General features: G+C 44.3%; 2 protein-coding genes across 2 annotated transcripts in view; one reads left to right on the forward strand and one right to left on the reverse strand.

Moving 5' to 3' along the window:
• Positions 1-1,341, forward strand: part of LOC309385157 (macrophage-expressed gene 1 protein-like) — a 3,659-nt gene extending 2,318 nt beyond the window's left edge. Inside the window, exon 1 of the mRNA XM_081939284.1 lies at positions 1-1,341. This exon is cut by the window's left edge and continues 2,318 nt beyond it. The gene's annotated coding sequence lies outside the window, so the exon portion shown is untranslated.
• A 4,568-nt stretch (positions 1,342-5,909) lies between these two features.
• DTX4 (deltex E3 ubiquitin ligase 4) lies at positions 5,910-55,836 on the reverse strand. The gene is made up of 9 exons (XM_081939011.1): positions 54,685-55,836; positions 27,337-28,081; positions 23,920-23,981; positions 22,393-22,554; positions 18,031-18,092; positions 17,096-17,248; positions 8,864-9,025; positions 8,314-8,403; positions 5,910-7,543 (listed from the first exon to the last, which is right to left on the reverse strand). Exons 1-9 carry the CDS (start codon positions 54,893-54,895, stop codon positions 7,310-7,312), a joined length of 1,881 nt encoding a protein of 626 aa, XP_081795137.1. The 5' UTR covers positions 54,896-55,836; the 3' UTR covers positions 5,910-7,309.
• Between the last annotated feature and the right edge of the window lie 10,236 nt (positions 55,837-66,072).

A 66,072-nucleotide genomic window follows, 5' to 3' on the forward strand; every position in this document is an offset into this window, starting at 1 on the left:
AAATTTCTACTGTATTTCTCTCTACTCAGGAGTTGGATGCAAAATCAGGGTCAAAAAGTCTCTGCTTTCCATTTGATTAGGAATATTGGCAGTTGCCCTACCCTGGGCCAGATCACTGATCTCTCTGGATGGCTGCCTTTGACATCAAGTGGCGACAGCAGCTCTGGAGTTTAAGAGCGATGGTCACATGCAGATTGGCTCAAGGGCACCCATCACCCAAATTTATTCCAAGGGTGTCCCACTGTTGCATGTAGTCAGCTTGCAAGTTACAGGTTTAAAAAATGGGTAGATTAGGGTGAATTTGAGCACACGGAAGAAGGTTGTTGTCATTAAATGTTGTTTAAAAAGCTGGAAAGAGAGTGTAACATCACTATGGGCAATTTTATTCACATTGAAAGTTTGATTAAAGCTATTTGGACAACCTTTGAGAAAATGTGCAAATCCCAAGTTGGCAACATAGTGAGATAAGACCTGTAAATAACCATGTATGTCATATTTTTTGTTCTGTGCCTTTTGTGTCTTATACTGCCACATCATGCCCAAATCAGTAATGTAAGAATAAATCAGAAAGGATCCTGCTGGCATGGTATGTGGATTGACCTTCTTTCTTGCGACAGCTCATGAAAAAGTACAGACGTTGCAATGGCATCTAAGGTAGATACACTTCTATCTTGCATTTCTTCAGGAAGTCATTGCAATCAGAAATGTGGAGGGCCAAGCACTGCCTGTTAGATGTAAGCATTTGCTATCTCCCAGCATCTGCTCTTTTGGGTCTATCTCCTGTGGGACAACCTTCTTCAACCTGGATGCCCTCTGGATATGCAGAGTTCAACTCCCAGAATGTTTCACCTTGCTTGGTTATTGCTGAGAATTCTGGGAGTTGAAGTCCATTAATTGGAGAGCCTCACAATTTAGGGAAACTGCTGTAGAACATGGCCTATGGAATATAAATGTGGAAAACATATCCAAATCTGTTGCAGTCTTCAGGTTTGACAAGACCTATTATCTCACTATAGCTGATTGCAAAAACTGTGGAAAATCTTCCATTTTAAATCAAGAGGATTATCCCTTCTCTCATCAAAAGAAAATGGGGAAGCTACTGTTTAACCTGTATTTAGAGTCCTTAATAGCAATAGCATTTAGACGTATATGCCACTTCATAGTGCTTTTCAGCACTCTTTAAGCAGAGTCAGCATATAGCCCCCAACAGTCTGGGTCCTTGTTGAGTCAACCTTGCAATTCTGCATTCTAACCATTGTGCCACCACGGGTCCTTAATAATTAGTTATGCTAATGAGTCATCTTGAAAACATAGCAATGTTTGGCATTAGTAAGATGCAACACTCAAGCCAAACTGTTTTAGTGACAATCTACACTTTTACTTTGCCTTTAGATTATTAGTCAAGTGGGGAAAGCAATTTATAGGAAGTAACTGTGTCTAGAATCCAGCGGCTACTTACAGATGGTTGATGAATGTCCAGGTTGAACTTAGCTGTGGATGACTTTGTAACGTACTTCTTTCGGTAATTATGCTGGGAAGGTTTGTCACTGTCTTCTACTAAGGTGCCTTTTACACCCTCCAGACTAGCATTTACTCCTGGGATTTCTTAACCGTCTCCCATCCCAATATTTCTCAAGCCAGATCTTGTTTTGTTTTTTAAGTTGAGAAGTTAACAAGATCTTAATTGGGTTGATATCATTACCACTGATGGTAAAATGGTAAGATCTTTACCATACACAATAATCTTCTTTCTTCTTGCATCCCACCACTGACTAAAATCCACTTGTTGTAACTCACATTTCTTTATAATTAGCAATTCTAGATTTTGAAAAAAAAATACTGCTAATTTCCTTTTCCTTTTCTCATGCATTTATTTTAGCTCTGGCAATATGTGAACATTGGAAAAGTTGAATGTTGTGCTCTATTGTAGTTTAGAAGTATCTGGATAGTGCAACTTAGCTAAAATATACTTTTTCCATCTCCTAATTGTAAACTTAAAATGGATAATATGAGGATTTAACAAGACTATATTCTAGACTTTAATAAGCAATGCTGTAGAATCAAGTTAGGCAATAATAAAGATAAGTCGCAATTTCTCTTTTCAAGAGGTAGATCTAGTTTGCCTAGAACGTCAGGCATGGTTATTATTTCTCTTCTTTTTAGTGAACAGGGACATTTTGAAATGTTGTTCGAAGGATGGATGGATGGAAGAAAAAGGGGAAAAACAAAGAACAGAATTCAAAGCAACTTCACATGTTAGATCTTACTCACTGATAACAAGTGCAGATGAAGAGCAGTAGAGAGGGCTTTTATCTTTCAACAAGACAGTTTTATTTCTCTTTTCCTCCCCCCCCCCCCAAGTAAAACACAAGTCTGGTACATTAACACCATTTATTCCCTTGAGAATAGGAACTCTGTGCTTAGTTCTTCTCTATATGAATGCATATCCTCGTGGGAAGGGTGTTAGAAAAAAAGGAATTTTCCACAATGTCTCAATGAGTCACTCCACCCCCCTCCCCACTCCTGGGAGGAAGGTCCAACTTTCGGACATGGGCTTTTGTGGTGCCCTTGTTGGGCTTCTACACAATAACCTATTTTTACCCACACTTGAGATACTTCCATTCTTGGTTCTTTTCCCCCTTAAATCACAGTGCTTGTCCTCCTGTTTTCCGAATTGGCCCCTTATTTGCCTGAAAATCACAGCAGGCCACTTAGAAAATCACATATATTTGGTTTATTTGATCCAGCAAAGAAAACTGCATGAATAATAATGCGTTAAAATATAGTCTAAATTGCAAAAATATATAAATTGTGCTCTTTTTAAAAACGCAAATTTAACCGAAATACACTTTAGTAAACAGCATTTTCTACAAAGGAGCCTTAGGGAGTAGTCAAAGAGCCACATCAACCTTCTGAAAGCTTGTTTCTACTTTATTTCATTGTCCTGTTTATTGCTTAATGTTCTGAGGATTAAGGAATCCATCTTAAAAGAGAAGGAAGATGCAAAAACGTAGCTCTTAAGTTATATATAAAAAACTAAAACATGCAAAGGTAGAAACTCAGTGAGAAAACATTTTGACAGCTAAAATCATATCTAATGCTTCTGCATAAGAATATCTTTGGATTCAGAAAACTAGTGCCATATCGTGAATGAATACACACACACACACACACACACACATCATGGAATGGGAGGATAAATAGGATGTGTGTGTGTTGTATTTGTGCATACCAGGGGTTGTAACACAAATACATATATATGTATATGTGTGTGTGTGTGTGTGTGTGTGTGTGTTGTATTTGTGCTGATAAATAAATAAAGGGAGACTAGTATAGATCTATTTCAAGCTATTTAGCTTTCATCAGCTTCCCAGTAAGGGTATCTATGGCTAGATGATGAGAGCTAAATAGCTTGAAATAGATCTATACTAGTCTCCCTTTATTTATTTATCAGCACAAATGCAACACAAATGTAACAAGGCAACATAAAAAATAGCTTTCTGCCTGGATGGCTCCTAGGGTGAGCTGAAAGACAGAAAAGGGAAGCAGTATGCTCCCTCCCATATTTGGGCATACCAGGGGTTGTGACACAATACATACACACACACACACACACACACACTCTATTTATCCTCCCATTTCATGATTCATGTTCATATAATATGTGTAGAATAATTTGGTAGAGAGGATCATGATAGAATTAAAAAATGGGAATTTAGTCTCTAGAGCAGTGGGTCTCAACCTTCCAAATGCTGCGACCCTTTAATACAGTTCCTCATGTTGTGGTGACCCCCAATCATAAAATTATTTTATGTTTTCCATATTTTTTTGAAAATATGTGTTTTCTGATGGTCAGGCGACCCCTGTGAAAGGGCCGTTCGACCCCCAAAGGGGTCCCAACCCACAGGTTGAGAACCACTGATCTAGAGGATCATGGAGACGAATGAACAGCTGTAAAGTTGTTCTTCAATTTGAAAGCCCAAAGGAGCCCCACCCTGTTTTTTTTCCTGAATTTTCACAGATACTCCACATTAATTTCCGATATTTTTGGCAACCAGAGAGAGAACAACTCCCAACTAACAGCAATAATTAAAACTAATGTAGTAAGAACAGCAACTGTGTGACTGTCTGGCATATTGTGTTCTTGTCAAGGAAACAAATAGAACAGAATATAATTCCAAGTTTTATAAAATGCCTTAAAAATTATTCAAAAAGCAAAAAGAACAAAAAAAAAATTCAAGCCAGTCTCTTTCTATCTGGTTCCTGAATTGGATTTTGTTTGCATCTGACCCACATTTGATATTGTAATCACTTTGCAAGCCCATATTTCTCCAGCATTACAGCTGTAGCTTGAGGAAAAAGAGGTGCTTTGATTTCTGCTAATTGTGCAGTCACGGAAACCCTCAGGAAAGCCTTATACAGTCCTTGACAATGAACCTCTCTATAAATATGTTCCAAGTTTATTTATAACTCAATTGGTTTTTGTTTTTTCTCATTCACATCATTTTCTGACACTGAAGTGGGACGTTTCGATTTATCCCCCAAATGATTATATTCTACTACACAGTTTAGAACTACTCCATTGTAGTGAACAACTTCTGTTCGTTTCTGTTGAACTGATTTTCCAACATTTATTGTGATTGAAAAAATACCTCCCTCAGTCCCCATCCCTTACCAGTTCTCCAGGTAAGTAAACTGTACATGTTCACTTTTGAAACAAAAAGAAATAAGCCACAGACAGAAGCACAGACTTAGAAAAGACAAACACAAAACATTATTCAAACTGGCAGTGGAATTTTCCTTTTATTGTTACACCCCAAGGGTGCCATCCTCAAGCAAGGCAACAAACTAAGAGACGGGCAAAACGCACCGTTCACAAACAACAAACAATATACAATATGGCTCCCATATCCCTCCCTCCCGCTCCCTATCCCACTACCAGCGCGCCCACACAATCTGCTTTGGGACCCAAAACTTGGAAACCAAAAACTATCATTCCTGACAGGAATCTTTCATCAGGTTGCTTATACGCTACAATGCAATTAAAAAAAAAATCTGGAGAGTTGAAAAAAGAAACCAATCCACCCAAACAATACAAAAGAAAAAAGCGAATTGACTCCCTTCCATTGGGAGATGCTGGTGGCAGGAAAATAATCTTGCCAACCCTCTCCCTTATCTTGGAGATTAAGTTGCATATGAAGGAATGCCATGGTTATAGAGGAAATTTGGTACAAGGGAGAGGTGGTATTAAGAAACCTTGAAAGGGAAAATTTGTTATTCTTGTTTATTAAGACGAGATATATGAAACTGCAGATCCAGCTGAGAAATGCTCTATTCATTTATTCACTGCAAAGGGGATTTCAGTTTTATGATTGACGCTTCAGAACTATTGATAGCCCTTTTGAATATTACTATGGTGAAGATTTACGAATTTAAATGTTAGGAGAAGAGAACTAGGAAAAGAGCAAGCAGGATATTGTTTTAACTTCTATATCAGACTGTCCAAAAAGAGAAGACTGTGATACATACTTTGACTTTTCGAAAAAAATCAAGCCTATGAGCGTGTTTCCATCTTCTTGGAAAGGGAATACCAATAAAAATGAGAACTTTGGGAGGTCCTGAATATTTACATGCTGCAGTCATTACCCACATGGATACGCTTATGGTCAACTCCACAAAGCTGCTCATTTCTTTTATGCTATCATCTAGACCCACTTCACTGGTTGAGATCTTTATAGTGCCTCAAGACTAATGGAAATGAAAGCGGTGAGGAGTGAAGGATATGCAAATCAAATAAACGTAGATGTACAATATAGATCTATTGATAATTGTATTCATATCCTGCCTGCCCCAATCACCAGACTCATGGTTTTAATCCTGGCCTAGCCCTTTCAAAATGGGGGGGGGGGTTTGTCTTATTTTAATACCATGGCAATCAATAGCAATGGCAATGGCAGTTCTTAGCCTCCAGGTCTAACTTTTAAGTACCATTGTGTTACACATTCTACCCTCAAAGTTGCTTTCTCATTCATTGCAAATACATACATACATACACCCACACACAATATATGTGACACATCCCCCAAACATGAGGTAAATAAATTCAAATTGGTATCCGGGGACTCCCCCATACAGAAAGTTCAAAGAACCCACCATGAACTGTGGGGACAAAGACAGGAAGTGCCTTTCCCTCACGGTCCCCCTGATCTCTGTTGAGTCTAACCCCCAACAGAAACAGATCAGACGTAGAACAACCTCCCCAATGATGCAATTCACAAACAAAACTGGGACACACAGCTCAGCATTGATCTGGGAAGTCAGTTGATGCGATCTGACCCAGAGGGCTAGTTGGCACGTTCAACCGAAGCCCAGCTTGATCCAGCACACCCAGCTACAAGAGCAAAAACCGGGCTTGGCTTTGGGAGACAGGCATGGCCCAGGAGATTTATTGCCCTTATTTCACATTCAGTTCAAATACTAGCTGCAATTAATTCATTCTGCTCTCATCTACACTGAAGTGGGCCTCAGAGATTTGGCATGCATTGACCCAGTTTGGAATGCATTCAAGAGAACAAATTTCCAATCTACTTTGCTAAGGAGCAATAAGCAGGCCTCCTGCTCAACTACCTTGGGTGGGAACTGTAGATGCAGCCTCTCAACAAAGGAAGCTGGAAGGGAGTGAAGTACCAGACCGGCAGACAGCGTATATCATGACTCACACTGAGCCCATGACACAAAAGCAGCAAGGACATGACAACATGGAACCAGGCACCTAGCTGGGTAAGAAAGAAGGAAAAAACAACAACGAGAGGGCTGGTTTCAATGTTCTATACCTCTGAAACAAAGCCACATTTTTGACTTGCACATGATTCTGCCATTCCAAGCTGCCTGTTGCCCACAGCCATCCTTGATGGTTCATGGACAGAAGATGCGACTGCATCCAAGAGAGGGCTGAAACCTGGTTTTTGAGATACAAAGCTAAAGTAGCTATGGGTACTGAGGTTAATATAACCTCAGGTCTCAACGGGAAACTCTTCCTCATGCTGAAGAGGAACACACAAACCTTCCCAGGTTTATTTGCTTTTTATACGTCAGGTGCTGTGGGCCACATATGAGAGCTGCCTGGGAGTTCTTCATTTAAGCAAGCCCACTGCTGCATAGCCACAGCTGAGCCTTTTAAGAGGCCTACGGTAGGAGGATGAAGGACAGAGCAGGCACAATGGAAGAGGGAGGAGCTTGATCCATGCACACGCTGCTATACTTGTCACTCCTCCCTTGGACAAAGTCCTTCCCCTTTCTTCTCACACTTTCAGTCCTTCTCCTGCATCACACTCTCTTCTGTAATTCCCTGAGCTGTCAGCTCAGTAAGTACATTGTCTAGATAGTTGGGATCAGGGTAGCCGTGACCCGTGAGATTGGACCCAAATTCCGTCTTGTGGTGAATCTCATTCCAGATGACCGTATCCGATTCCCCAGTGGTACTTGAAGTGCCGATGGCAAAGATCAGCCTTCGATCCCAGGCCACCAACAGCAGTTTCAGCACCTGCCAGAGGAAATGGATGAATATTAGAAGAGCTGGGTATCTAAATGAGAAAGGGGCTTACATCACCCAAGCAAAATCACTCACAATTTTTTTTTCTACTGATGTTCTTGCAAACATTTGGATTCTGGTGCAAATTTACCCAATGGATATGGATAAATTCCACAAGCACATCTGTACAACTGAAATAACATTACAAGCATTAATAGAGGCTCCAAAAGCCTCTCCTGCTTCAAACTTTCTTCCAGTGTTTTACACAGAAAGAAGCGTTTATTTCCCCCTCTTCCAAAAGGGCGATACGCCTGATTACGTCAAGCACATTGAAAGGAGGATTCAAAAGGGAAGATGTTGGGTTAAGATTGAGGAGACCATGACATCCTCTGACTGGCTTTGAATTATTTACTCAACTACAAGCAAACTCTCCCTAGGCAAATTGGATCCTCCTCTCCAATGCTAAGATATAATTACTCTCAATTGTGGGTGGGAGAGGGATACGTGTGTGCAAGGTGTTGAACTGCAACTTCCATCACCCTCAACTACTCTGTTGGTTAGAAACAACTAGAATATGATCCCTCTTTTCTTTCTAGGCCTCTATTTTCTTCATAGAATCCAAAGCAACATAAGCTACCGTTGTTTAAGTTGCTCAGAAGAAACTCTCTAATGTCAATCAATGACACACTTGTGCCCTAGACAGAATACATTGTTTTTGGTAACTAGACTTGTCACAAAGACACACTTTTTATTATTTATTATAGCATTAAGATGCCTCCTACCTTTCTGCCTCTTTCACTGTCTGGGAGGTAGCAGTGTCGAGGGAAACCCCGGGCAGTGAAACTCTTCCCAGGACTTGGATGTTCTGGTCCCTAAAAAGGAAATAATTATTTTTTCTAGGTAAACGACTGTGCACATCCAACGGAGACAACCATCATACAAATTAACTAAAGTCTCTTTTTTGATGTGTCTAAAGAAAATTCAGCTCCAGCAAAATGGCATTATGTCATTGAGACTGTAAGGGCGGAGAACTAAGTTGGCTTTGGCCTACATGGACTGGAGATTTCTAGGCAATGCTTTGGCCAGCCTGGGAAGCCAAAATGACCTTGAAAGAAGCTGGTGGCTAAAGGTTTCTATATTGTTTCCCAGAAAACTGAAAGATATGACCCTGAGGTCACCAGGAGTAGTTTGAAAGAGGCTTCACTTTTTACAGAAGGTTTACAGGAGCAGATTTTTTTTAAAAAAAACCAGTTAAAATCTAAATACCAGATTGCCCACTATGATCTTAGTTGCAACTGCAATCCTCTTAAGACCCCTGCCTAGGAATCGCACCTGTATTCCTGGTGGAATGTTGTAGATTATTCGGATAGTTTTATAGTCAAGGTGTCCTGGCAGTGAATGGGGGATGAGGTGATATTCCATTTTTCCAGGAGGCTGGGTGCCAGTCTTCACCCCATAAATGGTTTTGCAGGTCGGACACTGCAAGCTCCCATCCTAAAAGCAAAGAACATAAATAACGACATCAGCACAGAATTAAAAAAAAAAAAAACCCATCAAGATGATATTATGTAATTATACTACTAACACTATAAAATAACTTAAGTGGTAAAAGAGTAATAGAAAGATAAGATCTCACTGTCCAGAATGCTTCATAACTTCATACATCCTCAAATTTAATTTTTCAAAAAACTCTAGAAGTAGATTAAGGAAGATTGAAGGCAAGGCCTCTCCCATCTCAATTTGCTCTATTGGCCTCTCCCATCTCAATTTGCTCTATTAGCCCCTCCAGGCATTTTATTCAAATTACTGTACTTTTCAGAGTATAAGACGCACCAGGGTTTTGAAGAGGCAAATTAAAAAAAAAGTTTTTGCACTCTGCAAACCTCCCCAAAACAGCCCATTTTTTCACGAAAACGGGCCCGTTTCCCCCCCCAAAAAAGGGCATGAATAGCCCTTAGGAGGCTTGTAGAATGCTCCTGGGAGATGGGGGGGGGGTCAAAAACGAGCAAAAATGGCCCATTTTTCGCACAAACAGGCCCGTTTTATGTCAAAAAAGGGTATGGATAGCCTTTAGGCTTATAGAGTGCTCCTGGGGACTGGGGGGGGGCAAAATTGAGCAAAAAACGCCCCATTTCTTGCTCATTTCTGCCCTTCCCAGCTCTCTGGAGCTCTCTGAAAGCCTCCTAAAAACGATGCACAGCCATTTTGGTGAAGGGGGCGGGGTTTCAGGAGGCAAAAAATGCTGTATTCAGTGTCTAAGATGCACCCAGATGTTCAACCTCTTTTTTGAGGGAAAAAGGTGCGTTTTATACTCTGAAAAATATGGTACATGTGGTAGATTCTTCCAACCATAGTTTGCAGGTTAAGCATAGAGCCAAGTTATCTTTCAAAATGTAACTTGAGAATATAATTTAATAAGCAGCACGAGAACTGAATTTTAAAAAGGAGCGAAAAGATGTTCCTTCAATAGTTAAGTCCATCATCACAGGTCCAGCAATGTTTTGAACTCAGCTGACAAGAGAAAGCCTCTTTCTTAGCCCCGGGAAAAGTAGTGAAGCTGCTAAGCTCTTGAAAATACTATTAAATGGAGATTTGGAAATGGGTCTCTTTCTATCCATGGACCCCAAATGATGAATTTGGCAGTTTCAATTTAATTCTGAGTCAGGAAAACCAGATTCTTCAATCAAAGTATCAGCATTTGCCTTTGATTTGAGTAAAAATCTATTCACTACAATAGATCTCAGCAGCAAACAAGTAAAAGCCATAATTGGATGGGTTTTTTTTTAGTTTGTTCCTCTTAAAATAAGATAATCTTTGTTACTTTTTAATGTGAACACACTGGCACACATTAAAACAGGAAATTCTGATGCCCGCTCTCAAAATACACACACAGAGGCCGGGCTTGGCGTCGCCATATGGACGCGCACGGCACGGACATGCTTCCGCAAGCCTCCGTGATGCTCCAGCTGCTCAGCGGAGCGTCACACAGGCGCTGTACGTGCCATGCGCCTGTGCGGAAGTGCCAAAGGCTTTAAAGAACAGGTAACGAGCGCGGGTGGGCCCTCCACAGCACTGTACCAGAACGGTACCCGTTGGTCCGGGCAGGCTCCAGTATGCCCGTACCAGGGCATACCGCCTGCAACCCATCACTGATATAAATATAAATATAAAAATCAAAAATAACATGTATTTTTAATTTTGATCTTTTAATCAAGAATAAAATAAGCCCAACCCTATGGTTTGCAGGATACATTAAACTACAGCCAAAATAAATAAAGTTTAGTGTGATCTGTCATCTGAGCCCCATGTACATGTGCTCGAAAATGGTGGCCTGATTGAACGCACATCTGTTAAGGTGGTTTTTTTCCCCCTTAGTTAAGAGTTGATTTTTGTCTGTTTAAAATCATATTCCTGTTCAAGCACTAGAAATGTAATTATATTTTTTTAAAAATCAAGGAAGATTTGGCAATGTAGTTTAATGGGTAACACACACACACACACACACACACACACACACACAGAGGAAGCAAGCAAAAGCCAGATAACAGGGCATAAAAATGTCAGGCCTTGTAAATGGAACAATCTTTTAGTACTTTATTGTGGAGAAGGAATGTAGATCAAGGGTGAAAGCAAAACTAAGGCACCAGCCCTAAGATCTAGATTGGTGTGATTATTTATTGTTACTATAGAGTTGGAGGAGGGTCCTCTCTAACAAATGTAATTAATTATTCGTGTCTGATAATGCATATTTGCTATACAATTCATTGCAAATTTGTATTTGGTGTTTTAGTCTGGTTGGCTGGGGGCACAGTGATCAATGTTTTGGAGTATTTTAATTTTTTTTTAAACTGCTTTGGTTCATCTTTCCATGGATCACTTTTTTCCATGAGTGAATACAGTTAAAATGGAGGTTTTTTCATCAAATGGTTGCAAGTTAAGTTAAGCTAAGAGACATCCTGCCTAAACAATGCCATATAACCAGAGACTGAGAATCTTGTTCTCTCAAACAATGCATTAATAATTAGATTTTCAGACTGATGGGCCATCGTAGAATCATAACTCAATTAGAGTGTGAAGAAGTGTGGGGAAAGACGAGGCTTGACACACTGAGGAACGTCCAACTCTATTTTATTTGAATTAACTACAACGAGCAATACAGGAGAGAATCACCCGTTCCTTAGCCTGACAGCTATTTATACGAAGAGCTGTCAGGCCGAGGAACCAATCAGGAGAGCAGATCAGCCCGCCTTCAGCCATGCCGCGCCTGATTGGCTAAGGCGCAGCATGGCTGTTGCTGGCTGACAACAGGGGGAATCCCCGGTCGTAAGTCGGGGAGGAAAGGAATATAACACTCCTTCCCCCCTAGCGAGGACGCATGCGTAACAGTGGAGCATGCGTAGTCGCTAAGATAGGCTGGGCGGCGTCGGACACGCCCAGAACGCCTCAGAACTGGGCAGATCGTCGGAGGAGGAGGTGGTGTCCGTGGGAGCGCCTCCCTGAAGGGAGTGGAGCTCCGGGCGCCATCTTGAAGGCCTATCTCAGACGGAGGTGGAGGCGGAGACTCAGGAGCAGGTAGGCAGGGCCGGGGTGGCGCGGCCGCTGGCGGGCTTGAGACAGGGAATTTTGAATTGCTACTAGGGAAAGGCTGGCCTGATTGAGGGAAGGCCAATATCGGGTGCAATGGAGGAGCTGGTAGCCCAACGGGGGCTGGGACGCTGGAAGGCTGTGGAAGGCGGAAAGCGCTTGGAGCAGTCTCTGTTGGCACTTCTTGCGGCCAGGGCAACGGCCACGGCGGGGGAATCGGTTGCGGCGCCAACCCCAGGGCTTGTGGTGGGATGGCAGAGGCCGACCCTGCAGGGTTGTTGTGTGGATCCGAAGGTTGGCGACGCCTTAGCTGATCCACGTGGCGGCGCCAGTCTGCACCGTCGGCGGTCCGGACCCTGTAAGAGCAGGGGCCGGTTACAGAAGTGACGGTGGCAGGCACCCACTTAAGATCCCCGGAGAAAGCCCTTGCCCAAACTGGATCGCCCTCACGGAAGGAGCGGGGAGGGGGCCCCAGGTTGCTCGGCTGTGCCTCAGAATAGGTTGGGTGCAACCTATCTAAGGTGGTCCGCAGGCGCCGGCCCATCAGCAGCTCAGCGGGGGTTTTCCCTGACAGTGGACACGGGGTGGAATGCTGAACCAGGAGGTAAGTAGCCACCCTCGTGGGCCAGTCGCCCTTGTCCATTCGTCCAAGGGCGTCCTTGGCCGAGCGGACAGCGCGTTCCGCCCGGCCATTGCTGGCCGGATGATAGGGAGCGACTGGGGCGTGCCGGATGCCCTGGGTGGCCAGGAATTCCTGGAACACGGTGGACGCAAACTGAGGCCCATTGTCCGACACAACGACGTCTGGCAAGCCGTGGGTGGCAAACAGGCGCGTTAATGCTCGGACAGTGGCCTCAGCTGTGGTGGAGGTCATGAGGATGAGCTCCACCCAGCGCGAGTAAGCGTCCACCACAACCAGGAAAACCTGGCCTCAGAAGGGCCCGGCGAAATCCAGGTGGAGGCGTGACCATGGGCCGCGAGGAATCTCCCACTCCCGCGGCGGGGCCGCCGGAGGCGCTGGACGGGAGACCTGGCAGGTCGAGCACCTGGCAACCCAGGTAGCTATCTCGTCGTCCAGATGGGGCCACCAAACATAGCTGCGCGCCAGCGCCTTCATGCGCGCTATGCCAGGGTGGCCCTCATGGAGGTGAGACAGCACCTGTTCGCGCAGTGTGGGTGGAATGATCACCCTGTCCCCCCACAGGAGGCACCCACTGTGAAGGGACAGCTCTAGCTGCCTGGCCTTGTAGGGGCGATGGTCGTCGGACACCGGCCCCCCAGGCCACCCCCGCAGAACCCAGGTCATCACCTGGGAGTGGGTGGGGTCGGCCAGAGACGCTGCCGCCACATCGCCCGCAGAGAGCGGCAAGGCGAGGTCTGCAATGGCCAAAACAGACAGGCAAGGCACTGTCTGAGGGTCGGAGACGGGCAAGGGGCAGCGGCTGAGGGCATCAGCGTGCCCAAGCTGCTTGCCAGGGCGGTAGACCAGGGCATACGAGTATGCCGCTAGGAACTCCACCCAGCGTGTCATCCGGGGTGACAGAATGGGGGGAGTCGGACGGTCACCGGCCAGAAGCCCAAGGAGCGGCTTGTGGTCAGTGAAGAGCGTGAAATGCCGTCCGTAGAGGTACTCGTGGAACTTTTTAACCCCGGACACGGCAGCCAGAGCCTCCTTGTCGATCTGGCTGTAATTTCTCTCCGCTGGAGAGAGTGTCCGGGAATAAAAAGCTATGGGGGCTTCCGAGCCGTTGGGGAGGACGTGGCTCAGGACAGCCCCCAAACCCACGGGGGAGGCGTCACACGCTAGAGTCAGGGGCATCCTGTCACTATATTGGACTAGGACTGCCTCTGACGTCAGCATGTCTTTGACAGCCGCGAACGCATGCGCTTCGCGGCTGCCCCAGCGCCAGGCCGCCGATCGGTCGAGCAACCGATGCAGCGGCTCGGCTAGTGACGCCTTGTGCGGCAAAAATGGCGCGTAGAAATTTAAAAGCCCTAAGAACGACTGCAGCTCCGCCTTAGAGGCGGGGGTGGGGGCGTTCTTAATGGCTGCGACTTTCGCAGGGGTGGGGTGGATTCCGTGGGCGTCTATGGAGAAGCCGAGGAAGTCCACTTTAGGCACAGCAAATGAGCATTTGCTGCGCTTCAATTTGAGACCCGCGCCCCTAAAACGGTCGAGGACCTTCCCCAGTACTTCGAGGAGTCCTGAGCGGCTGGATGCAGCGATCAGGACATCGTCGAAATAGGGTACAACACCAGGGAGCCCATGGAGCAATCGCTCCATGAGGCTCTGGAAGATCCCCGGGGCCACGGAAACGCCGAATTGGAGGCGGCGGCAACGGAAAGCCCCTCGGTGGGTGACGATAGTCTGCACAGCCGCCGCTTCGTCATCCACTGGGAGCTGCTGGTAGGCCTGCGCCATATCCAGTTTCGCGAAAATACAGCCCTGCCCCAGGGAGTGGAGCAGGTGCTGTACGACAGGGACTGGATAGGGGTTTGCCTGAAGGGCCAAATTGATGGTGGATTTAAAATCGGCGCAGAGGCGTATGGAGCCGTCGGCCTTCACAGGGACCACTATTGGGGTCTCCCAACGCGAGTAGTCAACAGGCTCCAATACGCCCTGCGCCAGCAAGCGGTCAATCTCCTCATCAACTTTGGCCCTTAAGGCAAAAGGCACCCTGCGGGCCTTCAGCCTAATGGGCGCAACCTGGGGATCTAAGTTAAGAGAGATGGGGGTGCCCTTGTATAGTCCCAGCTGGCCGTCAAAAACGTCCGCGTAGGCGGAGATGACAGCAGCTACGTCAGGGGGCGTGTCTGAGATGGAATGCACCCCCTGCACTGAGAGACCAAGGGCGGGGAACCAATCCAGCCCCAGTAATGCGGGGAGGGGCTTCTCAACTACTAGGACTGGCAGGCAACCCGAAAACCCCCCGTATTCAACCCGGACCGTATAGCAGCCTAGGGTTGGGATAAGTGACCCTTGATAGTCTCTTAGGGCCACGGGGCTGGCAGTCAATTGGCGTTTAAGGACGCCGGGGCAAAGTTTGTTAAAGTCAGCCCAGGCAATTATGGAGCGGGACGAGCCGGAGTCCACCTCCATTTCGCAAGGCGCGCCCTCAATGAGGACTGCCGCCTTGATCCTGTCCGCACCTGCGGAGGCCTGGTAGATCGCCTCAGCAGGGGCGGCTGCTGGGCCTGGCTCCACGGCGTAGCAGCTGGCTCTCGTGCGCGGCTGGCGGCGGGGCTGCTGCGGTCCTGCTGTCATCTGCTGGCCCGTGGCTCCTTGGGGTGGTGGTGGAGGCAGCACAGCCCGGCAAACTTGGGCCAAGTGCCCCTTCTTTGAACACCGGCGGCAGATGGACGCCCGGAATGGGCAGGTTGACCGGTCGTGGCTGCCCCCGCAGCCAAGGCAGGCTGTCGAAGCCTGGCGCGGAGGTCGCGGATTGCGGCGTCTCTGTAGGTCTGCCAGGCGAGCCACGAGCTCTTCCTCCTCTTCAGCCGGGCTCGGCATGGGCACCAGCTGATCAATGAGGCAGGTGCGCGCTGGGGAAGATGGAAACGGGTGGCGGTCCATCTCAGCGGCGGATTGTTCGGACAACTCCACCGCCCGTGCCTCAGCGACCGCCTCGGCCAAGGTGACTTCTGGCCGAGCCAGGAGACGCCTCCTCAGCCGGCGGTCCTTGACTCCGCTGACAAATTGTTCCACCAGGTTGTCCTCCAAGTCCGGGAACTCGCAGGGTATCGCTGTGGTCCGCAAGGACTGGAGGAACTGGCTGACGTCTTCGTGCGGCTTCTGGACGCACTGACGGAATGCGTACCGCCGGGCAATTTTCGATGGGGTCGGGGTGTAATGTCCCTTCAGCTTGGCCATCAGCGTATCCCAGTCGAGATCGTGGACGGGTAAAGGGGCTGCCAACGCCCGAGCGGCGTTGAACATCGGGGTTCCACAGCTACTGAGGAAGAAACTGCACTTTTCCTCCATCGGAATACCCCTTTTCCCGTTGGCTCGCAGGAAGCACTCGAAGCGCTCCAAAAATCCCGTCCATCCTTTTCCGTCGGTTCCGAAAGGAGCGAACGGGGGAAGCGAAGACATAGCGGCTTGCAGTTGTGCGGCTCGGGGAGCGAACTCAAGCGGCTGTATGTAGAGGTCGGGCTCCGTCAGGGTCGTCGCCTCAGAAGGATCCCACCTTCGTCGCCAGTGAAGAAGTGTGGGGAAAGACGAGGCTTGACACACTGAGGAACGTCCAACTCTATTTTATTTGAATTAACTACAACGAGCAATACAGGAGAGAATCACCCGTTCCTTAGCCTGACAGCTATTTATACGAAGAGCTGTCAGGCCGAGGAACCAATCAGGAGAGCAGATCAGCCCGCCTTCAGCCATGCCGCGCCTGATTGGCTAAGGCGCAGCATGGCTGTTGCTGGCTGACAACAGGGGGAATCCCCGGTCGTAAGTCGGGGAGGAAAGGAATATAACAGAGTGGAAAATCAAAATACTATTTATTAGATGGTGATCATTAGAAATCATCCATGGGATTTCTAAGCACGGGGAAATACTGCCATGTGTGCTCTCAATTCAGAGAACCAATTCTTATTATACCTCTGTTGTTTTCCAGGATTAAAATACAGTAAAAATCAACAATACAATTAAATATGAGCAGCACAAAGACTTTTCTTACAGCATGTGCAACATGTCCTAGAGGAAGTCAAATAAGCTATGGTATGTATTTCCCCTAAAGCTTATGAATATAACAAATTGGATTTGTTGAAGCTCCAACTTGTCCCTTGTGACTTCCTCCACTTCAAATGCAGAACAAAACACCACGATTGGCATGAAGTCACAGTAACCCCCCGAGGCCTTTATTTTTAAATATGAGGACTGCTAGCTATTCATCCTTGAATAAGGTTCGTGATTTACCCAGTCTTTCCCCAAAGAACAGCAATACACCGCAACTCTGCCTTCCTATCCCAGGAACACACCTTATTTCCATTGTTGTACATGGCCACAAGGCAGTGAAGGTGATACATGTGACCACATTTGGACAGTTTGCCCACCAATTCTGGCTTAACGACCGGTTGTGGCCCTTTGTAGCCGGAGGGAGCAGAGAGGCGTTCCATGCAGATGGTACAATCCTAAAGAGAAGCAGGAAATTGTTAGGAGAGAAAGCATCAGAATCCTTGGTCCTCTGCAGCAGTGTTTCTCATCCTTGATAACTTGAAGATGTGTGGACTTCAACTCCCAGAGTTCTCCAGTCATAGTGTTGGCTGGGGAATTCTGGGAATTGAAGTCCTCTCATCTTCAAGCTGCCAAGGTTGAGAAACAGTGGTCTATAGGAAGATTAAGTTACAGTTTTGCTATCTTACTGATCTCCTTGGTAATAGATACATCTAAAAGAAGTTCGTTTGCTTCTGCCATTCCCAGCATTAAAATGAGAGGAAGCTACATGTGGAAGTGAGGATGTGTTGAATTGACCATCTAAGTCAGTATTATCTGCTTGATCTGCAGTGATTCTTCTCCTCCCAGTCTCAGCAAAATTCCTCAGGACACTTTGGCCTTCACTGTAAACCAAGGGCAAAATGGGAGGGGGGGGTTGTTGCATTTTGTTAACCAAACTTAATGGCAGCGTTGTGTGTGAACAGTTAATGGTGGGTTCATATCACACACTAAACAAAGATCAAATTCATTGCACTTAAGTTTAGTGCAATATAAATTTAGCCACTTTGGTATTCTGGGGAAACATCCACCAAAGAGATAAGCTACACAGCAATCTATAGTTAATCAGCATACTGTACCACTAATTGTTACAGTTCAATTTTTGCCCTGAAATCTGCAACCTAAGCACATCGTTCTGCATCAACAATATTTCGCTACACTTGCAGAAATAGATGCCCTATATAAAGAGAACCAGACGTACCTCATCTGGAGGATGGCGTACCTTCTGCAGGTATTTTTTCAAGACTTCCTCTGTGGTTTTACCTAGAAAAAAATGAGAGAAGCAAACTGAATATCTCTTTCCTGATAGCCATCAAGAAAACGGAAGATAAGGCAGGAAATGGAAAGCAGGGAGGAAGGGAGCAAAACTTCCTAGTGCTTTGTTACAAGTTTTGAGAGAATTACAAAAGAGAGAGATTGAAAGAGAGAGAGAGAAGGAGGGAGGGAGGGAGAAAATGCCATTCAGCAGCATTGTGGAACTTGGTCCCCCCCCCCAAGCCTTTGGTTTTACATACAGGTAGGCCTTGACTTATGATCACAATTGATCCAAAATTTCTGCTCTTAAACGTGATACTTCTTAAGTGAATTTTGACCCATTTTACGACCTTTCTTGCCACAGTTGTTCACTGGATCACTGCAGTTAAGTTAATAACATGGCCATTAAGCGGTTCTGGCTCCCCCATTGACTTTGCTTGTCAGAAAGTGGCAAAAGGGGATCACATGACCCTGGGACATTGCAGCAATCGCAAATATGAGCCAGTTCCCAAGCATCTGGATTTTGATCACATGACCATGGGGATGCGGCAACAGTCATAAGCATGAAAAATTACCATAAGTCACTTTTTCCAGTGCCACTGTAACTTCAAACGGTCACTAAATGAATGATTGTAAGCTGAAGACTACCTATACTGGATCAATTCAGATGTTACTAAGTCAGTTAGTTTGTGAAAAATAACCACAATCTGCCCAGACATTCAAACTATCAACTAGTATTTCTGAGTGATAAACCAGAATCAGAAGCTACGGCTTGAAGTATGTTGCACACCACTTCACTTTAACTATAATACCAGGCAATTTTCTTCTTATTTTTCCAGGTCAAAAGCATTTTGGTGTATTATGCCCAGTTGGAGCTCCTTTCGTGTCCCATGTAGTTGCTCACTGAAATGGTACACCCCTTTATCTACTAGCAGTCACCTACTTCCAAACTGCTGGATTGGCAGGAGCTGGAGCATGCGATGGGAGCTCATCCCACCCTGCAGCAACAATGGATCTTGAACGCAAGCCTGCTGATTGTCAGCCCAGCATCCTAACCTTGTGAGCCTCCACCCTCCTATACTATGCAATGCCCTCATTAATGAGTGTTATCTGAAGCTGCATCCCTCTGTAAGCCTAAAAACAGTGATAATTTTTTCCCCATGAATTTCTTAACGAAGCTTCCCAATATTCTAACCCCATGATGGCGAACCTATGGCACGTGTGCCAAAGGTGGCACACAGAGTCATATTTATTGGCATGTCAGCTCTGGCGTGCATGCCCACGCTGACCAACTAATTTTCAGCCTTCTGGAGGGCTGGGGGAGGCCATTTTCCCCCTCTCCAGCCTCTGGAAGCTTTCCTGAAGCCTGGGGAGGGTCAAGATGGCCTCTCCCGGCCCTCCAGAGGAGCTCTGGAAGCCAGAAACAGATAATTTCCAAACTTCCGGTTGGCCCATTGGGGCCATTTTTCACCCTCCCCAGCCTCTGGAGGCTTTCCTGGAGCCTGGGGAGAAAAACAGCCCCAGTGGGTCAACAGGAAGTTCGGAAACAATCCATTTCCGACTTCCAGAGGGCCTCCAGGTGGGCAGGGGGACGGACTGTTTTTGCCCTCCCCAGGCTTCAGGAAAGCCTCCGGAGCCTTGGGGGGGGGTCATGCGCGCATGCACAGATGGGCGGGGAGGATTGAATTGGTGTGGGCACACATACACACGCAATAATGCATGCAGACACAATTTTGGCACGCTATAAGAAAGAGGTTCGCCATCATCGTTGTAATGTATCTACAGCTCTGCTTTTTGCTATGAACAGCCATGGTGGCAAGGTTCAGAAAGAATGTGCTTGTTTTAATCTTAAATATGCTAACAATCATGTCTGCACCTCTAAAAAATTAAGAAATAACAACAACAAGAAGTTGCTCAGTGAGCAACTACATGGGACACGAAAGGAGCTCCAACTGGGAGTAGTTTTAAATCATCACACCCACTTGCTCAGACTCCACAGTGAGTCAAAAATTGCACCCCTCCCATGTACGGGAGAGTCAGTTTGTCTCTCCTTCTGATGTTGCAATATTCTTGAATGTGCCTCCAGATGAAAGGTGGAGATGCAAACCAAAGTCAGGCTCAGCAGTTTCAAGCCTGACTCCTTTACGTGATGGCCCTTGTCCTTCTAGCCTCCTTCTATGCTTCCAGGAGTATAATTCTATGAAGGGCTTTATAATACCCATAACCTTTGCGTTCAGCTGCACGGATGAGTGACTGAACTCTGCGCTGAGGAGATAGCAAAGCTTATGGAAGAATCTCTACTCAGTGCCCTGAGGAAAATGTGCCTTTGTCTTCAATACATAAACAAACAAAGACTACAACAGATTAATCTGACAAAAAAATATTAAACCTTATCCTGTCATAAGAACAGGAAATACCTTGCGGCAGAGCGCAGACAATGGAATCCTGTAGAACAGGGACATGCGATGCTTTCATGGTTATGTTTTTGCTCACTTTTTGATCTTTTTTTCCTGGATATGAGGGGCATCTCACAGGTGGAACTGTATCACTTCATTAGTCACGACCACAATTTCTCATTTTTTACATTCTCCTCCAGCATCTGTGAGGAATTCTAACCTAGCCAAGGTTCTTGCAGGAGTGAACAACTTAAAAGTCACAAGGGTTGCCTCAAACCTCTCTCTGTGGCCTTCAAAGCACTCTCCAACCACAGCAGCTGAAAACTGGCCTGCTATTTGAGGCAAAGATAATGTTCAGGGAGTGAAGCAGAAGCAAAAAATAGTCTTAGCAGTTAAAAACCAAAGAAAAACACCAGAATCTGGGAAAAGAACCAGAAAAATGTGGTTTCAACTATATGTGCCACATCTCTCCACTTGCTTTATCTCAGTCTAACCCTTCCCCATCCTAACCTCTTCTCCTACAAAGTATTACATGGACACCGGCTACTGAAAGTTGCCTCTCCCCCCATAGCTTTACAATATTAAAGGACAATACTATTGTACAACATTATCCCTCTAAAAGGTCAGACATTGTATCATTGGCTTCATTGTTTTGCTAACAAATGTCATATATGATCAAAGATGGAACTTGAGGCTGCCTAATATCCCCACCTCTAATCACCCTTATCCCTGATGTATGCAATTCTCTATATACTTGATGAGACAACTACACTCTCTATGTGCTCCCTTTGAGAAAGGTGGAAGGAAGGCGAAGAACAAAATGACCAGCAGCAAGGTGACAAGAATCAATTCCAGCAGTGATGGGTACAGTGTTGGAAGATCTGAAGGGCCAAGCTGGGGACAGATCATCCTGAAGAAGATCTAGCTATGTGGTTGCTCAGGGTGGATAAGGAAAGTGCTCAATCAACTGACAGCAGATTACAGTGCACAAATTAAGTGTTAGCTCTTTATCACGAAAGGCGCACGGTATATGTATCTGCCCTTGTGGCCGTTTAACAAGGCTGGTGGACGAACTCATGTGCTCACTCTAATGACAGTGATTCTGTGTTCTTTATAGACACACAAGGGACAACAGGCTTCTAACACCTCTTTTACTCCATTGTCACCCGGAAGTAAGGCTTACTATTTGCCAAGCAGATGTGATGCACCTTGGGGAAAGGTCAATTTAAAAAGGAAAAGCCGCATACCAGAGAGAGTATGCAATACATCATGCTCACTACAGCCGGCTGGGAAAGCATGAGACAGTGGCGGAGGTGTGCAAATCATCTGCTGTGTTAGGTAATGCAGAAGAGCGCTTTTGGAAGAACATTGGTTGGATAGCTGCCACTGTCCAACCATCACCGGATACAGAAACGCCTGTGGATGGGATTGCAAAATGGAAGAGGGGAGAACAAAACGCGCTGGAACAATGCCTGGGTGATAAGTTACAAGAAACGAGGAGAGAAGAGAAGGAAGAAAGGTTCGTAGACAGAATCCTGCAAAGACAGGAATATACTGTCACCCCCCAGAAGTAGCCAGCCAAAAATAATAAGAGAATCAGAACACCCGATCTCCCTCTGCCAAAAGCCATAAGCAGCCAGGGACACAGTCAGGAAGATGCAGGTGCTTACCCAGCAAGCTTAACCTGTTTTTTTTTTTTTGTTTCCAAGGTACAACTGGCGCCACAAACTACAGTACCTTTCAGTTTCTAACTTCAGTCAGCACAAAATCTGGTTTGTTGCGATGTCTGAATAAGTTACAGTGTGCATTCTTTCTCTTTATGGGATTGTATATTTTGGACACCTGCACCTTCCAGTTATGCCATTCTAATGAGGGGAGGCAATAGGAAGAAGCAGAGCAGCTCTCGTTCTTACCTTTCTTGGTCTGCTTTTTGGTCGTCTTACGGCAGGTATTGGAGATGCCGGGGATGGATTTAATGTCACTCTTGCTGACTGGAGGGGGGTGCAGAACCAGCTTTGGAGGTCGAGTCAGACAGACAGGGAGCCCTGCAGCGCTCATAAGTATCCCTGTGATTCCTGACAGGAGAAAGAGGGTCCAAGCATTTGTAAACAGCCCTTTTCTGTGCTTTATTTCTGTCTTCCACGTATGGGCTAGAATCTTGTTTCATCTGTGAGGCTATTTTACCCATTTATAGCAGGGTGGCTCTTTGCCCAGTTGCAATTTTTTTTATAATGCTTTAAAGGAAACCAAAAAATTAAACAACCTCATTACAATGTCATATCCTCTTCAAATGTTTGACTAAAATGCCATGTTGGCCTCAAGGTTTGGGAAGCCAACTTATTTGGAAGGCATTAACTTTGAGGTTTTTCAAATACAAACTTCTAAAGCATGCATAAACACTATCAATATGTATCAGCATTCATAGCAATGATATGTTTGAGCTTGAACACATAGTTAGTTAAAATGAGCATTTTCCCCTCTTTTAAAGTTGCACTCCCTCCCTATGGCAGGTGTATACTAGTTTTCCCAAAACGTCTACCTTTTGTATGTGTTGCACTGTCTATCTCTATCTATCCCCAAGCAACATGGGAATTGACCATCCCATCTTATAGAACAGCAATGGTGAACCTTTTTTGGCTCGCGTGCCATAAGTGGGGGGAGCGCAGGGGGGTCATGTGCGGGCGTGCCGCACCCATAATGCAATGTGCGACCCCCCCAGTGCACATGCGCACACTACAGGCGCTCCCCCCCCATTTTTTCATGCTTCCAGTTTGCTCGGAGGGTCATTTTAAGCATTCCGAAGGCTTCAGGGAAGCCTCCGGATGGTCCCTGAAGCCTTCAGAGCGCTCAAAATGACCCTTCGGGCAAACCGGAAGTCCGTTCCCGAACTTCCGGTTTGCCCATATGGCCGGTTTTTTATGCTCCGGAGGTTTCACGGAAGCTCATGAAGCCTCCGGAGGGCTTCCGGGGTGGGGGAGGCTCTTTTCGCCGTCCCCAGGCTCCTATAAAGCCTCTGGAGCCTGGGGAGGGCGAAAAATGGCTTTTAAAAAGGGTGAACTCAGCTGGCCAGCGCGCACATGCATGCTGGCCAGCTGACAGGGCAGCGCCTCGCGTGCCCAGAAAAATGGCTCCGCGTGCCACCTGTGGCATGCGTGCCATAGGTTCGCCATCACTGTTATAGAACATCACCATCACCTTTCTTTTTCTTTTCCTCACCACAACTTGTATCTTCATTCATGCACCTGCTCCATAACCCTCTTCCACTTCTTGAAAAAGTAGGAAAAATTGGCTCCCTTCCTCCCTCTTCCATCAGTTATCTTGGAAAAACCCTGCAGAAGTCAGAGTTTCAAGATATCTTCCCACTTAAGGATCCCTTAGTTAGGTCAATCAAGAGCTATTAATAGTTACTCTGGTTCCATAGGATTTTTTGGTCCCCTTACCTGCTAGGGCAGGATTGACTGGGCTTGAGCCATTGAGGTTTTTTACAGGAACTGTAGGGACACTGTGAGAGAATAAAAACACAGGTTATTAGAGATGGCTGGAAAATGATTCTGCATCTCTGTAAAAGCTGGAGCCCCTGAGAAGTAAGCATACATGAAAAGAGACCGTGAGGAGGTGTCAAAGCAAACCTTGGATTCTCTGAAGGATGGAGTTGGGACACTATGAGAACAGAGAGGAATCCATTGTATCTTCTATATGTAAATGCTACATAGAGGCTGGAGAGAAGTTTCCACCTATTCATTGATCCCTGGATGTTTTCTTTAATATCCTAAAACGTACCAGGCCTAGACTGGCAGGTTACAACTCTGCCTTTGGCTGATAGCAGCCTAAGGCACAAACATCCTTCCTTGTTGATCGAGAAGACCCAGCCTCAGAAAGGCAAGCAAATGGATCTTGAAAGAAGGGTGGGTAACAGTCAATAGCCTGTTAACAGGCAATGCACACACACCCAGAAATTTATACCAATTTGCCCATGAAGAGCTTTTTCATATATTTCATAGACTCATTCACTACTCTGATGCAACTCTCCAATGCCCAAATTCTGTCCATGCACTGATAATCAGATTGGCATTGACCGTATCTGTGAGCAGTGGAATTGGCTGTCATCAGACATGGATACCAAATCTGATGGTTTTAAAGGGGAACTAGATAAATGCATGAAAAGCTCCACTCTCAACTGCAATTCACTGCGATGGCAATCTGAACCAGACAGCATACTTCAAATCTCGGCTTCTAGAGGGTGAAAGGAAAGCTGTTGCTCTCCTAGTCACTCTTATGAGTTTCCAATCAAAACTGTTAGTCAGTGTTGGACTCAAAATGCTTGAGCACTAAGACTTTTACTTAATCTTGAATATACTTTGAGAATGCGGAGAGTAGCAGATAACCACGTCGACATGTGCAAATGGATGCAGATGGAACTATGGATAGAACAGCCTTCAAAAAATAGTGTTGGGGTTCTTTTGGAGATAGACATGAACAAGGTACCTTGTCTACTCAAGGTGGTCTACTCAAGGTGGAAAAAACCTCTTGAGGCATAAAATGGGACCACATTATGAAAATACAGGTGGTCCTTGACGTACAACAGTTCATTTAGTCACAGTTCAAAGTTATAACGGCATCGAAAAATGTGACATGACCATTTTTCACACAACCTTTTCAGTAGCCCCATGTTCATCTGATCAAAATTCAGATGCTTCATATTTATGACCGTTGCTGTGTCCCAGGGTCAGGTGACCTTCTGACAAGGAAAGTCAATGGGGAAGCCAGATTCACTTAACATCCGTGTTACTAACTTACCAACTGCAGCGATTCATTTAACAACTGTGGCAAGAAAGGTCATAAAATGGGGCAAAACTCACTTAATAAATGTCTCACTTAACAACGGAAATTTTAGGCTCAATTGAGGTCGTAAGTCAAGGACCACCTGTAATATCATAGATCCACAAAACCTTTAGAAAAGCTTTCTTCATCTTTGTGTCATGCAGATAAACTTCTACAATTTAATCAATCAATTTTTGGAAAAACCATTCTTAGAATGTGTCCGTATGTCATCTTCGGGGATCCTGTTTGCTCACCGCACCACATAAACATTCCTGCAAAATCAAGCTTTACTCTCATGGAACATCCTCAATTTAACTAGAAGCTCTGTGCACCAATAACGTGGACTAAGTCTGCCAGCATTACAAGGCCAGCAGAAGCCAACCCAATCCATAGAAGCCTGCATGACACTGGGCTGCTCCAAAGCGCCTCGAAAAAACTTGACATCAGCTTTGGAACAGAAGAAAGTATCACATTCCAGACATAAATCCCTGCTTTCAAAAGTGAACAGTCTTGAAGTGCAGCAATTATCACAGCCCTCTGGAAGAGGCATAGATGGGAGATGTATGAGACAGAAAGGGCTGAGATATAGACAAAGTGGGGCACCTTTTAAACTGGACAATAGTTGCTGTAGTTACAGATTAAGGATCTAGCTGGAGACAGAGAATCCTCTAATCTGAAGAGAGAAGCATGTCCCGCCCTCCCCATTCGCCTGCCTTCCCTTCATTCAGCTCTTTAGAAACCTTGGTTGTGTCTCCCAGTTATTCACAGGGCCTTTTGTTCTGGGGAAGCATCGCCTTCGCCCCTTCCTCCCTTCCTCCCTTCCATGGGAAAGTCTTTGAGAAGGGTCATGGGCAGAGGGGGGGTGGGAGCAACCAGCAACAGACGGCCGATGGCAAAATCATACAAAAGAGAAGGAACACGCTAATTAGATGTCCAAGAAAGAGTGTTTTGGTCAAGGGAGGCCCAGCAGGAGGGGGATGCTGAGGGTGGGGTACCTTCCAGATTGGGCAGCAGCCTGAAAAAAAATTGTATGGGCCTTTTGATAGGAACCCACCCCTAAAGAAGAAGAATGTTTCATTTCCTCATTAACATTCAAAAGGGGCTTTAAGGCTTCGCCATTTTATGGTTCAAAGGGTCTGTGGGATTTGATGAACAGAGGAAGGGGGAATGATGGGTCAGCGTCAGTCAATGTCAGTCCCAGCTTTTCCTTAGGAATTTTCTATCCTGCTGGAATTTGGGCCGAGATATATTTACAAACAGCTTACTTCTGTTTCACCGACAAGAGTTCGTTGCTTCTTCAGAGCTTCCCAGTTATCCCCTAACTTTTCCTGAGAAATTCTGTCTCACAACATAGAGTTTCCTCAGTAAGAAAATATCAGAAGCTACTTTTCTTTCCATGCCCAGATCACCTGACATATCACTCTTCAAAATTCTGCAATATCTCCATGGGCTCCTCCTCATAAACCTTGACAAAACTGAACCACACTTTATAATCTATGCAGTATGTTTCCTATCTTCAGATATTTAACTTGACTCAGAATCCGTCTGCATTACTCCCTCCAAATTTATTGCATTACATATTACCTGCATACTTCCATCGTCACTATAATCTATTAAATCAAGGGAGCATTGGATTGAGAAAGGCTCATCTGAATATTCCAGAAACAGAGGTGACTTTCCCATGGTCTAAATATGGATAATGGAAAAAACAATACTGGGCACACACACTGCATGCCTCCATGTGAGTAGGAAGAGGGACACCTAGATGTAGTATTAGGAGTGATAAACAAGTACATAAAGGCAGTTTGGTGCAATGGTTAAGACAGCAGCTAGGAGCAGGAGACTATGAGTTCTAATCCTGTCTTAAGCTAACTGAGTGATCTTGGGCTAGTCGTTCTTTCTCAGCCCTAGGAAGCAGACAATGGCAAGCCACTTGCAAAACTCTTGCCAAAGAAAACTGCAGGGACTAATCCAGGCTGTTGCCAGAAGGAAACACTAACTTGAAGGCCTAAGTAACAACAGAAATGAGTGCTTACCCTGAGGCAATGAGAACACGGGACTGGGCGATGGCTAGGCGCTGCAGATTGGTTCGGTTCAATGTATTAAGGCTGGCGCGTGTCACTATGCCGTTGGCATTAGGAGGACTGGCAGGGGAGTTGCTCATGGTGAGGGCAGGTGTGCTAACTGCCTGCCTTCGGCTCACTTGGGACGCAAGGGTCTTCAGAGAGCTACGCATGGTGGCTGTTCCATCTTGTGGCTTGTGAACTGATGCTGGTGTGGGAATTTTGGCGCTGCCAGAAAGGGAGACAGCTTTACGTGGCAGTGGAGGTTGAGGCTGCTGGCTAGCTGCAGCTCCAATTCCTCCATTGCTCCCAGCTGCCACTGTTGCCTTTATGCTCATGACAAGAAGGCATTGCGGACAAGTGCAAGCAGGAGCAGGAGGCACATTGGCTGCACCAGGGCTTGCTGGCCAGGACTGAGATTTGGGCAAGGTGCCTGTGACCAGCGGGTAGACCACGTCAAGGCGGCGACGGACACGGCGCTTGCGTTGGGTCTGGCGGTTGATCTGCCCCATCGTGCTGAAGTCAATGATGTAGCAGAAGCCAATGGAAGTGAGATCAATCCAGGGGTGCTGCTTTTCATAGGCGTGTTGGATGGTAATGCCCACCTCCATGTCGTAGGGGGTCCAGGTGCTGTTGTCGTTCTCCCACTCCCATACCACACCCTTGCCTGGGGCTGAGGAGGGGTCATAATAGCTGCGACGCACTGGACGGATGGTCCCTGCAAAGGGAGAAATGGGAAAGTAATCTCAAAAAAAAAAAGGCAACAAAGAAAATAACATTACATCAAGCATGCTAGAAAATCACGCGTAGGAAAGAAGCGTGTCAGAGTTTTAGACAACTAAGAGGGGGGGGGGAAATGCAGCACAGAAACAAACATCATGTGCTTTCACAGATATTTATCCCCTAAAGAGGCAACTAAACCAAATCCAATGTTTAAGCTCTGTTTAATCTGCTTCTCACATGACAGCCCAAATGCTATTATTTCCAAGTTTACAAGTTCATCATAGATGTGGAGTTGTGCCGAAGATCCATGCATAAACAGAGAAGGGAACAACAGAATTTCCTGGGAAATGAGTTTTAAGGACAAATATCAACAAAAACTGAACTAGTTTACTGACTCAATTTCCTTTCCATACGCACTTTGGCTAAGCCAGGGGTGTCCAAACTTGGGAACTTTAAGACTTGTGGACTTCAACTCCCAGAATTCCCCAGCCAGCCATGCTGGCTGGGGAATTCTGGGAGTTGAAGTCCACAAGTCTTAAAGTTCCCAAGTTTGGACACCCCTGGGCTAAGCAAAGGGACTTGCCTTTTTTCTCCTCCCTTTCTTTGACCGCCATGACCTGGCTGAACATAAGACCACATAACTATGATCGAAAGTTTGAAATTGTGTTGCTACCATAACACTGAAAATGCACACAGTCTGTATGCAAGTTAGTTAAAAATAAGTTACCACTTATTATTTGGACCTTCCCCACAGAACATGTGGCGATAATGCTAAGATCGAGGTGTGGAAGGAAAGGGAGATTTGGCTAAAGATCTCTCTCTCCCTAAAATCCTTCCCGGAGGAAGGAGGGAATGTTGCAGGATCCAATCCGAGTCAGTCACCAGGACCAGAGGTTTAGTCTTCTGAGCTTTCAGACTTGTGCTGGAGCCCATCCTCAGGGAATGTCTCTCTCACTAGAATGTAAAAGGATGTCTCTATTGGGGTCATGGAACCCAGATTAAGGCATGTTGTCTCCACACTTTTACTTCCCCATATATGTGCCATACACAGGTCTCCCTGGGTGGTTATAGCTCCCTCTCCTCTCTGCACCACATTTTAAAGAGGAACTAAACAGATGGTTTTCATCTTCCTGTCACATTATTTGCTATTTTGCTGGCCCTTGCCCCTGCGACCCCCTGCCTCTCAATTCTCGTGTCTTCTTTATCTGCTCTCAATGACTGTTCATGCTAAAGAGAACTCTGGACCCTTTGAAAATTAAAAGAGAGTGATCCATGTTCAATTCTCAGCCTTTCAGTCTCTTCAAATGAATAAGCTGACACCCCACCCCACCCTTTAGGAGCTGCTGAAATAACAGCAAAGCATTGGAGGAGGAGAAAAAAGAACATTGACAGAAAAATAAGGAAATTTATCTCCTGTTCCACCTATCAACCTTTTGCTAAATACAGTTTATTCCTCCTGGATAAAAATCCCCTGGTGTGTCAAGTAAATAACCATTATTGGATAAAAATCATTATACTATTAATGCAAAATACTCGGAATCCCAGCATCAACTCTGGGCGGTCATGTTTATATAACCAGGGGCCCATCAGATGATCAGAGCCAGGGATAATATAGAAATCACACCCAGTGGCAAATATTTATACAAGCCATAGGGGGTATCCTCTGCACTGAAGTTCCAGGGCTGGAATTAACCCTTGGTCTCCCAAAACTCTTTTGCCAGTAGCAAAGACTGGCAGAAAATTGGTTGCTTGCAGAAAATGTCTGCCCTTGATGTCTTCCAGACAACTGTAATGTTTTTTCTAGCTTTATTTCAAAATATCTAGCTTGCCATTCCTCTCCCCTGAAAGTTGGTTCAGAAGAGTAGAAAACTGCAATAGATTAATTACCATAAATAGTAGCAATGAAATCCCCGGCTATTATAGTAACAGATATATCTCAGGAGGTTGCAAATTCATGTTATATTTCAATAATTATACCCTGTAGTCCCCAGATAAGACAGAGGCAGCCTTCTGAAAATGCTGACCTATTTCATCCAGAAAACTAGCTAATGAGAATTCTAGTATTTTATCTATGCCTGTAGAGTCAGTTAATGGGTTTAAAGATAATCTGATTTGTTGCATTCCAAAACCATAATCCACAGCCTTTATATGTGAAAGGTGGACTATCCCAAGGAAGTGAAAGCAGCTGCTAAGAAAAACACAATCTTGCTCCACAGCCCTGTTTTTTTCCATGAATATTTTGGAACAAGATTCAGATTATGCAGTTCCCTACCACCTCTGCTCTAACACAAATGCAGGGGGTAGGCAGACATTTGCAGGAGAGAATTAGAAAGAAGGAAAAAAATACTCAACCCTAAATCTTAACCATTATTATGAAATATGTTTTTATATATTATAGATGTATATACAGGTAGTCCTCATTTAGCAACTGCCTCATTTAAAGGCCATTTGGAGTTCCAAAGGTGATGAAAAAGTAACCTTACAATCAAGCCTTGTATTTACAACCTCTACAGGTTTATAAAGAAAAGAAAAGCTGAAGATCATAAGCACAGTTGCAGTTTCACTTAGCGGCTATTTTGCTTAGTAACCAAGTTGCCAATCCCAACTGTGGTCACTAAACAAGAACTACCCATCTCTCTTGCTTTGCCTCAGGTCTGTCTGTGTGTGTGTGTGTCTGTATATCTATCTATCTCTCTATCTGTCTGTCTGTCTATCTATCTATCTATCTATCTATCTATCTATCTATCTATCTATCTATCTATCTATCTATCTATCATCTATCTATCATCTGTCTGTCTGTCTGTCTGTCTGTCTGTCTGTCTGTTTGTCTGTCTATATACCAACCTACCTATTCTCCTCCCACACTTTCAAATCTATCCATCTATCTTGCACAGCTACAGATGCAGGATCTTGTGTCATTGAACCATGGATACATAGTAAAAATTTGCCAACCAAAAGGCCACATTCACAGCTCTGAAAGTGGCAGGGTTTATTTTAATTACAGAACCCCCCCAACAAATTTATCAATGAAACTGGAATTGCACATAAACAATAGAACGTTATTAAACAGAATTAGAAGCTTTAAGCATTAGGTGACTATTAAGAACAATACTGCAGCAAAATTCAGTGAAGAAAATGAATTATGTTGATATTGATAAGAGTCTGTTTAAAAAAGCTGGGGTGGGGGGAGGAGGGGGCTGACCGGGCATGATCTAAACACAGAATTGGAAACCACTCTTCAAGTGGCATCGAAGAGAACCGGTAGATGCAAAACTTCAGAGAAATTTGCAGATTGGGTTCAGAGTGAAGACTTGAATCATGGGACCAATCCATGCATAAATATATCTGCCATCAGCTGCTGACCTGACTGTGATGGAAGCTGGTGTGGTTTGTGTTGAAGAAAGAAGGGGAGGAAGAGAAAACCATGTTGGTTAATGTTCTGCCTGCTTGGCAAGAACTCTTATTACCTCTCCAATTCCAGAATTATCAAGGATTTGTTTTAACCCAGTCACTGGGGAATTTAGCAAATCAAAAGAAAACAAAGTGGTATTTTGGGGGTTTGTCTATCTAGATTTTGGAAATCATCAATGAAGTGTCAGAGACAAAGAAGAAAATAAGGAATCTGCTTTTTCCTTTTCCTTCTTGGGTTGAAAAAAGGAAGAAGAAAATTCCTTAGCACAAAGCTACTATGGGCAGTCCTCAACTTATGATCACAATTGAACCCCAAATTTATGTTGCTAAGTGAGACACTTGTTAAGTGAGTTTGTTCCATTTTACGATTTTTGTTGCCACATTTGTTAAGTGAATCACTGCAGTTCTTAAATTTGTAACACGGTTGTTAAGTGAATCTGTTTTCCCCATTGACTTTGTCAGAAGGCAGCAAAAGGGGGCCACAGGACCCCAGGATGCTGCAACCGTCATAAATATGAGTCAGTTGTCAAGCATTTGAATCTAAATCACGTGACTGTGGGCATGTGGCAACGACCATAAGGGTGAAAAATGGTCATAAGTCATTTTTTTCAGTGCCACTGTAACTTTGAACAGTGACTAAATGAACTGTTGTAAGTTGAGGACTATCTGTAACCATTTGTGGGGGGGGGAATCTTAGTTCCATTGAGCAAGAGACTTTTCAGGTCACATACAACACAGTGTTTCAGGATATCTCAGAAGAATTTAATGAACACAATGAGTTTTTAACACACTACAACTGTTAGGGAATAAGGCACTTGTAAATCTGTCTCACGCGTAATTTGCTCCTGCATAACTGCCCTGTCTCCCCTCCCCCCCCATTTCATCCCAATTTAAATTCTAATCAGTTTAGCTATTCTGTGCATCCAGTGAAGTAAATCTCCAGCTCCCAAAACATGCTTTTTAATTTAAAAACATGTGTTAGTTGAAAAAGGTGCTACTAGGTTCTCCTAATTTGGCTGCACTATGGACTTTCCTCCTATATCCTTCAATGGCTATTCTATACAAATTGACATGATTTTATTTGGCAACATTGATACAATACAAACTTGAATACTGGCATTACGGACTATTCCAATCTGTCAAGGTTTAAGTCTATTTCTTTTAAATTCAACATCAAGAAAATAAGTACTGTATAAAAATTGGGGTTGCTTAGAAATATACTATAAGGTACTATATAATTTATCCTTCCCTTAAATAGGAAGGCTCGCATCAACGTAGAGCTTTCTTGGTGACTACTTGGAAATGACCATTGGCTTACCTGAAGGGTCCTTTTCTGTACACTGCGGGAGAGTCCAAGCAATGGGTTAATTCAGTCTGCTTGCCCTTAGGACTGAGGAACTATTTTTCCTTAAGCCACACCTCCTCCTGGTGTGCTCAATCCCCCAGAATTCTTAGAAGGAGTCAGTTCGTGCGGACGGAGCGAAGCGTCCAAGATGATGTACTGTTGACACGAGGAACCCGAATCCCGGCCTTGAGAGCCAGGGTGGGTTGGACTCTCCCGCGGTGTACAGAAAAGGACCCTTCAGGTAAGCCAATGGTCATTTTCCTGTACACCGCTTGGAGAGTCCAAGCAATGGGACATACCAAAGTTATTGTCCATCTGGGCGGGCAGAAGAAGGCTCCCGGGATTCGGTCTCTGACACAACCGCCTGGAGCACACGCCTGCCGAAGGACGCCTCAGCCGAGGCGAAAATGTCCAATTTATAGTGTCGCACAAATGGAGAAGGAGAGGACCACGTAGCGGCCCTGCAGATGTCCAGGATCGAGGCCTGGGTGGTCCAGGCCGCTGAGGTAGCAGCACTTCGTGTGGAGTGTGCAGTGATGCCGCGCGGAACGGCCTTGGATTGACTTTCATAGGCAGTCGCAATGCAAGCACGAAGCCACCTGCCAATTGTGGAGGAAGTGACCTTCTTCCCTAGGGAACCGGGCTGGAAGGAGAGGAAAAGAGCCTCTGACTTCCTGAATTCCGCAGTACGAGCGATGTAGACCTTCAGGGCCCTCCTGACATCAAGATTGTGCCAGGATCGCTCTCTGGGATGCGACGGATGAGGACAAAAATTTGGCAACACAATGTCTTGCGCTCTATGGAACCATGAGTTTACTTTGGGGGTAAAGGTCGGGTCCAGCCTCAAAATGACCTTGTCAGGGTGGATGACGCACAGATCCTGGCGAACAGAAAGAGCCGCCAGCTCCGAAATCCGGCGAGCTGACGTGATGGCAATCAAGAAGGCCGTCTTCAGCGTCAGGAATCGAAGAGAAGTAGTGCGTAAAGGCTCGAATGGAGGGCCAGAGAGGGCCCGCAGGACCACGGACAGCTGCCAAGTAGGGTAGCGATGAACGGTGGGAGGGCGAAGGTTAGAGGCGCCCTTGAGGAAAAGACGCACCTTCGGGATTTTGCTGAGAGGCAAAAGGTGGTCGCCCGACCAGACAGTAGACAAAGCCGCCACTTGGCGTCGAAGGGTGTTCGGGGCCAGGCCCTTGTTAAGTCCCGCTTGAAGGAAGTCAAGCACTCTGGGAACAGGCGCGGTCGTCGGCTCGATGAGCAGCTCCTCACACCACTTGGCGAAGGCGGCCCAGGACGCATCATAAATCCTAGTGGTTGAAGGGCGTCTCGCCGCCTGAATGGTGTTCACTACCTCCTCCGACAGGCCTTGGCCTTTTAGTTGGTCCCCCTCAAGTGCCAGACGGCCAACTGGAGCCACTGGGGCTCTGGGTGAATCACGGCCCCCTGGCTGAGGGAGATCTGGTCCGGAGGAATGCGCCACGGAGGAGACACCGACAGGTGGACAAGGTCGGCGAACCACGACCTGCGGGGCCAATGCGGGGCCACGAGAAGGACCTCTGCTCCCTCTGCGATGACTTTGGAGATGAATTGAGGAAGGAGAGGCAGGGGAGGGAAGGCATACAGTAGCTCGCGGGGCCACTTGCAACGCAGTGCGTCTGTCCCCTCCGCCCCCGGGGTGAAGAACTGGGAGTAGAAGCGGGCGAGCTGCTTGTTGTCCCTGGACGCAAACAGGTCTACAGCCGGAGTCCCGAATCTGTCGGACATCTGGTGGAACAGGCGAGGGTCCAGTTTCCACTCCGCAGGATCTATGGTCGTCCTGCTCAGCCAGTCTGCCTGTGTGTTGTCCACTCCGGAGATATGGTCGGAGCGAAGGGATTCCAGATGGCGCTCCGCCCAGCGGCCCAGGGACTCCGCCTCTCTCATCAGTGCTCTGGATCTGGTGCCGCCCTGGCGGTTGATGTGGGCCTTGGTGGCCACATTGTCCGTCATCAGAAGCACATGTTGACGATGGATGGACCGGCTGAAATGGCGCAGGGCCAGGCGAGCAGCTCTCAGTTCCAGCAGGTTGATGCTGTAGCTGGATTCCACTTGGGACCACTTGCCCTGAACAACCAGGGACCCCATGTGGGCTCCCCAGCCGGAGAGGCTGGCGTCTGTGGTGATGATCAACCTCTCGGGCTCCTTGAATAGGTGGCCCTTGAGGATGGCCGGAGACACCCACCAGCGGAGAGACCTCTTTACGTCCGGCGTAACTCGAATCGGCCTGGTAGAGTTGCTCCTGGATGCCCTCTGGTGCGGCAGCAGCAGCCACTGAAGAGCCCTGGAATGCAGGCGGGCCCACGGCACTATGGAAATGCAGGAGATCATTTTTCCCAGCAGCTGCGACAGAAGGACCACTGGAGCCTGCCTCAAGCTCAACACCTTGTGGGTCATGGACCTTAGACCGGCCAACCTGTCTCGGGAGAGGAAAACCCTGCACAAGTTGGTATCTATCACCGCCCCCAGGTGTACAAGTCTGTTTGTTGGAGTGAGATGGCTCTTTTCTATTTTTAGAGTGAAGCCGTGATTTCTGAGGGATCTCATAGTGGTTTGGAGATCCCGTAGGGCCTGTTGCCTGGACGACGACTGGATAAGTATGTCGTCCAGGTAGCACTGGAGTCTTATGGGCCTGCGTCTTAGCTGGGCCGCCACTACCGCCAGCACTTTGGTAAACGTCCGAGGAGCGGACGAGAGGCCGAATGGAAGAGCTTTGTACTGGAAGTGGCGACCCGCATAATAGAAGCGCAGGAACTTCCTGTGCTGAGGACGGATGGGGATGTGGAGGTATGCCTCTTTGAGATCTATAGATGTAAGTAGATCTCCCTGTCGAATCCCCGCTAGAATGGTCTGCAGAGACTGCATCTTGAACCTCCGGTAGGCGATATGCCTGTTGAGGCTTTTGAGGTCCAAGATGGCTCTCCACCCCCCCGAGTTCTTTGGCACCAGGAAGAGGATGGAGTAAAACCCCCTCCCCTCTTCGCCCTGGGGAACTGGTTCCACGGCCCTGATGTCTAGGAGGTGACTGACTTCCTGGTCCATACGCTCCCTCTTTTGGGGGCAGGATGGGACAGGGCACCGGATGAAGGTCCGGGGGGGGAGGGACAGGAACTCCAGAGATAGGCCTTCCCTGACTGTCTGCAGAACCCAAGCATCCTCGGTGTTCTGGGCCCAATGGGAGGCAAACAGCTGGAGGCGACCCCCGATGGGCGCCAAGCCCGGGCAGTCACTTTGACTTACGGAACGGCCTGCTGGAGGCCCCACCGCGATTATACTTGCGGAAGCCGAACTGCTGCCTGCCTCTGTCCTGAAAGGACGCCCTGTCCTGGGATCTGTCGCCCTGCTGGTCGAAGGACCTATTGGAGGGAGAGAAGGAAGAGGCAGAGGTAGAAGGCTCGGAGGCACGAAAGGACTGCCTCCTAGAATAGGGAGCGGCCTTACGTTCCTGCTTTTTGTTTAGAGAAGGTAGGATCTTCCTCTTGTCCTTGGACTCGATGAGGAGAGGATCCAGGGACTCGCCAAATAATTTGGACCCCTTAAAGGGGGCGGAAGCCAGTTTCACTTGTTTTTCTGGTCCGCTTGCCAATGTCGGAGCCAGATCAGCCGACGAGAAGTTATATTAGAGCCGAGCGCCCTGGAGGCAAATTTAGTGGCATTAAGGGATGCATCAGCGGCATACTGGGAGGCCGCGATTATTTTTGACACGTCCTGGTGGAGACGGACGTCTCCCGCCGGGAGCTTGGTTAGGAGCTCGCGCAGCCAGATCACAGAGGCCCTATTAAAAAAGGAGGCGGATGAAGAGGCCCTGATGGCCCAGGCAGCCGCCAGGTGGGTTTTGTGGCACGCCTTTTCCGCCTTCTTATCCTCCGCCTTAAGGCCTTCCAGGAGGTCGGCCGGTAGGGAGGAGTTGGAGGTGAGCGCAGCGATGGGCGGGTCGACAGTGGGCAGGGCCAGAAGGTCCTCCAGCACTGGCTCCATAGTATAAAGTTTCCTATCTACCCCACTGGGAGAGGACTGCGTGGCTGGCTGAGCCCACTGGCGCTGGATTAGGTCGAGGAACAGCCCCGGGACCGGAACCAGCTCTTGCTGGGGCGCTGGGACATCAAACATGACCGCATTGGGATTAGCCGGAGTGGCATCCGCCGCCGGCGCGGTCGGTTTGGGCTTGATCCCCACCCTGGTAGCAGCCTTGACCTTGTGAAGGACAGATTTGAAAAGGCTGGGCTTGAACAGACCCGCAAAGGCGGGCGCTTCGGGGGGGAGGTCCTCGTCGTCCGAGAGACCTAGCACCTCTGGGTCAGGGTCCTCAATGGCAGAGGCCTCGCTGACCACCGAGGATTCCAGGGAAGGATGGCGAGCACGCTTGCTTGGAGGGGGAGCTGCCTGATCGGGTTTGGGGCCCTTAGGGGCCACTGCAGTGGGACTCTTAAATTTCATGGCCTCCGTGATGCCCTTGGCAATGGCACGGGCCATTAGTTCCTGCATGCGGGGCGATAACTCCTCAGAGTCAGAATCAGGATCCAAACCCTCCTCTAGGGGGGGTGAAGCCTCACCCTGCATATCGTCTATGCTAGCATCCCCAGGGGGAGGGGCCTGCTCACAGGCCCAAGAGGGCGCCGGGGAAGCCGGCTCTGCAAATGACCTATTTGGGGATAGGTCCTGGGACTCCACCTCCTCGGCGAGGACCATCTGGAGCTCTTCCCGGGAGGGAGGGATTCCTGAGAGTGACTGCTCCCTATCTGCCTGGCGTCTGGCCTTCTCAAATTGCTTGTCAAGGGCCCGCTGGCGCCTTTCAGCATCCTTGGCCTCAGCCACAGAAGGGGTCCTGGAACGCTGTTTCCCAGCGCTACCCCCACCACTCTTGCCCGCACCCCCACTCCCCGATGAGGAGGAACCCTTGCTAGGGGCCTGCGAGAGGCTCGGCCTAGTATCTTGGGAATCGGGGGGACTGGGCAGATCCATAGTCAATGACCACACAAGATGGAGCAAGGCTATGATAAGGCAGAAGGATAGAGATAGACTGGTTGCTGCAATGGGAAACAAAACGAAAAGATTCGTTAAAATTGCCATATGCACAGTGATTGAATCAATACGTAAGAAATCATCCCATGCTTAATACCAGTCGGAGGCCCAGGGGTAGGATAGGAGCCTGCACCGAGGTGCAAGGCTCCGCAGGAGAAGCAGGGAGGAGAACGACTATCAAAAAGCTTTGGCCTGCGCTTACTTAAGGCCTCCTCCCTGAGCCGGTATGATGACCGTTGGAATGGCACAGGAACCAGCGCCGCTCGCAAAAATAGACAAAAAAGCGAAGGTGGCGATCCTAGCCCGAGAAACCCTTGCTAGGCCCTGCCACCTCCAGCGGTCTCCTGATAACGAGGCTGATGCAAAATGGCGGCCATGGCTGGGCGCGCTATTTTCGTGCCTAAAATGGCCGCCGCAACAGCGTGGGGCTAAGGGAGAGCGAGGAGCGAACGCGCCTCGAATGGCGACGATCGCCCACTCCTCCCTGCGGTCGAGGTCTTCTAGCAGGCCGGGAACGAAAAATACTTCGTCTAAAACAACAAACGGGGGGCCTGGGAACGTAGGGACCTCGCCGCTGCAGCCGCGCCGTTTTAAACGACAAGCGGCAGGCCTCCGAAGCCGTCCCATGAGGATCGGCTGAGGGGCACCCCCCCACCACCTTCCAGCTTACCTCCTGGCCTTCAAATGCAATTTCTACTGGAGAGAGTCGCAGAATTGAAGAGAGAAACGTCTCACAAGGTTGGGGAATATTAGGAAATAGAATTTAAACGCAAATAGAGAGTCCAAGCCAAAAAAAGGATTAATTTAGCTCAGAGCTCTAACTAATTACGTCCAAACGGGCTGACTGAGGAAGAATTCTGGGGGATTGAGCACACCAGGAGGAGGTGTGGCTTAAGGAAAAATAGTTCCTCAGTCCTAAGGGCAAGCAGACTGAATTAACCCATTGCTTGGACTCTCCAAGCGGTGTACAGGAAAATTTTGCATGCAACAATAGTAAGCAGAAGATGCATTAAAATATCATCAAAGATAGTTGCAGAAGTTCACTTACATTGTTTGACTCGTGTCTTCCTGAATTTTAATAATGGTGAGGTTTCTCTTGTTTCTTGGCTAAGCTGAAATGGAGCTCCTATTTTCTACTGGAGGCTATCTTTACCAAAGTATGTAGAAACTTCCACACCCTTCCATTCCCTTCTCTGTCAATTCTCTGCTGCATCTAACCCCATGGTATTATAATATCTGAAGACACAAATTCCTTCTGAAACTAAGCATGTCTCCTGGGCGGAATTCCAACAGGGAAGAGAGGTAAAATATAAAATAATATATGCATACACATATACATTAAAAACCTCCCCAAGCTGGACTACGAATTCCCCAAGAGTTCAGCTTGGGGAGAACAGAAACTAGAGGGGACGTGATTTATGAGAGAGAATCAGCAAGTGATGAATTGGGTAATCAGTCTTTCATCTCATCCATAAATTCATCTTCCAAATTGTGCTCCTCTGTGTAATTGAAACAAACACAGGTTAGGAACTCACATTTGCTGGAATAACAGTTCGTTCTTTCCACATTTACCCTGAGAAACAAAAGCTGGCTCCCTGCTCTCATCATGGGACTGGAAATATTTTGACAGCCCCCTGTTTGATTGGCAGCTGTTTTACTGTCTCATCTTCTCAATCCCGATCCAAGGAATAAAAGCTAATCAAACAGTGATATAGCTAACAGCTGCCTATATATTGCTTATTTTGACAACCCTTTAACCCAGGATAGTCTATTTGGGGTAACTCTTTGCCAAAATAACAAACATGAGAGGGTCTTGCTGCTAAGAACAAGAGCGAAAGAAAGATTAACAAAATTCCTTCTCCAGATAGTTTTACCTTCATGAGGTGCTAAGAAATGCCACAGAAAAGGCATTTTTCAATGTCTTCAATAAGCAATAAGCAAGGCAGGGGAAGATTTAAGATCACCATAAACCCTCAATTATATGCAATTATTGTAACTGATCCCTTTGTTGTAACAGTGCTTCTTTTGCCCCAGTTCACTCAGTTTCAATGTTCTAAGGTCTCTGAAGAAAAGCAAACAGGCAGAAGGGAGAATTTTAATGGTCTCATGTTTATACTGTATAATGACTTTATAAAAAATATAATCTGCCTTATTCCTAAGAGATCAGGTCTGGGGGGGGGGGGAAGGTCTTTAAACCTGTAGTTCAAAAGATGGCTTATTTACACGACAAAGCAAGGGACTATGGAGCTCCACCAATATAAGTGATGCATCCTGGTGACAATGTTAAGACATTAATTAAATGATAAGTCTTGCTTCACCAACTGCCCATCACGCTACATACTTTCTTTCTCACCCAGCTCTTTTTCCAGCACCAAGGAAAAAGAACACTGCAGGAACTGGGTATGTTTAGCTTAAGAGAAAGACGGACTAGGGGAGACATGATAGCAGTGTTCCAATATCTCAGGGGTTGTCACAAAGAAGAGGGAGTCAAACTATCCTCCAAGGCACCTGAGGACAGAACAAGAAGCAATGGGTGGAAACTAATCAAGGAGAGAAGCAACTTAGAACTGAGGAGAAACTTCCTGACAGTTAGAACAATTAATCAGTGGAACAGAAGTTGTGAATGCCCCAACACTGGAAGTCTTTAAGAAGATGTTGGATAGCCATTTGTCTGAAATGGTATAGGGTTTCCTGCCTAGGCAGGGGGTTGGACTAGAAGACCTCCAAGGTCTCTTCCAACTCTGCTATTGTATTGTATTGTATTGTATTGTATTGTATTGTATTGTATTGTATTGTATTGTATTGTATTGTATTGCATTGCATTGCATTGCATTGCATTGCATTGCATTGCATTGCATTGCATTGCATTGCATTGTAAAGTCAAGCTGGAAAGGACGGCCTGGATATGGGAAATTGGAAAATGGTGTGTGTGTGTGTGTGTGTGTGTGTGTGTGTGTGTGTGATGTTCCACTGTGCAATTACAAAAACTGTTTTGCATTTGACACCAGCCACTCCTTCAACATTAATTTAATAACCTCCTGCACGCTACTTCTCATCCCAGTGAACACAGAAATGGGTACCTCACATTCTCTTCCTGCAAGGTTCAACAGAAGCTAATCCTGGCTATTTGACCACCACCCCTCAACATCCCAAACTATTCTTCAATATTTTGAAGACTATTTATGTGGAAGTACAATGATGTGTACTCAGAATTTCTCAAGAAATAAGGCATTCCCTTATTCGGGCAAACAAAATTAAATGTAAAATTTCCAGACAATATGTACTTGCATGGGTAAAGGACAGTAAGAGACAAAATGTAATTTCAGTGGTGTGATGAGGTGAAGGCAGTTTATGACTCTTGGCTGTTCTTCATAATTTAAGTGGTAGTTAAAACTGTGGTACTGACCAAGGACACAGGCGATTGTGCAGAAGTCTCATTAACTTTGATACAAGACATATGTAACTGACAGCTGTAGATAACTGAGATTATTTGAAGAATGCAAACTATTGGCATCTTTTAGATGTATATTCAATTCCATTAACTTTGTTTATAACTGCAGTTCCAGAAAAATAAATATTCAGATCAGGGGCATTCTCTGTAAAAGAAATATTCTAAACAGAGAATGCCTATTTACTGAAACACATTTTCACTAGAAAATATGATAGGCGATTCTTGCTTATATAGTTAGAAAGAACAGGAAGTTGGCAAATTCCCCAGAAGAGAGTTATTCAGAGAAGAGCACTAGGAAATAATTGGCTTGTGTACATTATGACCTATATTTACCAATGCCTTAACTAGAACCAACAAGAGGGGGAAATAAAACAATTAAAAAGGTCAAAATCTCTGCTGTAAAACATTTAAAGATGACTACTTAGTATTGAAAAATGTTACGCCTAAATTATATTTTTCTCCTTCTTGTTAAAATAGCATTGATTTTCACTGCAAAAAGATTCACAACATACCCACAAATATTCCATGAAGACTGATCCACAGGCTTCATGCTCCAGGCTAGCAACTACCCTGATGAGCTGGATAGCAAGGACATTATTGCAACAACACACTGACTTCTTCTTTCTTGTTCCTGCAGAACCTGTTCCTGCAAAACCAACACCCGGTACTCCTTTGTACATCTATAGCTTCAAGTACACACACAACCAAAGATGATGACTGCCTTTGTCCATTCAAGTGTATACAAAAGCCACTTTAGCTAAAACCAGCATTAAAAGAGAATGTGTGGAGTAGGGCAGTGAAGGACCATGCTAACCAATAGATGTGCCTGCTTCATTAGACTTAGAAATGCAATGTCATATACTTGTAATCTCTGCAATGAAGGAAGAAATTGATGTCCTAAATATCCCTAGTGGACTAGCGATAGAGACAAAATGATCCAACCTGTAAAAAAATCATCATGTACTGGGCAATCTAGAAAACTTGGTTCCTAAATTGAAAGAAAGATGTCTCTTATCTAAGCAATTCTTGCTATAGGTGGGAAATTGTTACAGAGATGTGCCTTAAAGCTACAAATCCACCTATATTCTAATATTAGTAAGTACTGTAAGCAGTATGTAAGTGGAAAACACTGTGCCTAGTAAAGTGTATTCTAAATTGGATGCAATTTAACCAGCCACAAAAGCCATCTTAGTTTACCCTGATTCTTTTGCAGCTTTGTGCATTCGTGTACATTTTCTCTGAGCTAATATGTGTGCGTATCTCTAGGCAGGGTGATTTAGACAACTGTTCATGACTTCAGCTTATTAAATTACTCAGATCCAAACCTTTGATGAGACATGAATGCCTCTTGACTTCTCAAGCAGTGAGTATCTAGCTGTCTAAAGGTTGGTGAGAAGGGGGACTGACATCCCCAGTCTTAAATTACCTGTCTTCCACGGTGATATTAATATGAGGCTAAAAAGGGTACAGAACGAATTTCACAGCAAAACACATTTAAAACCTATTCTTAAAATGAGAAGAATTTGATTAAAATGTCAAAGCAATATCAACATTTGCGGTCCCCAAACCTAGCCTTAAGCAACACAAATACTGAATGGTTTTTAGAGGTGTAACTCCAAATAAAAGTAGATCTGCTGATCTGTGTTAATTGGAGTTCCATTTTGTTAAAAACAGAAAGATGGGTATCAGAAATTACATCTGTGCTACAGATTAAGGGAACCCCTCTAACTACATAGTACTAGGAACAATTGCCTGCTGCAGATAACCAAAGAGTATGAATTAGCAGTGATCAAACAAAAGGGTAAACCCTGATAATTACTTTTGTTTTTTTTTTAGATCTGAATTATATGAAATGCTTTATGTCATAGCCATGTGCAAAACACAGTTCAAAAGAACAAGGTTCTTGTGATTAGTCCTTGTTCCATGAAAAAAAATCTTGAAAAATATACTGCTAAGAAGGCTGAAATACAAAGTAATATATGGATCTATTGGATTAAATGTTGTACAATTCAACATTTCATCATAACAACACTTGAGAGGTGAATTGGGTTGAGGAGAATGACTGGCCCAAAATCACCCAACCACCGTCTGTGTCCAAAGATCAACAGAACTCCAGGGATACCGTTTCTGTCTAGCTCAGTGTTTCTCAAACTTGGCGACTTCAAGTCCTGTGGACTTCAACTCCCAGAATTCCCCAGCCAGCTATGCTGGCTGGGGGATTCTGGGAGTTGAAGTCCACAGGACTTAAAGTCGCCAAGTTTGAGAAACACTGGCCTAGCTCCTTAACTACTACTGAAAATTGGCTCTCAATGTAGACAATCAGTTTTCTACTAATTAACACTTGGATATTTCTAACTCTACCCGATTTCTAATCTCTGGGGGGGGGGGGAATCCCTTCTTTCAACTAAATAAAATCCCATCAAAAATGTTCCTGAGAAATTAGGTAGCAAGGCTGATTTTTAAGAAACAGGCATTACAATGGAAAAAACCTACTGCAAGCCAAGTCACTACACAGACCCCATAATTGATTATAATCCATCACGAGGATGAAACCAGCAGATTTGGGGGTGGAAGAAAAGGGCGTAGGAATCTCTGCATCTCCCCTGTCCTGCTTCATCCATCAGTTGTGGGAAAATCCTCCCTCCCTGCCTAATTCTGAGACAGGCCATCAGCCATTCGAGAAGGAAAAAGAAAAGGGACAATAGCTATTGAGACCCTGCCAGGGTCATGGCCTCTTTACCATCAGAACTCTTTAATGACCCCAAACAACAACATTCATAGCAACTGGGGAAAGAGGAGAGGGAAGTCGCCCAGAACAATAGTCCATTCAACAAGGCAACTTGGGTGTAAGGAGTCTTCAGCCCATCTTCCCCAAGGTGGCCTCACAGCATTCTAGCTTTAAAAGGCCCCGGGAGATCCTTTCTGTTAAGGTTTGCTAATATCCTTAGGAACTGAACTTCTGCATTCATCGCGATTAGGATTTATGCTATATTCACATACATAATTACTCCATTTCTAATGGGTGTTTAATGCTGTTTCATGCCTGTTATGACTGAAAGGGTTAAGGGGAAAAACTTCAATTAAGGGTACATTTCTCAGCGAATTTAAGGCAAATGTCATCAGACTGTTTGAGTTTATCAAGGCAAGAAACAATGCTTCATAGAAGGGAGTGGGGTGAAGGAGAAGGGAGTAGATTGTCTCTGCATGCTGGCTCTGCATGCTGTATTCATATGAGACACTAATATGTGGAAGTTTTGTTTTTTCACTCAGTATCTATCCTGTAAACACAAATTACAGGAAATCATGCAATCTAGACCTTGTCAGCATATGAAGTTGATAAGACAGCTCTAAGATATAGATTAAAAGCATTGATTTGGATAGTTGACTAAGAGACCACAACTATTTTGGAGTAATACATTAGCTTTGTCTATCTCTAAACAAGATCATGGCTCTCTTAAACCTAATTTTGTTCATTTTTTTGGCTGCTTTCTTTAATGTCTCTCATTTCTCTACCAACATCCTGTTTTTCAAAAGTACATCCATTTTTATGACATGTGTTTTTTTCTTAATATGCATGTTTACAGGGATGTATAAATGCACAATTTAGTGTGCATTCTTTTTTGTTACTGATGTTTTGGATTGATTTTTAAAGCAGCAAACAACATTTGAAAAATTTGGAAAAGCAGAGGTAATCAGCATGCAAGGGTGCTTCAGTCTGTGTATCACATGACATAGGTAAATTCTCATTTAACATGAATCAGTTTTCCCATTCTCCTTTGAATATTTCAGTATTTTCTCAAAAGAGCAAAAGTGGGGGAAATAAGACTGGGTCCATAAAGCTAAGTTACAGCTCTGAACAGAATTAGATCTAATAGGATTGGTTACAGCTTCTGTGTGGCAGTTTATTCTTTTATGAGGAGCTACCAGTAATGTAGAGATATTGTATATGAAGAAGAAGAAGGAAAAAGAAGAGCAGCATTATATCACAGCTGGATCGGAAAGTATGCACAGAAGATTGTTTCTAGTAGTCTCCACTTGATACCTACTGATATAAAAGCCAATTCTTATTGGAAAAAATAAAAATAAACAACTGAAAGGCCTTTATGGAATAAAGACCCACCTGTGCAAATGGATTCTTCTAATGGTTTTGTCCAAAGTCTTTTATTGCCTCCTTTATCATGGCTATTCAATGACCATATTTTTGTATCTGTGGGCGGAATTCAGTTTTTTGTTTTTAATTCTTGAAGGCAAGCAAAGATGTTAGAGGGAACTAGATATATTCTTTACTGCAGAGTATTAAATATTAATCAAATCTTGTAGCTTGAAATTTTAAATAAACCAGCTTTATATTCTATATCAGTCCCCCCAAAAACATCCATCATAATCTTATTTGACAGTCCAGAACCACTGGACTATAATGCATTAATGAGTTGTATATTGAAGCACATATATTTTAATTGAAAGTCCAATTCAGTTTTGAAACTAGATATCTTAGGCTGATCAATCTCAGACTAAATGCATAAGCTTAGTATGAGAATGAAACAAATGAACCTCCTTAGTGCTGACTTAAATTCTGAAGAGGAAGGGTGAGGAAATATACTTGTCATATACAGTATGTAAGAAACTGTTGGGATTCAGTATGCATGTATGACACATCCAGTCTATCCAGTAGGGTTGGAGCCATTAAAAGGCATGCATCCATAGAGAACATTTGGCTTGAGTTAACTGTGCATCTATCAACATGGCTTACAAGGCTCAGAAAGTTGCACAATCAAGTGGGTCTGTGCAGGAATGTTCACAAAAAACATAACATGTGATATAATAGTCCACTGGCCTCTTAGATCTGTCTCTGCAAGAAGAAGAAGAATTTCACCACTGCTGTGAGTACAAACGGTAGAGCACTTTGAGAAAGCTTTGGGGCAGTAGCTAAAACTCTAGACCAGTGTTTCTCAAACTTGGCGACTTTAAGTCCTGTGGACTTCAACTCCCAGAATTCCCCAGCCAGCTATGCTGGCTGGGGGATTCTGGGAGTTGAAGTCCACAGGACTTAAAGTCGCCAAGTTTGAGAAACACTGCTCTAGACCCAATAGCTGAACATTCTTTCCTCTTTCATTTTTCCAGGCAAATGAATGGCCCTCCTAACTCTGGGGACCTCTAAGCTGGATGGCAACATGTTGACGTTGGTATTCTTTTCAGCCTTTCATTTAGCAAGAGCAAAGCAAACATTAATCTTTGCCTGTCTCAGGGCTGACAAAGGGTTTAATAGACAGAGCTGCAGCCAGTCCCACTTTCTTTCTTGACCCAGTGGCTCTATTGCCAAGATGGGACGACATAAGACTTCAAAATAAGTATGATTTGGTCTCAGCAAATTCAGCCGCGAAGATGGAAGGACAGGCAGACCCATTGCTGATCACTGTGGCAACCATTGGATAAGAACAGAATATATATAGACAAAGCTTTTATTCGGGGAATGGGTTTAAGAAAGGGGTCAGCAGTGAGTAGACCTATAATACCTCCACACAGACAAGGATTCAATGTGCATGCTAATTATTCTTTCAGGGGGAGGGAAGCCCCTCTGTCCAGTGCAATCTTTATAGAGGTTTTTTTTCCCCAAGGGAGGAATAACCCTGCAACAGCCTTCCTATCATGAAGTGAGCCCAATTGGGCAATGGAATATTTGGAATGCTAGCTGGTGTATGCAACATACATCTATTCAAAAATGCAGCCATCCACAACCAAAGTCTGTACAAAGGATGAACCACATATGTTAGTAATTGATGCCTATCAAATTCTCTTTTCAACAGAGGAGCAAAAGAAGAGCAGGGTAGTGTCACAAAACTTATTTCTGCTAAGAAAACAGGAATTTATATGCCTTTTCTACCGAATCCCTCCCCAAGCCACTCCCCTGAAACTTATCTAATATGATCCAATTAAACAAATCAGCAGAAGCACTACCAAAAAACCCCAAAATGTCCAAATGCACAGAGTAACCACAAGACTTGGACGGCTTCAAGCACATGTATTTTTTATATGTTTTATATTTATATTTATATTTATATTTATATTATATTATTTATATTTATATTTATATTTATATTTATATTTATATTTATATTTATATTTATATTTATATTTATATTTATATTATATTCATATTCATATTCATATTCATATTCATATTCATATTCATATTATTTATATTTATATTTATATTATTTATATTTATATTTATATTATTTATATTTATATTTATATAAAATCAATATTTTTTAGAAGTAGGCAAGTTAGGTATTTTTTTTTTTAAAAAAAAGGCTTAATCTACAGTAACTTCATATTAAGGTCGCCACATATCAGAAAAACTAACAGGGAATGTCTACCTCAGTCACCCACATCATATGTATTGATAGTCAGAACAAAATAATACGTACCAGGAAAAAGAAATGGCTACCTGTAAACATCTTACTCTTTACGTATACACAGTAATACTAATGAAGTTCTTGTACAAGGCCTTCAGAATTTTTCATACAAATTTTCTTATTATTTTTTTCTAACTGCTTTTTTAAAAAAGTAGACCAGTATCATATCCACTAGTATGGGGAACGCAGACTGATGCAGGGGTGAAATTCCGCAGGTTCTGGAGAACCAGTAGCAGAAATTTTGAGTAGTTTGGAGAACCGGCAAATACCACCTCTGGCTGGCCCCAGAGTGGGGTGGGAATGGAGATTTTGCAGTATCCTTCACCTGCCACGCCCACCAAGCCACGCCCACAGAACCGAGAGTAAAAAGGTTTGAATTTCACCCCTGGACTGATGTATAATGTCCTTAAATTTACACTACAGGTAGTCCTCAACTTACAACAGTTTGTTTAGTGACTATTCAATGTTACAATGGCACTGAAAAGTGACATGATGGTTTTTCACACTTATGCCCATTGGAGCATCCCCATAGTCACATGATCAAAATTCAGCCATTTTGGCAACTGGTTCATAGTTATGTTTGCAGTGTCCTGGGGCCATGTGATCCCATTTTGTGACCTTCTGATAAGCAAAGTAAATGGGGAAGCCAGATTCACTTACTACCTTGTTACTAACTTAACAACTGCAGTGATTCACTCAACAACGGTGGCAAGAAAGGTTGTAAAATGGAGCAAAAGTCACTGAACAAATGTGTCTCTTAGCCACGTAAAATTTGGGTTCAATGATGGTCATAGGTTGCTGACTACCTATATAAGAACTTCAAAATTAATTTACATTAACATTTCTACAACCGATACCATCAAGGAGCACTAAAGACACCGAAGCAAATTAAGAAAGAAAACCTGCCAATATTTTAAAAGAAATAAATGGCTTGGTAGGAGCAAAATGTCCTAAATGCTTCCCTTAAAATGGCACAGAAGATAGCAATCCTCTTCTCTTTGTGAAGGAATTTTGTCTGAACACTCTAGATGGCCTTCGGTGGGCAGAAACGGACAAGTCTAAAACTATTCCATTTCTGCTGAGTTCTGAATCAGTAATAGTCACCCATTTCCTTAATCAACCAAAGAACAAACCCTTCATCAACCACATTATACCACTGCAATACCAGAGTCAGAATCTAAGTGGGGAATGTGCAAGCATTTATATTCCAGACAGCAATGGCGCCACAAAACATACCAAACACACCAACAGCTGCTAAGTCTACTGGGTGTGTATAATGCTTTAACTCAAGGGTGGCAACCAGAGCCTACGTAAGTTCTCTCCATGTTCATTTCTACAGCCTCTCGAACACCCACCCCCCCCCACCAGGATGGTACTACTGAAATTCAACAGTAAAATTATTTGTGGTAGCCTGATTTTTCACTTTTTTCAAAACATGATCAAGGACTGACACTGTTGTGCAAAATCCCACCCCCAAATTCACCCGTGTCCACTCAAGCGCCTTCATTGTGAAACTGCCTATGACTCAGAAGCTGAACAATTACTTTCCAAAGTTCAGCTCCTGACTGCCCAAAAGATCACACATTTATGCTTTAATTGCATACCAAACATGACTTTTGCATAAAAACAACTAAACAGTGTCATTACACAGGTGGGTGGTGCAAGCTGCTCCCAAAATTTGGAGTAGCAAGGGAATCATGGAAAAATAAGCGCCTTCTGGATAGTAGAAAGGGTGGAACTGAAGGAACAAAGACCCAGTTCATGGGAATGCAGTGCGCCTCCTCAAGTCCACTATGTTCAGGCAGAGACATCTGTCCCTGAGTGACAGCAGGATTTGTGGCACATAAATGGAGATTAAAACCTTCAGGACCATGCCTCGCCTTTCAATAGATTGGTTCTGCTAGATCAGAGCCTTAGTCGTGTTCAGAAAGACTGTGAAAAGCATTTCCTTTTAGAGTATGTTTTCTCCTCAAGTCTGATATCTGTTGTTTAAACCAACTAATCAATGTTTAGTGGAGTTTAGTGGGTGGAGTTATATTGCCCTTTGTGTTGGTTTTATCTAAGCTGTAGTAGAGAATTATAAGAAATTAAAAATATACCTGTGGTTAGGCCATCTGCTTAATTAAAATATCCAAATACTATGATTTTTTTGAGCAAAGCCACTAATAAATAGTTCATTTGGCTCTTCTACAGTCGCCTTCTTTAACCTCAATATTGATCATTCATATCTAATGTATTTAAATATTTTTCGGTTGTATTAAGTGTATAATAAAATAGTCTTACTGCAATAATTTTATAATAAAATAATATTATTTTATTAATATTTCCATGTTCTTTTTGCCGGTCTCTTTTGTTCTATTTTTTGGAAAACAAACACTTTTTATTCTGTTAGCACCCTAGTTTTTACTATTCAATATCTTTTTTGACACTACAAAAGACCTGAAAGATCAGTGAGTGTTTCTTTTCCAAAATCAGGAAGACTTTGTAAGTTTTCTTCTATAGAGATGCTTACACCCAATTCCATGAATCAACTCTAAACCCAGAATCTCTTTCTACACCTTTTGTACCAAATCATGATGTTGTGGTAGATAATTATTAGTTTAGAGAAAAAACAGCTTATATTTGACTCCAATGGACCAGGACTTAATTTTGCAAGGCATTAGCTCCTCAGCCCAAAATGCAACAGCAGTCAAAGGTAAAATAGGTCTCCACAACAATATTTCACATCTGGATGCAAACTGAACAGAAAAGCAGGATATTTAGTGCTCCTGCTTCAGGATTGCAGGTAGCTGACCTAGAACATCTTTGCCTACCCAGCATGGATGCTATCTGCAGGTTGCTTTTAGTTCTTTGATTTAATCCTTTGGTAATATTCTATAATCTTAGATAAAGCCATTGGTCCTACCTCTTCTGCACTACAGATGGATGCAAGGAATTTATTCAAGTCTGTGTTATTTTACTGTATTTCTTTAATGCACCATTAACTTTAACTCATCTAGAGATCCATTTGTCACATTAGTTGCTTAAAAGACTTCTGTAGCTCACCCTAATTGTTCCTCGGTCCTTGAACCTATTTAGTTTTGCATTCCCCAGTTCACTGCCTCCAACTAAATTTGCCAAGACATGAGCTCCGACTTTTGAAAGGCAGAGGGGAGGTTGTTAGTCTCTCACAATGTGGAGCTGCACTTATAGAGATGATAATGAATCACTTTGAGAATTTATATTAATTCACCTCTGTTGCAACATTCCAGGCATGGAATGTATTGGACTGGGAAGTATGTGATTAACAGGAATATACGGTAAGCACCAATTTTGGAACAGTCTATGAAGCTACCAGGACATGAGCAGGACATGTAGTGGAAAAACCTGAGAGAGGGGTAAAAGGAACCATTTATAACATTGAACAGACCTCTCTCAACGGAGAGGGAAGGATAAGACATCATCTTTTTCCTGTCTACAACCCAGTCCTTTCAGCAGTTCCAAGAAGATTCCACTCCCGTATGCACTCATCCACAGGTGACCCTGTGGGTACAGAGAACCCCCAAAGAGTCTCAATGGCTGTCAGAAAGAGTGCTAATGACCAGATGACTGCAAAGAAAAATGATCCTTCCATTCCCTTCCATACTGTCAGAACCAATCCTTCCATCGGCCCACCGTCCTGCCAGAACCTATGAAGCTTCTTAGATGAGAAGTGAAACACCTTCCTCAAGAAAAAAACAGCTGCCTTTTGAAAAAAGCACCTTTGAGACAACTAAGACCTGGATGACTGAGAATCTCCACAGGTATCCCACACCCTACTTTCTTTGACTGTGTGAAGCTGTCAAATACAGCTGTAACTGAACTGGAATTGGTCCATAGAGGAAAGGCTCCCAATCTATCTTTACAGCAGTTGAAGATTCAATCTGTAGCCTGGTTCTTATATCCAAGTGCCAAAGGTCTCAGGCAGCATATCTGGGCAACTGCTAGAGATTGGTCCTACTCATAGTCTAATTATATGAGGTAGAGAAGAAATATATGGAGAAATATACCATCTTCATAAAAAGGAAATCTGGCTTCTTTGGCGAAAGGACTGGCCACTAGGCAGAATACATCTCACAACAGACAATTTACAGTGAAATGAATGTGAGTGAATGGAGTGGAGGAGAGCTAACTCCCTCCCATGGCAGTATAATAAGTAGTGTAAGACAGAAAAAAATTAATTTAGAATCTTGTCCTAATAATGAAAGGGTGGGAGAGACTATCATGCAACCAGTCAGTTTTCTGTATTCAACTAATCAGTGATGCCAGGACTGATCACAAATGTTCAGAGCAGTTGGAAAAAGTTATCTGGTCAGAACCTGGTTTCATAGCTTACTTGTGTCTCGCTGTGGACATAGCACAAATCTTGCTCATCCCACAAGTACAGACAAAAATGCCTCTCCCATCTATTTTTCCACCAGCTGTAGTTAACAGTCATACTGTTGTGTTCCATGAAGGTTATTATGATTGTAATAGCATTTGATCCAGTATCAGTGTCTCTCCTTTACTGTTGCCAAAGTGTAAGGTGCAAATAAATAACGGAATGAAGCAAGCCCTGGTCTCTATACGGGCTTAGGTTGCATTCAATCTGAAAGTCTTTAAAGCTGTCTTCTGCAATCCAGGGCTTCCAATTCCAAGCCAGCCTGAATATGAATAAATCCATACACATACACACACAGTCACACACGCTGTAATATGGAAACAAAATCTGCTCTGGTGACATTTCAAAGAATCATTTACTGCAACAGGGACTGGTCAAATGGTGCACTTCAGCTGAACAGGCCAGATTGAGGGATGCTCTGTTCAGATCAAATCTCTGAGAAACTATTATTTACATTTTATTTATTCCTTTTACTACTATCTCAGAAATCACTAATTAATATTCTCAGCTTTTGCACCGAAATGTGCATCGAAAAGTATCTTTGGTGCACTTTGACTCCCCAAAATCTTTGGCTCCACGAAATATTCCTTTCACATTTTCCCTTTCATCGGCTTTTTCTGCCTCTATCAGGTTTCTGTCTCCTCCCTTGAAGCCCTCCTGCTTGCATGCTAAGCTTTCATGCAGCTCTTTTCTTTCATCCGCTCGCCCAGGGCCAGCCTATTCCACATGCAGCCGGCTGCACCACATACTGTAGCAGAAGGCTTCTCCTAATGCAACAGGGATGGTGTGATTCACCTGCCATCTCCTCCCAGCTCCTCTCCTGATCCAATAGCTACTTCCCTTCTTCACATGAGCTCACTAACAGGAGCAAACGGGATTCCCAGCTAAAGAGGCTGATGGTTTTCCCAGGGTGTTTCCTCCTTGTCAGCAAAGACAGCTGCACACCTACGCCTGGTTCCTCTACCCGTGAGACTGCAACTGCTTCACTGGCAGGATCACGTTGCCAAGAGGCATTCAGGTCTTGGCAAACCGCTTAGTCCAGATACTAAAGACAGGGGAGGAAAGGGGGGGGGAGAGGAAGCACCGCCCACACCTCCATCAGTCTCCAGACCTTTAGTTGCAGCTCCTGACATGGTTTTCACAATATCACACAAATAGTTGTTACTGGTTTTTTTAGCCTGGTATTTTGTTTTGGTTTTCCCAGCTGACAGCCCGTTTTTCTTCTACTCGACGGTTTCCATGCAGAGTCCTCAACATTGGGACATGGATCTAGTTATGAATCAACAATAATTCTAGGGGGAAAACCCTACCTATAACTCAAACTAACCCACTGAAACAAGTCCCCCCCCCCTAATTTCTACAAAGTTTCTACAAAGGGAGAAGTAAGATTAGGACCTTCAATGATATGCCTTCAGGATAGTACCATCTGGATCTGTTGTTCTTCTAGAAGAAGCTTTTAATAGTCTTTATTGTTAGCCTCTCTAGTAAACTATTTGTTGCTTCTGCCTTTCAGCCAAATGATTACAGTTTCAGCAGTATGTGTATGTAAATTTTACTCCAGATCAGCTAATAAATTAAAAATGGGAGCACAAAGCTTTTCATTCACATTTATGCAACATTCCAGGAGTCTCTATTCAAACTGCAAGTTTGACTGGCTACTTCAATTTTTACAAAATCACACCACATTACATAATGCTTCATGTTATTTATCAAGTTGGGTTTTTTCAAGCTCCCCTCCTGGCATATGTAGTATACACACAGCTGTATTTTGTCTCAAGGCACAAGACACACACACACACACACACAGAGCCCAATTCTATCCAGATTTATTCAGCAGTAAGTTCCAAAAACATTGGTTCCAGCCACTCTTCTTTCCACACTGGCCTTTCACATATTTGTGTGTTTTGCTCTTTGCAAGGGAAGTATATGAGTATATGGTTGCTCACACACCTTTACCAGGCATTAGAGAACACCGGCATCTTCACTGCAGAACAAGGTTTTCTTAACGTATGCAAGCTACAGGGTTTGCCCAAACCGAAAGGCAAATTGGCAGAAAACTATTTGTCTTTTCCTCCCAAGGAAGCCCATCTAATTAAGCTTCCGCTCCGTTTTTGGCAATGGCAATAGAATTTGGAAGCTTGTAGTACAAGTATATCGGCTGCACCTTATTCCACCTCCAAATCCTTTTCTAGAATTGGCAAATTCCAATATGCCCATAAATCTCCCTCTATCCTGTCCCATCTGGTTTCCCTCGCTGCCTAACAAGAGTAATCCCAAATGCCAACCTTTAATATAGTGGGGGCTGTGCAATCGCAATGAAACTTAATCCCAGCGGACTTCTGTCTCGTTTAAAGCACACACACACACACACACACACAAATCTCCAAATGAAAATACGCCCTTCCTTTGGTCGCCGATCAGAAGGGACACGACAAGGGAGATGGCTCCGGATCGGAAAGGACAACATCGCAGCAAGGGGGTCGGGGGTGGCGCCGGGAAGATGCTGGGTCAAACTCACCCGTGTCTTGGCGAAACTGGTGCATGGACTGGAGATCGATGATATACGGCGACAGCCTATTGTCCACCTGGCCCAGAACGACGCTGCCCCCAACTCTCGGCCCGGCTCGGATCACCGCCTCGATGTGGTGGCTTACGGCCGGACTGTAGGGTCTCCATCGACCGTGCTCGTTCAGCCATTCCCAAACCACCACGGCGGAAGCCAGCAGCATGATTTTTTCGCCTTCGCTCTTTAGCGGTCTCTTCCCGGAGAGGCTCCGAATCCCAGGCACTTCCAGCAGCCTCTTCGTCCGATCAACGTCCGATAGATCTCATCTGCCCCCTTTAAACTCTGCAACGTCACGCCTACGGGCTGGCGGGCTGGCTGGCTGGCTGCTCGCTCGCTCCTTGGACCAGTTCCAAATTTTCTTCTTTTGAATTGTTTCTTTCTCTCACCCGCTTTTGCGCGGCTAGGATTTTGGAGCTTGTCGGGTTAAAAGAGAGAGATACTCAAGTCTTTGGGGCACTGTTTCATGGAAAGAAGGCTTAAAATCTTTGCAAAGCTTTCCTCTTTCCAAGCAAAATCAGTAGTCTGGCTTCATCGCCTGGGAAATGCGTTGCGTTTTAAAAAAGAATTACCAAGAAAACCCTTCCAGTCAGCAAGCTGGAAAAGCAGGTTCCATCATCTGCTCCGTAAGGTGTCTCGGAAGGGAAATATGCCTATTGGTACGACAGAAGGTGACTCAGTTACACCAGTTGCATCTTCTCCTTACACTGCTTCTTCCTTCCCTTCTCTGCCTTTGCGCGAGGGGGTCTTTTGGACAAACCCTGCCAGGAATGTCATGCTCCGATTTCTTGGGTTCGGTCCTCCACCCCACCCCACCCGCTTCCCTGGGTAGCAGATGCAGCAATCGCTCCGGCCGGCTCCACCTCCCTGTTGCTTTTATGCCGCCTTCTTTCTATACACCGACCCTGCGTGAGTGGGGCTTTCTCGGCACAGCGGGGGAAATGCAAATCTCCACCCCGCGCATTGCCCCTTGCCCTCAGCCCAGAAACAATAACCCATTGCACGCAGCCCCCAGCGCCAGGCTCCTGCCTCTCGTAACCTCGCCCGCCGCCGCTACAACTTCCCTGCCTTTGCAAGGATTGTGGGAAGAGGAGCCGTAGCAGGAGATGCCCCACGTCTTTGCGCTCCTTCCTTTCGCTCCGCCCACCATTACCTCATGCTCGGCCCTCCGCCCCTAAACCCTCCCCCTCTGCTCAGCATCACGAGCGCCCTCTGCTGACTCAGATAAAGCCAACATCAAGTGCGGGCGGGACTGGACCAACACATCCCGAGGCGGGGGTGCCCGATCGATTGGCACCCTGCGGGGTGAGACGTGGAGAAGGCGAGGCAAGCGCAGGGCACGATCGCTGGCCAAAGGCCCGCCTCTGTATGGGATCAGGCCCGGCCATTGCTTTTCACGCGTGCTGCTTGATGTAGTGCAGCCTTCTTCTACTGCAGCCTGCACTACCCTCCAGCGCTGGCAGAAGCGACAAATTGGGCGCTGGTGGTGGGGCATTGGATATATAAGGCATTGGATGTGAGAGTCGCCCCATCACAGCTGGGGCCAAACTTGGTGGCGGGGATCAAGTATTTCTAGCGCCCGCCTTGGCCTTATGAAAGACATACGTGTTTGGGTTTTTTTTTTAACGCAGTAATGCAGTTCTGCATTTTTGTTCACCATTGTGCTGCTTCGAAAAATGCAGTTTATACAAACTTTTTGTAAACTGGTACTGCTTTGGCCCTGCATCCATCAAAGATGCTAATAGTTCCAGCAGACTTATTTATTTATTATTTATTTATCAAACTTAAATGAGATAACAGATATAAACATGTACATGAACACAGGAAATGAGTACAAATAAATGGGGACAGTAGGACAGAGACGGTAGGCAGGATGGTGTGCTTGTGCACACCCCCTTTACGGACCTCTTAGGAATGGGGTGAGGTCCACAGTAGACAGTTTAAGGTTGAAGCTATGGGGGTTTGAGGAAGTAGCAACAGAGTCAAGTAGAGCATTCAAGGCATTGACCACTCTATTGCTGAAGTTGTATTTTCTGCAATTGAGTTTGGAGCAGTTTACCTTGAGTTTGTATCTATTGTTTGCCCATGTATTGTGGTTGAATGTGAAGCAGTTGTTGACAGGTAGCAAACAATTTTGTGCTTAGGTCAGACCGTAGGCGGCATAGTTCAAGGTTGTCCAAGCCCCAAATTTCAAGTCTGGTGGCATAAGGTATTCTGTTGTGAGGAGTGGAGTACTCATGAAATACGTCTGGCCCTGTTGAATTTTATTGATGTATTTGAACAAGTTAGAATTATTTTAAACAGCTACTGTACTTTCAGGTTCTTAATTATTATACAGAGTCAGCTAGTTGTTGAAACTGGATTTTGGCATTTTTGTCTATTGAATCTATGATATGAGGCAACCATGTGAAGTGAGAAGTAATACATTATAGAAAAGGAGTAGAAAACTGTTTTCTCATCATAGCCATAATCTTGTGTCTGAAAAAATGGATAACATTGTAAATACTATCATATTTTTAAACACATTTTTGCAATATTCCAATGCCATGTGTTCAGAGCCAAAGCACATGGTTTATAGATCTGGACATCAGTGAAGATTGCATCTACAGAAACTGTAATAGCAATAGTTTCAATGCATGAAATACTAATTCTTATGTAAGGGGATAGCTTACATAAGTTTAATTTATTAAACTTAAAATCATAAGACTAGAAAGGCTCTTGGAGGTCTTCTAGTTCAACCTCCAGCCCGAGGCAGAAGTCCTTATTTTATCCTAGACAAATGGTTGTCTGTTTTTTTTGTTGAAAATCACTAGCAATGGATCTCCCACCACTCTGGAAGGCAAGCTGTTCCATCGATTAACTGTTATCATTGTCAGGAAGTTTCTCCTTGGTTCCAGGTTGGATCTCTCTTTGACTAATTTCTACCTGTTGCTTCTTGTTCTGCTATCAGGTACTTTGGATAATAAATTGACCCATCCCTTCTTCCCTGTGACAGCCCTTCAAATTTTTGGAAGATGGGTATCATGTCACCTTAAGCCTTCTCTTCGCATACCTAGTTCCCTTAGCCATTCATTGTACAATTTAGCCTCTGATAAGACCCCCTTATCAGCTTTGTATGCAGCCCACCTCACAGTGACTCAGAGATAGGGTGACTATATCCCTGACTCCACAACGTCCACATCAGTGACCATATCAGTAACTGCCAAAGATATTTTTCTGAAACCTAAAGGGGCACCTTTGATGTGGATCAATAATCAGTGCATTGATCAGTCTCTCTGTTGTGCAAGACATTCTTCCCTATCTTGCTGTACAGTAATAGATTCCAATTTTCCACAGGTAAAACTGCAAAAATCTATTGCTCATTCAATTGTATTGCTGTTGCTGACTAAAAAGACAAAAATACTCAAAATATACCTGTATATGGTTCATAGATTATAGAAAGATTTTTTGACTGTGTCAACCATATCAAGCAGTACAATGTGCTTAGGAGAATGGGAACTCTAGAATCATCTCTTTGCCCTCATGCCAAACTTACAGATTGGGAAGCCACGGCCCATGATGAAATCAGCCAAGGGATTAGACAAGGCTGTATGCTTTCTCCTTATTCATTCAGCCCATGCTAAATATACATTTATGGAAACTGGATTAGAGCAAGATGAATGTGGTTTTAAATTGGAGGAAGAAACATTAATAACCTGAACTCTGCTGATGAGACTACTTTGATAGTTGAAAATGCAAATAATCTGCTAGCTCTAGTAATAAAAGTCAAGGAACACAGTGAAAAAAAATAGGACTAAGATTAAATATGTAGTAGATAAAACTAAGAGTAACAAGTGCAAGCATCCAGGGATTCAGACTTCCCAAGGAATGAGAGTTTCTACTTGAGGTGCAAATGACCACGGTTGATAAAACTAAGGGTAACAAGTGCAAGCATCCAGGGATTCAGACTTCCCAAGCAATGAGAGTTTCTACTTGAGGTGCAAATGACCACGGTTGAAACTACCACACTACATTATGTAAAGGGCTAGTTATCTGGAGGAAGGTGAAAAGAAAGAGCAGGAAAAGCTGACTAGGAGCAAGGTAGATGGGCTCAATTACAGTTGCAACAGGTGCACTGTTGGAAGACCTGAAGGACCAAGTTGGACACTGATCATCCTGGATAAAATCTATATGGTCATTGAGAGTTGACACCAAGTTGATGGCACATAATCAGTCAATCAGTAGAAGTTAAACTCACTCTGCATACCAAAGAAGCAATAATTAGTATCATCCAAATGCTAAAAAGGGCCTTCTCAAAATAGAACCTATAAGAGCATCTATGAACATAGGGACAAAATGAGAAATTCATCACCAATGAATGAATATAAATGTATATTTAGAAATTATTATTGATATATATGTTTGCCACAGTTCTTTACAGCAAGATTGTGAGCAGTATTGTATATTATTCAACTGGCTGATCTGAAGGCTTGGGCTACTTCAATAACCCGGAGCAGTGCTCCTTCTGTTCTTTTCTTTTTCAAATCAGAATTGGAGTCTCGGAAACCTTCAGTCAAGCACCAGTTGGCAGCTCCTAGGCCACAAGTTGCATCTACAGTAACCCCAGCCCTCAGGCCACTGAGATTTAGAAGCAAAATAGCTATTTTAGTAGCATTGTTTTAAGTCTTCTTTTTTAAAAAAATAGATTTGAAAATATCTATTAAGTCCCATACTTTAAAGCCATCCCGGGTTTTTTAAAAAAATATTATCGCCCCAAATGCTTTCTTTTTTTAAAAAAAATTCTCTTCCAAAATGGATAAAGGAGCCCAAAGGCCATCTGTTCTCATTCATGAGATGTTGCCATGTTTAGTGGCCATCCTTACTGTAACCCATGGAAGCAGAAAAAAAGACTACCTACCCCTCCCCCAAAAAAATTAATTGTCCATTCCTGTGCAAAGGATGACTGATGAAGTTTCATGATTGCTCCAATTTCCTTGGTTCCAGAGACTGTGCAGCTCTGACCATTGCATGTTGATCAGCCCATAATGGTTTGATAAACAGAGCCTTTGACTGCAGATCAACAGCCTCAAACCCTGCAGCCATATCATTAATCCAAAACATCACTTAGGGGTGATTTTCCTGTGGTGTATTTTATATGGAGGCTATGCCAATATATTTTGAAGTGTCTGGGCATAAAATGCTTATCCTTGATTCATTACAGCTACCAAAATTGCATTCTCATCATCAGATATTCCCCCAAGCCACATGTAAAAAATTAGGACGTAAAAATAGGGCTGCAGGCTGGGGAGTTTGATTTCATTAAACAACTATGTTTATGATATACCCAGATGATACAGATCTTAGACACACACTCAGTGAGCCTCTTGCATCACTCAGCTAATATTAGATATATTGCAGTAGAAATGATACTGTTGGAGGACCTGTTTTGCCTGTGTCTTCACTGCTCTCACTATGGCCTCTTTGGTTTTTTTCTGGAAATACTTAACCTAATTGGAAAGGGATGGTCAGCATTATTTTCTGTTCTGTTTTGCTTAAAGCATGGAAGGGATATTGTTGTTTGACTGTAACGTGCAGTTTTTATAAAGACCAGGTTTGGTGAGAAATTTATGTCCTGGGATTTTATTATCACAATGGGGAAAAAGCCTTCTTTATGGTCTCTCAGGAGCTAGGGGAGAGAAGGGGGGTATTGGTTTTTCAAAAGCAGTATGTTGCCCCTGGTTGGAAAAATGTACCCAGTGAAGCATGACTTACTATTGTTAAATATACAGATGTTCTTGTGATATACTGCTGCATCTTTATTTATTGTATGGTTTACAGTAGGAATTGAGAATCTTTATTCAGGGTCACAAACATCACTCACCTCCCTTTCTCTCACCACCAGACTCTTCCCCGACTCTTACTGAAATTGGGACCATTGTTTTATTTTTAACATTAGATTTTTTTTTACCCTGTCTTATTATTTTTATAAATAACACAAGCTGGCGAACATACTTAATGCAGATGGTCCTCGACTTACAACGATTCATTAGGCAACCGTCCAAAGTTACAATAGCACTGAAAAAATGACTTGCAATCATTCCTTGAATTAATGACCTTCACAGCATCTTCACAATCACACGATCAAAATTCAGGCACTTGGCAATCTGCATGTATTTATGACAACTGCAGCATCCTGGCCTGGCTGCCATTTGCAGTCCTCCCAGCCAGCTTCCAATAAGCAAAGTCAATGGGGAAAACTAGATTTGCTTAATGGCCACCTGATTCAATTAACAATTTAAAAATCATGGCAAAAAGGCTGTAAAATTCAGCGTGACATTTAACAACCACCTTGCTTAGCAACGGAAAATCTGGTCCCCAATTATGGTTGTATGTCAAGGACTACCTGTACTCCTTCCTCCTCCTATTTTCCCCATAAGATCAACCTGTGAGGTGAGTTGGGGTGAAAGAGAGTGACTGGCCCACAGTCACCCATCTGGCTTTCAGGACTAAGTCAAGACTAAAACAGTCTGCTGGTTTCTAGCCTGGTGCCTTAACCAGATAACCACGTTAATTCCTACCATTCTGAGGCATCAACCATTAAAACTGTGGCAGAAGCCCTAAAGTACAGTAATCTTAATATAGGCATTTTTAAAAGTCACAGAATTCCTTTTTGTATTATCTCTTCTTGAACCCCAACCCAGATTATAAAAAGAGAAAAACTTTGGCCCTGGCAATATCTATAACAGATGTTTTCTCTAACATACACGATATAACCACATGCAATTGTCATCAATGGCAATGATTCCAAGTTCCCAAGAAATGAGAATGAAGCTTCCCAGTTCCTAGAAACGTACCTCCTTGCTTGGCCTGGTCTAATCTTCCTCCACTTAGAATTAGGAGAGATGTAGTCCTGACCTATCATATCCGGAAACACCAATTTGGGTGAGGTAGGCCTACAGTCTACAAGTGTGGAAAACGATTTGAGTTATGGAAGCTGGTATTGTAAATCACAGATTTAATATACCATATTTTTCAGAGTATAAGATACACCTTTTTCCCTCAAAAAAAGGGGTGAAAATCTGGGTGCGTCTTATACACTGAATACAGCACTTTTGGCCTTTCGAAACCCCACCCCCTTTGCAAAAATGGCCGTGCATAGCCTTTAGGAGGCTTCCAGAGTGCTTCTGGGGGCTGGAGAGGGCAAAAATGAGCAAAAAAGGGACTGCTTCGTTTTTGCCCCCCCCCCCCAACCCCGGGAGCACTGTACAAGTGTCCTGAAGGCTATGCATGCCTCTTTTCTTGACAAAAAAACGGGCCCATTTTTGTGAAAAACAGGCCGTTTTGGAGAGGTCTGCAGAGTGCAAAAACTTTTTTTTTTTATTTGCCTCTTCAAAATCTTGGTGCGTTTTATACTCCGAAAAATACGGGTATAAGAAAATCACGTACAAAAGAAACTTCATCCTTGAAGAGGCTCTTCAAAATCTCTGCCATATAAAGATGCTATTATCATTTCTTACTGCTCTCATGATGTATGAGTTAGATGGAATCTCAGTAAGAAACTGCAGTGGCCTATTTAAAAACTGGATTTGACAGTGGTAACTGAGAGGATTTGTACAGTCTGGATATAATTGCATGTGGGGGTCTTCAAAACACAGCCATAATGATATACGCCATCAATAAAAAACAAATCTTGCAATTTGCTTTCACGAAGAGAAGTAAGAAGGGCATCTTCAGAGATGGAGACATGAAAAAAGAAAGATGCCCATGAGTCAAGATAGACTCCTTGTGAAATTGGCAGAAGCATAGTAGAGTTATTGTTAATTCAAGTAATAGCTGGCTCCTGAAATGCTTAAGGCCTACAAGCAAAGCAAAGAACTGCTACTAATGTAAGAAGATGAATACTACAAGTTGCCTCTAAGGCTTGATGCTTAAATGTGTGGTTTTTAGAAAAAAAATCCAGGCACATAATCAGTAATTTCAGAAAATAGTAGGGTGTTTTAGTATGACAGTTTACATATCATTTTTTTTTAATGCAGACATTTTCAGAAGCATAATAAAAAGGAACAGGACTGGTTACTTGCCATATCAGCTGTGAAGCAGAGAGCCCAAAGGGTTCTCTGTGGTAGAAAGTTTTGCTGAGCATGTTTACTTCCGCTTATGTGATTGTCAACTTTTTTTTCCAGATAAGAAACATTGGTTTGGCGATAGAACGTAGGTACCAGGCTCTAAACAGTAATGTGACGTATACAAAAGGGGTTAGAGGAAGTGCTCTTTAAAAAGGGGGGGGGAATCTAAGAAGAAGGATTGAGCAATGCTGCGTTTTTGAAAATATATAATATGTGCAACCCCTGAAATACAGTTTATAGAGCTTAATGGCAGGGCATGGAGTAAACTCAGAAGCCTTTTGGGGCTATAAAACTAATGTTACTAAAGATACAGTACTTACTGATGTTTTGCCTATCTCAACACGAGACAATGGCATTTTGCCTCCCCTCCCCACACACCCAAAATGAGAATTTTTAGCACAGGGGTTCCCGATCTTGGCAATTTTAAGACATGTAGATTTCAACTTCCGGAATTCCCCAGGCAGCTTGGGTAGGAGTTGAAGTCCATACCTCTTAAAGTTGCCAAATTGGGAAGCCCTGCTCAGGAAGATGGTCTTCTAATTCAGCTTCCAGTCAACAGAGAAATCAAGGGATATAGAAGCATGGGTAAGGGTGAAGGAAGCAGAGTTCTTTGTTCCCCAAGGTAAACCTTTCAAAAGCCCATGTTAAAAAAAAAAAGCTTAGCACCAAGCCTTCTCAGGCTGCAACAGTGAGGTAGTAGTCATGAACAGTCTTCTTCCTTTCCACCATTAGCTGGGGAGGGGCTCTTCTCCCCATTTAGAATACAGCCTAACATAGACATGTTTGAATTTACCTGCCCCTCAGAAGACCCCCCAGCCACCCACTCCTTGGCTGCCTGAAAGCCTTATCTTTCCAGGTCTATCAGATCTGGGTTGTACAAATCCAGCCCACCATGAGATTGCATCAAGAAGGGACAAAAGAGCAGGCCAAGAGATTGAGTGGCCCTGATCTGGCAGATTTATTCTCTCCCGAGGCAAGGAAAGAGAAGAGGAAGGAAGCAGCCAGCAGGCAACAATCAACAGAAAAGTCACCATGGATCACTTTTGGAACCTGCTTGGGGAGGGGGTGCTACTCTTCCACTGTGGTTCTTGTTGGGAACCTGCAATTCTCAACATAGTAGCAGAGTTAGAGAAATTGGTTGTTGCTCTCTAGAGGTCACCAAGATTTTTCCGGTCCAAGCCATATAGCCCAAGCCATTATGTTTGGTCAAGGTGCGGGCAACAAAGGAGAACCTTGCTGAGGCTCCATGTGGTTGTAGATCCTAAGGCAGATGCTTCCCCAGCCTTTACAGTAGCTAATCCTTCTCATTTATTAGCAATATGTTACATTGCTCATTTTCAGGGGAGAGATGCCAAGCTATCCTAATGTACTTCCCAGCAATTTTGAGGCTGAAACTGCTTTACAATAGTCACTCTGATAAATGATTTAGCTAGGAGAAAGATGAGAGGAACGCTCCTGCACCGATTCCCGAGCTCTCTCGGTACCATTTGTGATGATATTCTGCTCCTTGCCAGATTGACTTAATGGGTGGAGGGAGGCTTATTGGGATGATTCACTGGTACCTGGCTGGCAGATCCCAGAAAGGAAAAGAGCAGCACTGTTTCTCATTTTTAAGGTATGAATTCCATGAGGTTCTGCAGATTTACTTTGTGCTTTCATTGCTATTAGCAGTGCTATAGTTAATAGCTAATTAGCTTGTTAGCTAATCAACTTAAGATTCTTTTCAGACTAACCATAGATGTTGATTCACCCGTGGAATGATATTCAAACAGAAATCTATTTCCATCCTTCATACATCTCTTAAAATATTAGAGATTCTAAACATTTTCTTTTCACAGAAAAAAAAATTAATATTAGTGTGACAGTATAAACATATGCAGAAGTTCTCTGTCTGTGCAAATCATCTTGGGTCTACTTCCAGTGAGCATATTGAATTTCCAAGAGAGCCGGAGGCAATTTCAATTGGAGATTCTAGTTTAGGATGAGAGTGATTCCTCTTGATTTGATCTGATTCAAGAATGAAGATTCATTTTGAAAGAACCATCTGCCGACTTTAACGGGGGTATATACACTTCTCGGTGGCAATAATTTGGACCGTCACAGGAAAGAGAGTTTTCTGTACCTTTTGGCTTTCTGAGGTGATGGGATTGATGGAGAAATATAAATAGTATGTGAAGCTGCTTCAGTTTTTGGCAAGGTGTAAGTGGACCTGCAAGAGTAGGTCCAAAAGTGAAGGAAGCAACTACGATTGCGCAATAAGATTCCTGCCCTACCCCGAAGGGTGCTGATTGCAAGTTCACGATTATCAGTTCGACTTCCTTGAACACTACACTTCTATGGATCACCTCTAGTTTTGGATGAAGGTAACAGGGAGGGTAAACCCTTTAAAGCAGGGGTCCCCAACCCATGGACCATGGCCCACTACCCATTCGTGGCTTATTTGGAACTGGGCCATGTGACTGGCGGGCTGTCACGCACAGGCATAGCTGGACGTACACAAACAGCAAGCTTGCACATGTGCATGCAGCTCAACTTGCACAAGTTGAGCCAAGTGCACATCTGTATGCGAGCCAACTTGCTGCTTGTGCAGCCCAGTTCCCTTCCCCTCCAAACCAGGCTGCAAAGGTTGGGGATCACTGCTTTAAAGAACATTAATCATGCCAATTTCAGGCAGTTAGCCTCACACATTTAACACATTTTTTATTTCCATGTACTTCTTTTTAGAGCAGGGAACGGGCGAGAAAAGGGTAAAAACACCGGTATACAAATTCTTTAACATGTAAGAAAAACCCAGTATTTGATCCAGGATAATATCCTAGTCTATCTTTAAAATGGGAGTTGTCAATTTTTTTTCAAAATAACCTAATATTTTTACTCGTTTTTCTGTGGTGCCACAGGTTTGGGCTTCACTGCCTTTAATTTCCCGGTTTTCTGGGGTGCCAGGTACAAAATGGGACACAGGGTGAGAGACAGAGTAGGAGGCTGGCTTACAACAACAAATGGGGTTCACTCCTCTTTGCACTGTACACAATAAACAAATTGCAATTTCCCACCTTGCGTGATAATTGGCTACTTCCCACCAGGAGAAAAACAAGTCCGGCATGTGACATGTAACTAATTAGATGGCTATACATTTATCAAGTATAGTCTTCCAACTCTAGCTAGCCATATAAAGTGGCTTATTCAAAGCTACCATGCAGTATTTGAGCAAAAACTGAGAACACTAGGTGTCACTAGA

The sequence above is a fragment of the Natrix helvetica genome (assembly GCF_964273705.1).
Source record: "Natrix helvetica genome assembly, chromosome: 1".
In the NCBI taxonomy this organism is placed as follows: domain Eukaryota; kingdom Metazoa; phylum Chordata; class Lepidosauria; order Squamata; family Natricidae; genus Natrix; species Natrix helvetica.

Bases quoted from the DNA above. Each gene is read 5' to 3' on its own strand.
- DTX4 (XM_081939011.1), bottom strand. From the start codon at position 54,895: ATGCTGCTGGCTTCCGCCGTGGTGGTTTGGGAATGGCTGAACGAGCAC. The intron at 17,249-18,030 runs GTACGTCTGGTT...GCTTCTCTTTAG, and splicing joins TACGCCATCCTCCAGATGAG to GATTGTACCATCTGCATGGA. The intron at 9,026-17,095 runs GTGTGTTCCTGG...CTTTGCTTTTAG, and splicing joins TGTACAACAATGGAAATAAG to GATGGGAGCTTGCAGTGTCC.